Raw genomic sequence first — 72,089 nt, forward strand, 5'->3', positions numbered from 1 at the left:
TCACTACAGATAGGGCGTATTATATATTAATTTTTCCTATTTTTATAGATGAAGACTTACGTTTGTAGAATAATTAATGCTCTAGGCAAACCCACACAGATAAAGTGCTATGTTGTTTAAAAAAATATATTTATTTAGTTGAGAGAGAGAGAGCACAAGCGAGAGGGGCATAGGGGGAGACGGAAAGGCAGATGTGGGGCTCGATCCCAGGACCCCAAGATCGTGCCCTGAGCCCAAGGCAGCTCTTAACCGACCGAGGCATGCAGGCGCCCCAGTGTTAGGAAGCGTTAGAGACAGTATTTATAATGATAACACTTAGTGTCTGTGACGTTCCAGACACTGTCCTAGAGGTTCAAGGTATAAAAGTAAGCAGAGTTCTTGGTTTCACAGTTTTGCTTTGTTTTGTTTCTGTTTTGTTTTCTGAGTGAAGATGAGCAATAAAGTGATCAGCGGATAAATAACTAGCATGACCTTTCGAATGACTCGTGCTGTAATATGAATAAAGCTGGAAGAGGGGCTAGATCACGTTGAGGAAAGGGCTCATATTTTAATCATCTTACAGTTTAGCTATAAAATGCTTTTCTGAAATGTGAAATCTGAGCATTATTCTAAAGAATGTGAAGTATTAAGTCATGAGAAGCCCTAAGTGCAGGTGTTCTTAAGTTGAGACCTTGGTAGAAAAAAAAAACTTGGCATGTTCTAAGAATTTCAACACCGGTGTAGTGGGACCAGGGTGAGCAGGGGGAGAAATGACAGGAACTGATGTCAGTGAAAGAGGGAGCCGCCAAATTCCATGCAGTAACTTTGAATAATTTGAGCCAAGAAGTGAAATGAGTTTTGTTTTGAAAAGACGGGTGCATTATTGGATATCACAGTTCCTTGATATCCCTTGGTTTTCCGTAATTCTTACATTGCTCATTCTATAATTTCTGGTCCCTAAAAAAAGAGATGACACCCCTACCCCAACAGGCTGTTAATAAATGGAAGATTTGCAGAGGTTTGAAGAAGGTTAAGAGAAAAAAAAAATAAGGCATAGTAAACCTTTATCTGTTCTTACTATGAGTCCTTGGTGACTTCGTCTTTATTTGCATGATACAGATTTCCATTAACTAATAGTTTTGGCCAGAAAGTATGAAGAAGCTTCTTAATGTATCTGGTGGGTTTCAGATATAGTCTTTGCCCCTATAAACCAATCTCTCGTTTGTAAACAGAGTCAAGCACCGGGGCCAATACAGCGACCCTCTCCCCTGCCTCTTGGTTTAATGGCACGAGAAATCCCACACGAAGATGAGAATGTTCCACGGCTGTATTTCTACATTGGGGCATTCTTCCATTTGGGACCAAGGCTTCTACACTTACTGAACCAAAGGATAAAGGAACAGAAAGCAGAAATTTCTTGGTGGAATCATTAGGTAAAATAGTGCCAAGAGCCACTTTCACGTCTACCTTTTAATTCCTGGATGCAAAGTCACGTAGCTAAGGTAGACTTCACCTCCTATTACTCACTTATCTAGAGCATACCTTACAGCCTTCGAATCAGAACCACATGTTTATAGGGTCTTTCCTCCTGCTTGTTATTCTTAAGCTTTCTTCAGGCCGTTCCTCGGGTCTATGAAAACAGCTTTCTCCAGGTGGGTTGAGATAGCAAAGCTAATGCAGGCCGTAATGTTTTGAATCCACAGTGCATGCATCTATGTGGATAAATGAAAAAAAAAATCCATACATGTGTTCGTGATTCTTCTGACTTAAATTGGCCAGGTCTTGTAGTTCTTCTGTTCTGTAGGCTGACTCCTCTGGGACCAGCCCTTGGTTTTCTGTGCCAGCTCTGCTGGCATCTGGCTCTGGGTGTGGACTTCGACGAGGTCAGGAGGGAAGGTGGGAGTATGTTCTGTTCAGCAAAGAACTGTAGTGGGATTTAGATGTCCGAAGGCCCTTTCCTTGACTGTGTTAGATCAAACTTTCCCATCCTGTATCTCAGAGTCCCCGTCTTTCCACTCCACTCTCAGAAAATTGGACAGATTGAGCACTTAATTGATTTGGCAACTTTACACCCTTTATATTCAGACTCAGAGAATGTTCCGCAGTCATTGGAACTGGTAAATAGTCTTTCTTCTCCTGTACTGAATTAGGCCTTAAAAGCATTTACTTTGTTCATTCCTCTAGGAAGCCCCTATTTTTGTTAGAAGGAGCACCCTAAGCCAGTTTGTCTTTATTCTTCAATGCCACACTAAATCTCCTAAGATACTCTAACTCCCATATCTTGTCCTGTTTGTACTACTTTCCATACCACTATCACCATAAATTTCCTAATCACAATGCCATAGCAAAGACATTACCAGAGTCCCATATTCCCATTTTGATAATCTGGGTTTTTTTTTGGGGTCCACTCCTGGCATCAATGTATAAAGTTCCCATCAGGAAAATAAGTGTAGATTCAAAAGGATAATAAATACAGCTTAATAGAAGGACTATTACGAGGATGTGGACAGAGTTAAAGAAAACCAACAAAGGTTGATGAAGCCCCCTGGGGCTACCCGCAGAATTAAGCAACCGCTCTTGGTTAATGCCATTAACTACATTTAATTTTAGAGGGACAAGAGGTGAGAGCTGTTAGCGGAACCTGAGAGCAATCTGGTTATACAGAAGAATCACCAATCAAGAGATAAGATATTTTTTTAAAGATATTTATTTATTTTAAAGGAGGGAGGGGCAGGGGGAGTCAGGGAGAAAAGCAAAAGCAGACTTTCCGCTCATCGTGGGGCCCCACTTGGGGCTCAACCTTATGGCCCTGAGATCACGACCTGAGCCGAAACCAAGAATCAGCCGCTTAACCGACTGAGCCACCCAGGTGCCACGAGGGACATGTTTTTGAATAGAGGAAATGATTCACTACCAGCCTAGAATCCAGAAAGGAAGGAACCTTTTTTATCCCACTCTCCAATCTTTAGCATGTACTTATCATTGGTCAAAACCAAATAGAAATCAGAGAACAAAACAACCGTAAAAATAACACTTCCCGGACACTCTTGGTAGAAGAAGGTGGAGAGTTTGCAAAATGGATCTAGAACTTACAAAATAAGCCTAGCACAGCCTTCCTTCCCTTCTCTGCGTGGTGTTCTAGCAATGTTCACAAAAAGGACAAATTGCTAAATAATTCTCACTCAGTCTCGGACTTTGCAATTTTAGGTGTCCCAGTCTAGGAACTCTGAAGCTAAGCCACAGATTCACATACATCCTGTGGGAGCTGTTCCGCGGTAGGATCAGTAAGCTTTCATTTTTCAGGGACTGTGTTTTGTTATTGATTTCTTAAAAAAACAATCAGGCAAGATGGACATTAAAATTACATCCATTGACTGAAATAGCGGTGGCTTTGGTAGCTCCTATATAGACTGTAATTTAAAATCAACGGTCAAGACTCCAGAGAATCCCTTATCCTGCCCATCTCTTTTCATGCTCTCTGTAATAGAATAGAAATAAGAAGAACAGGATTTGGGTATAATTCACTTTAGGAAATACATTTCTACCTATCCTATCATTATTACTTGGTTGGAAAATTAAATATGTTTCTCACAGGCATTCCCAAGGAAGTGTCTATAATTTAGTAAGGTGGTTAAAAAATAATCCGGGCAGCCCTGGTGGCTCAGTGGTTTAGCTCCACCTTAGGCCCAGGGCCTGATCCTGGAGACCCGGGATTGAGTCCCACATCGGGCTCCCTGCATGGAGCCTGCTTCTCCCTCTGCCTGTGTCTCTGCCTCTCTCTCTCTCTCTCTCTCTCTCTCTCTGTGTGTCTCTCATGAATAAATAAATAAATAAATAAATAAATAAATAAATAAATATAAAAAAAAATAGTCCAACATAATTCATTCACTATCTATTGTATGTCTAGTACTGTTGAGGGTTGGCTTTAAAAAGCTATGAAACTTTTATATGCGTCCCTTAAAAGGTTAATTACTGACCCCCTCACACACAGGGTATGGATACAAGAACTCATATTGCTGATGTGGGGGCACTGGACATGAAAATTGCACTTTTTTAAATTTGTGTTAAGGTTTTTGTTCTGTTTTAATTTCCAGATAGTTAACATACAGTGTTATATTAGTTTCGGATGTACAATATACAATTCCGTACATTACGCACTGTTCATCATGATAAATGCACTTTTTCATCCGCGTCGCCTATTTTCCCCATCTCCCCACCCACCTTCCCTCTGATAACCATCAGCTTGTTCTCTGTAGTTAAGACTCTGTTTCTTGGTTTGTCTCCCTTGCTCTCTCTTTTTGTCCTTCGTTCTGCTTGTTTTGTTTCTTAAATTCTACGTGAGTGAGACCATGGGCTATTTGTCTTTCTCTGACGTATTTTGCTTAGTGTTATGCTCTCTAGCTCCATCCGTGTTGTTGAAAATGGCAAGATTACATTCTTTTGAGAGGCTTAATATTATTGTTGAAGATCTATCTGTCTATCATCTATCTATCATCTACATATACCACCTTTTCTTTATCCAATCTTCTATCATTAGACACATGGGCTGCTTCTATAATCTGGCTGCTGTAAGTAATGCTATGGTAAACATAAGGGTCCTATATTCCTTTTATATTAGGGTATTTGTTATTTTTTTTTTTTTGGTAAATACCCATAGTGTGATTGTAGATCATAGGGTAGTTCTATTTTTTTAACTGGTTTGAATCACTTTCGTATCATTTTCCACCTTGGCTGTACCAGTCTGCATTCCCACCCACAGTCTAGAGGGTTCATTAACTACATATACTCACTGACGTTTGTTGATTCTTGTGTTTTTCATTTGAGCCTTTCTGACACGTGTGAGGTGGTATCTCATTCGGGTGTTATTTTGGATTTCCCTGTTGATGCGTGATGTTGAGCATCTTTTTGTGTGTCTGTTCACCATCTGTCTTCTTTGGAGAAATGTCTGTTCGTGTCTTCTGCCCATTATGTGATCAGATTATTATTTTTTGGATGTTGAGTTGTATAAGTTCTTTTTGTATTTTGGATACTAAACCTTTATCAGTTATGTCATTTGCAAATATCTTCTCACATCCCATAGGCTTCCTTTTAGTTTTGTTGGTTGTTTTCTTTGCTATGCAGAAACTTTTTTATTTTGATATAGTCCCAATAGTTTATTTTTGCTTTTATTTTCCTTTCCTCAGAAGACGTACCTGGAGAAATGGTGCCCTGGCCAATGTTAGAGAAATTAGCACTTGCGGTATCTTCTAGAATTTATATGGTTTTGGGTCACACATTCAGGTCTTTCATCCATTTGGAATTTATTTTTATGTATGGTGTAAAAAAGTGGATGAGTTTCATTATTTTTTTTGCATGTAGCTGTCTAATATTTCCCAATACCATTCGTTGAAAATACTTTTTTCCCATTGGGTATTTTTTCCTGCTTTCTTTGTTGAAGATCACTTGGTCATATAATTGTGGGTTTGTTTTCTGGGCTTTCTATCCTGTTCCATTGATCTACATGTGTAGTTTTGTGCCAGTTCCAAAGTGTTTTGATTAATACAGCTTTGTAATATAACTTGAAATTTGGAATTGTCATACCCCAGCTTTTTATTTGTGTGTGTAATAGAATAGGCTACTTGAAGATCAGTCTGTACTGGATATTTTACCAAACTGCTCATTTTACAGCTTTCTGAGCCTAACATGAGCTCCCTCCCCTGCCTTTTATTCCTTTATCCTGATTCCAAGCTTCCTGGTTCATAAACAGGTGCCTGAAGTATGAGATTGGATTTTTTTTTTAATTTGTGTATCTTGCAAAGATAAGGGAATTCTATAAAGTGTGAAGTATTTTATTTATTGGTTTTGAGCAGGCTCCGAGGGGTTTGTAAAATACGTTTTAGAAGAGAAAGGAGAAAATGCTCCCTTCTCAGTAATTTCCCATGGTCTTCAGGATGGTATGCCTTAGGAGAGCACCTGGCATTTCAAAGGAAACAAGCAGCAGAGGTCTTCAGAATTAAATCATCTGGAGTTCCCTGAAGCCTCCTCCCTGCTTCCAGTTTCTGCTAAGGCCCATGTGGGTTCAATGTCTCCTTGGATTTCTACATTCTTTTATTAAATACCATCTGTTGGATAGAGAGCCCAAGGGATCAGAGCCACCTTAAACCTTGATACTCACTGCTGCAATGTTTGGACGGCTTCATTTGTTGACTTAGTATTTTTTTCTTTATATTTTTGTGACCTTTTTTTGACAGTCATTAGTAATTTCATCACTAAATGCAAAATACTTCCAAATTATGCCACAGTGTACGTTATTATAAAAACTCTCCAGCTCTCTGAGTATAACTGGCCTACACTTTGAGGAATTTTGCAAGTTCAATCTGCTAGAAAACTTTCTTTCTTTCTTTCTTTCTTTCTTTCTTTCTTTCTTTCTTTCTTTCTTTCTTTCTTTCTTCTTTTCTTCTTTCTTCTTTCTTTCTTTCTTTCTTTCTTTCTTTCTTCTTTCTTTCTTCTCAGTGAGTTATGTGTGAGAATTAGGATAAATTAACTATCTATCTTGGGGAATGCAGTTCCATCAAAATGCAAATCAATTGATTTGGAAGTTTGTGCAAAAGGGAATAGACTACATTTGATAAAATGTTTGTTCCAAGACAAGCAATTCAGTTCTCATGTGTCTCTGAAATAATTTGGAGAACTCAGCGTTTTTTTTTTTTTTTTTTAAGATTTCTTATTTGAAGTCATTTACATGTTCTCATAAGAGCAGTCACAAGGAACCGGGGTGTGGCTCTCTCCTGTGGGCCAACTGTGAGGAAATGGTGAGACTTTACCCTTAATGTTCTTAAGAGGTCCATTTTCATTTTAGAGGAGTTCTACAAAGAAATGTTTTAATTATGTCAAAGATTTTAACAAAGGTTCTTACAAACTCACCCTTAATTCTGTATTTGCTCTAAGGCTATTTCTCATTTTGAAAATTTTTGTTGGCTTCAGAAAATCACTTTTGCTCTTTTCCATTTACTCTAGGCTCTTCTAGAAACAGAACTTTTTTTTTCACCCTTTAATTTGTCTTTCTCCTAAAAATCTGTCTATGCAGCCAAAAGAAGCCAGTTGGATTTTGCGACACTGGCTGAAAATTGCTTTGGCTAACTGTGCGTGTTCACTAGGAAGTTTTTCTATCTTCTAAGTTACACCAACCTCTAATGGCAAATCTCACTGTTCTTCATTCCTCCACGAAGTCTCACCTTCCAGCCCCCCTGCCACCACCCACCCGCTCTATCCTAAAGTCATTGCCACATGTTGTAGGTTTTAGTTTTGGTACCAGCCTCACATCTAGTATTGACTTTTGATTCGGTTATTTATTGCCTTGAAGAAAAAAAGAAAAAATAAAGCTGTCCAAAAATCAGTGACTCTAGAACAGAAAGGATTTATTATTTTTCACAATTTTGTTGATTGCCAACCTAGTCAATTGTTTGGTTTTCTCCAGGAATTACTTCTGAAGCTTCAAATATTTGATAGTTTGGGGCTGGAGGACCCATTATGAGTTGCTTCATATGCATTTGCTTACACAGGCTGCAGGCCATGCTGCCTCAGAGTTCCTCCCTTTGACCTCTCTTCCTCTCAGTTAGCTAAACTCTGCTTCTTGACAGCAAGGTGGTTTCCAGATTTCCAGACATTTATATTATATTATATTATATTATATTATATTATATTATATTATATTATATTATATAATTTCTCTCTTGCATATTTTCTAACAAGAAAATTATAATCAATCTGATCTTAACTTCTGTGTAATAGGTCTTCCCTGCAGGCCTCCCACACATTTGGCTGCTTTTTGAATGGTTTCTTTATGGATGTTTTTCAGCAATTTTATTTTAATGTGACTTGTTGCATGCAGTGTGTGTGTGTGCACATTTGTGTGCATGTGTGTGTTTTTTTTTTTCTTCCTAGCTTCTTGGATCTGTTGTTTTTATAGTTTTCATGAGATTTGGAAAAATTCATCCATAATTCCCTCAACTTCTTCCCCTAGTACTCACCTCTTCTTTAGGACTCTAATTATACATAAATTACATCGTTATTAGTTTTTTCAGTTACCTTTGTATGAATGTTTCAGTTTTTATAGTTTCTATTGATGTATCTTTAAGTTCACTGATCTTTCTTTCTGTAGTCTCTAGTCTCTGGTTAATTTTATCCAGTTGAATTTTTATTTCAGATACTGTATTTCTCATCTCTGAATTTCTAAAAAGTATCTTCTATTTCCTATTTCAATATGTCTATGATGTCTTTTAAGCCCTACCATATATTTATGATAATTATTGGGATATCTTAATCTCTGGCTCCTGAATTTTTGTCATTCCCCACCCCTTACCTTACCCTCACCCTTTTAACTTATTCTTGTTTTGGTTAAGGATCCTATGTTCCCGTTTCTTGGCATGTCTGGTAAATTCGCATTGGATGTTTAACCTTGTAATGTCTGGAATTTGTTATGTTCCTTTAAATAATGTGTATTTGTCTGAACACTGAGGTTTTGGGGACTCAGTTTCACCTCTCCAAGTCCTCTTTTTGTATTTTACTAAAAAGTCTCAGGGAAGGCTTCATTCTAGGGATTGGCCATCCCTACTATAGAATGTGGTATATCTGGAGGCTCTCTGGAATGCTAAGGGAATGCTGACCGTACAGAGCAAGAACAACTCCCCAGGATGTGCGAGCTCTTAGAGTGGTTCAGCCTGGCTTTATGGAGATGCACCGTGTGCTTTCACAGCCTCATACTTACTGGTGACTCAGAAACACCTCTCGAGAGTTCTGGCTTGCAAATTCTCACCACTTCATCCTTCCTGTACTCTGATCAACTGTACTCTTCTCAACTCAGAGAAACCACTGTGCTGAGAAAAATGCTTCAAGGCATAAATCTCAGTCAGTGTCACAACAATTGTTTTATAGATTTCTGTTCTGCTTCCAGTTGTTCACAGCACGGGGATAATCTGCCCGTTATGCCACATGTTCCAAAGCAGATGGCCCCCTAGTAATAACGTCATTAATGTTTTCTCTTTTACACACACTCTCACAAATCTGAGAAGGTTGAAAATAGTTTGTTCATTATCATTGCCATCGTTTTCTCCGGACCATTTTCATTTCAAGAAATAATTTTAAATATTCTTAGCTTAATATTAAAAATGCTATTTATTTTGTCAAATTCAAGATATACTTTGCTGGTAACTGCAATTAATGACATGCAGATGTTAGTTCCCGAACACATCTTTTTATTTATTTATTTATTTATTTATTTATTTATTTATTTATTTATAGTAGGCTTCATGCCCAGAGTGGAGCCCAAAATGGGGCTTGAACTCACAACCCTGAGATCAAGACCTGGGATGAGATCAAGAGTTGGATGCCCAACTGACTGAACTACCCAGAGGCCCCCCACCCACACATTTAAAATATGATTATGATAAAAATATTGAATGCCTTCTATTCTTGATGATAAACATTTATATTCCTTCTCCTATTTTCTGTGGTTCTTCAATAGTGTTTTGAGAATACTTTAGCTTTTAATGTTACCTCGCTTCATAGTAAAGCATGAATAGACAAGTAGATATTGAAAATAAATGATTATTACCCCATCCCTTCTTCTCCCTCGCCCCTGACATTCTTTATCTATGTCAAAACACAAATTATTATTTAACGTGATAAATACAATGTATTGTGTAGCTACAGTTTTTTGGAAAGTCAATCTTTTAAGAATTGTTTTTCAAATCTTCAGTAAATCTTTTCTTTAAATTTCAACAATAACAACAGAAGACACAAATTATTTTTCTACTTGTACACTCTTCAGAAGTACAGGCCAAATTTCACACTGGGCTTCAGGTATGCATAGAATGGGATAGCAAATCACAATTTACAGTTGGAAAGCCTCCTTAATTATCCAAGAACTACTGGAGCAAGTCTACGTATGGCCCTTTTAACTTTCAGCTCCACATATTCTGTAACTTGTTAACATCAGATTATTAATGGAAACTATAACTCTCATGTCTCAGCCCTTGATTCATTTTGTCCTCTCAGCTTAGATGTTCAAAATAGTAAATTAAATTTCTAGAAGATGTCCACTTGCAAAGAAACTAGTTAAAATTTTCTTTCCTCCATAAGGAATGCCCCTTCTCAATCACCAACTATAATTTTCCATTATATGTTACTGTAATTTCTTAATTGGCTGGGGCAGATTATCTGCAAAGTTCAGGTTTACAAGGCACATTTCCCTTAGCATCTGTGAAATACCATTTGTGAGTTAAAGATAGGGTGAGTTCTGCATTGCTTTCTTATTTATTATTTATGTATTTATTTATATTTATTTATAGGGGTTTTGTTTACAAATACCTTATATATTCTATATAATCAAATGTTTCAGAAGCAGCACTATGGTGTATATTTTCTTCATTTTCTCTTGGAAAGAAGAAGGTACGATAAGATCTCTGTCATCATTAGTACTGCTAATAATTCTTAGAGCTGACATTTATTTTATACTTGCAAAGTGCTAGATACTGTTCTCAGGATTTTTTTGTGAAAAACTCATTTGAAACAATAACATTATAAGGTATGCTTGATTCCTTTCTCTTATTTTATTTTATAAGTGAGAGAACCAAAACTCAGAGACCCCAAAAGTTGCCCAGCAAGACTGGTAAATGCTGAAACCAGGGTTAGAACCCACACTATGCACTACAACTGTGATGAGCTAATATGTCCACTTTGTGTCAGTTAGGAGGGACAGAAATGACCATTGTTAAGTTCTTTTACTTAAAATGTCTGAACTAAATCTTTGATGCATAAAATATGGTAAATGTTAAAATGATGACATACAAGTGCAAAAAATATGCTGTAAGTTTGTAGAACGATAATTGGCCAGAAATTACTTTAGTTTATTGTGTAATTAATTGCCTCACCATACTCATCTGTGAACAGGAACTGTTTCTGTCAAATATTCAGTGCCTTTGTGTATCTAATTTAGGCCTTGTATCTGATAGGCATTTAATAAATATTTATTGAAACATAAAGATGAATAAACAAAAGTGAATACATATATAAAACTTTGTCCTTATGTAAATATTCAGAATGGTTGAGGTAAATTACAATTTTCAAAGATGTGTGTATTCTAGACTCTGCGTGTGTGTGTGTGTGTGTGTGTGTGTGTGTGTGTGTGTATTTCAGGGAGATGAAAGTACTATGATTCTAAATGATTAGAATTACTGTTCTTCATCCACCTACTGATACTTAATTATGACTTAAAGGAGCCCCTTAAGTTGCAGTTGAATTAAATGGCATTTTTTGGCCCTCAGAATTTTTTTAAAAAAGTTATTTCTGACATTTCCCATGTATACTGATAGCAACTGAATTCAGAATATAAGTGATCCACTGGCTCTGAGCTGTCTCTGTGTGCCCAATAATAGGTATATCTTATTCTGTGTGGTATCACATCTTTAATCTGGGACATCTATTGTGTAGAAAATTAAAATCCGCATTCATCAGAATAATCATGATAGTACTTTGGAATTGGTCGTAGTTTCTATCCATGGGCTTCACTAAAGCATGGAAGTATTAATTAGATTTTATCGGATCATATTTCCTTTAAAATATGTGTGCAAAAGGATCAAGATATCTTTATATTTTCCAAGAGACTAGAAATACACAAATTATCATGAAAGAAAATAGTACCCTTTTTCTCTTTTATTCTGAGAATATTTGACACTCTTAACTGACAAAGTGTATTATCTTCCAAATAGACTCTCCATATATAAGATCAAAATATTTAAGGTTTCAGGAGCACCTGAGTGGCTCTGTCAGTTAAGCATCTGGCTCTTGATCTCAACTCAGGCCTTGGTCTCAGGGTTGTAAGTTCAAGACCCCCACACTGGGCTCTGCAGTAGGTGAGGAACCTACTTAAAAAAAAAAAAGGGGGCCCCTGGGTGGTTCAGTCAGTTAAGCTGATATTCTTGGTTTCAGCTCAATCTCAGGGTGATGAGATAGAGCCTCATGTTGGGCTCCGTGCTCAGTGTGGAGATGGAGATTGAGATTCACTTTCCCTCTCCCTTCCCCTCTTGCACCTCTCCCTTAAACAACAAACAAACAAACAAACAAATAAATCAAATATATATTTTTAAAGACTTTCCTTCTTTAAAAAAAAAAAAGAATTTAAGATTTCATTAAGATAAAATGCCTGTTTTATATTCCCAGAGAGGAAATCAACTATTACCGGCCAATACTTCTTTTTAGTTCATGTTGTTCTTGACTTCAACTCCAAATATTTCCAGTTATCTAGCCTAGCACTGTGAGCTTCTGAAAGATTTTTAGTCACATCTGTGTTTTAAAAGTAATTTGCTATATTTTGTATTCAAATTTTATAAGAAAAATATTATGTGAAAAAAATTCCTGTGACTCTCGATTAATGTTCAAACATGCTTTCATCCTAGAGCTTTCCTAGGTTAAACATTTGTATTTGTCTTTAACACATAAGTTAAAAAGCGTAAGTAACACTTAATAGTTAAGACTGAGCATCTGAATTAAAGCCTCTACCCTGTTCATTATGTGCAGTTTGATTGAGGATAAATCACTTCCAATGTTTAAGTCCGAATTAGCTTATCTTTAAAATAGGTATGTACACCTCGTGGAGTTGTAGGGATATTCAAATAAGATTATGGATGTAGAGGTCTTAGCACATAAGGAACAATAAGTGTAGGTGCTCACAGCTATGATTTACTCCCTTCCTAGTTCTCTGGGGTCGTCTTCCTTCACCATTACCTAGTCCATTCTGTTTCAGCAACAGTGGAACACTTGCTGTTCCTCTAAACCACCGATTGTCTTATGCCACTTTCTACAGTGATGGGAAGGCACTGCCCTGTGCGGTTTCTGCTAGCTACCCGTGGCTACTGTGTACTTCAAATGTGTGTAGTGCCATCAAGGAACAAAGTTTAATTTTATTTGACTTTAGTTATTTTCAGTATAAATAGGTAGTGACTCCCTTATTTTACAGTACTGCTCTAAAGCACCATCGACCTTTTTGTTTGCTGCTCTTCTGCCTTTAGTGCTTATACATTTGCTTGCCTATGTCCTTCAAGTGTTTGTTCAGGTATCACTTTCTCAGAGATGCCCTCTTTGACCAGCTTATATAAAATAGCAGTACATGTTCAGGTAGTCGTCCCATATTACCCTCATAGAAGTTTAACTATCTGATAAAACTGTGATTTTGTTGTTTTTGTTACCCTAGAGTAAAAGTTACATGAGAACATGGATTTTTGTATAATTCTTTTCACTGTTTCATCCCAATACCTAGTATCTGGCTGATAGGGGGCACTCAACACATATTTGTTAAATAAGGAAATAACCGAATAGATACCATTTCTATCATTACTGGGACTCCTCCTCTTTTCTCAAGACCTTCTTCTTTCAGCTCTAGTTACAGCTTTCCAGTGTAAAGTTTGCAAACTCATAACCTGTAATTGTATGCAGAAACAGATATATTTATTTTAGACACTACAGTAGTTATGATAGTAGCTGCCAAACTTGAAAATAAAGAAAATCGATGGGGGGCAGTTATGATGGTTAGTTAGGCAAATAAAGCTGTGGACAGGGTGGGAGTTGACCTGTAGAATCAGGACAGTTGGCTTGTGAAGAAGCTGAGGAACAGTCAGAAGGAAGTCCTGAGCGGTAGTGGTGGGATAAGAGGCACCAAAGTCAGAGGTAAAAAAGCAAGGGCAAAATTGCAACAAGACAGGATAAACTCATGCTATGGGAAAAAAAAAAAAAAGAAATTACTGGGGCATTATTGATAGAGGTTAAGAAAGAAATCTGTCTTTAATGAGGTTGAGGCAATAGACAAGCTGACAAGACATCAAAGAGGCTTCCAACATGCATGAGACCCTTCATGGGATGGAATTCTAGGAGAATTGAGTCCAGTGAGAACACTATGTCTGGAGACTCAAATTTGGGATATGTCTGCTGGAGAGATGAGTAGATGAGTTCAGAAAAATAGAGAAGATAACTTGTAGAAGAAAGGTAAAAGAAGGTGCTCTGGGAATATGCGAAATTGTAGAGAAATGGAGTCATGTTAAACGTGAAGGGTCTGGACGCAGATTGCCTGGGCTAACTAGTTCTGGCACTTGCTAACGGGGTGCCTTTGTTCAGTAACCTAGCATTTTGATAATATCTCTGTAGTTGTGAAATGAGGACTATAATAATATCCACTTCATAGGGTTGTGGTGAGGTCACATAAATTCATGCATGTAAAATGCTTAGGGAAATTCTTAGTTTACAGAAAGTGCTCAGGCCATGATGGTGGAGAATACCAGAGATATTAGGAGAGTGAAATTCCTTTTAACCAACTAGAAGCAAACATTTTGCAGAATGTCAGTGAACCCTGTGCAGGAGAGCATTTTAAAGAGAATGAAGTCAGATGATAAAAATCACTTCGAGTACTTAATTTGGTTTCAGAGGTGATTCTCACAGCTACTCCGTGTGAGATGAAACAATAAGCATCCATTTCTAGATGAGGAGATGGAGGCTATAAATATTAAATGTGGAGCTGGAGTTCTAGTCCAGGCCGGTACAACTGTAGAGCACATGCTCCTAACCTACATTTCACACTTCCCGGAAGGAAGGTGAGACAGTATCACTGGACTAAATCTGAGTGCTGGCAGGGCTCATCCCTCCTGGAAGCTAAGGGAGAATCCGTTTCTTTCCTCTTTTGCTTCCAGAGGAACCTGGCATCTTTTGGTTCTGAATTACTCTAATCTCTGCTTCTGTCATCATATGGCCTTGTCTTTATCTCCAACCTCCGATCCCCCTGCCTCCATCTATAAGAGCACTTGTGATTACATTGGGCCCCCCCAGATAATCCAGCATGTTCTCCAACCTCAAACTCTTAATCACATCTGCCCAATTCCTTTCACCATGTAAAATAACATATTCAAATATTCCAGAGATTAGGACATGGACTTCTTTGAGGGGCCGTTATGTATACTATCACACAGTCCATATCTCTAAACTAGTGTATGCATCTTTCTAAACTAATGTGTTCAGATAATTCTCCCTGTTTATAGGAGACTAGAAAGTCTCTGTTGACCATATGTCCTGAGGGAAAATGAAAGAAAAAAAAAAAAAAAACAGATCTGTGAACTGTAAGAGCAGCAGAGTACCTGCAGGAGGCCTGTGGTGGTACAGTGCTCCATGAAAAAGGATTTGTTTCCAGGTACCTGTGAGACAGCTCCTGCTGTGGGCATGGGAAGGGGCAGTCCCAGGTGACTTTACAGGTGGACAGAAGGAAGGAAAATGTAGAAATTGCAGGTATTAAAGCCCTTCTCTAGATCTGAGAAGGTCTGGTAATACCTGAGGAAGGTCCCTGTAAATATTCTTGGACATGTAACCAACCGACTTTAATTCACCTTCCACATCCATAAGTAAAACCCACTCTTTTCCTGAGTTTCATACAATTTAAAAGTATTTGCACTGGAAGTAACTCATTTAAAACTCACAGAAATCCTAGTGAAACAAGACTCCCTTTTGTCAGTTTTTGTTGTTGTTGTTTTTGTTTGGTTTTGAGCAAGGGAACAGAAACTATATGATTTTTCTAAGTTTACATAGCTAGTATGTAGTAGGGCCCGGTCACAATTTATGAGTTTATATCTTATATTTTATGCTATCTCAGATTAAATTAGGTCCCTTACACTCAATCTTGCATACACCTTCAGCTGCATTCCTTTTGCTTGTTCAGGAAAAAAAAAAAAAAACAATTTTAGCAAAAATAAACTTTCCGCTTACTCTGACCTCACTGATATGGTTGGACATGGCTAGAGGAAACTTCATCATACTCATAAATCCATGATGTTTAGCCTCAAATATGCCATTGGTGCTATCCATAAATCCTGCTTTCTTAATTTGGTGCATTCCCTTTTCCTACCTATGAGGTGACTATTTCATACTTTCTTTATTCTGACCTCAAACTTCAAAAGTTCCTTCTCATCCAGAGTCTCATCTGATGAGAAATCAACCAACCAGAAGAAAACTTTCAAAAGCACCTTCATCTGAGTCCCCAAAGTGTATTTATTTATCTAGAAATACAGTGCAGACACTGAACAATCAGAATTTCCATTGGTCATAAACCATCACTCTGGCTCATGAATATTAAGCAGTGTGGCCACCACCTCAGGCCACCAAGATTCAGTTACAGGCCATGTTCTTCATGCACATTCTGCTTGCCTTCCACTGCTCTCTGTGAGGAAGTGACACAGAGGAGGAGCTGGTGAGTGAGCTCATTAATGAGGAGAGCAGGGCCTGTGTTATGTTGGACTTGTCTGGCTAATAGGTAGAGTTTGGAACTAGTTGCCTGATTTCTAGTACTGGCCTGGCCATGTACAGGCTTGTGTGTAACCTTGAATATGATTCGGTTTCCCCTGTCCTAACAGAGTTTATACTAATGCCCGTATCATATGCTTATTGAGTGGATTAAATGAGATGATTCATGTAAAATGCTCAGACTAGCCCCCGGGAAAGAACACACCAAGTTAAGCTATAAATTCTATTGCTTCCTGGCTCCTGTGATCTTGAGTAAGGCAATTTTTCTTAGCCTCTACCTTTCCTGTATCAAGAACTCAGGAAGTTTAAGTAGATACCGGATCCCTTGGGAGGTTAGCCTCATAATCTTGATGATTCCTTAGAATTTTAGGGAGCTTTTAAAAATACAATAGAAAAAGTATTATTTAAAAGCCTGCATTTATAATAATATTCATATTATATATGTAGCTACTAGAAATAATACAAAGCTAAGCAAGCAATTCCTTGATAGGCTACACTTTGAGGTGATCTTCATTTATGATAAATATTGTATCTAGATACAAACATCTCAGAACTAAAGTAGAAAAGTGAACATGCCTAAGCATGACCTCATTGATGACATGCTTCGTTTTCCAGGTAAAATGCAGGTAAAGTCTCTTAAGAATAAGATACAAAAAAATTATATCAAAGCTAAAGAAGTAGGGGCACCTGCCTGGCTGTCAGTAGAGCACACAACTCTTGATCTCAGGGTCACAAGCTCAAGCTCCATGTTGAATGTAGCAATTACTTAAAAAAAAAAAAAAAAAAAAAAAAGCTGAAGAAGTGACAGGTGTCACTCCTCTCAGTAGAGGAGTTGGTCCAAATGTGTCAGTTTACCGTGGCATCCTTCTAATAGGGGACCAGGCTGGGCATTTGTTTGGAAGTCTGTGTGTCTTTGACACAAGGCATAGTTAGTGCATTCATCACACAAAAGAGATGAGACTGCTTTCATTCATTAGTCAGGCTGTCTCAGGGCTCCGTTTTGAAGTATGTTTTGTAGTGGTCACATTAGATGATGCCACAGGGCCAGTGGGAATTAATTTTAGGCCCCTTTCCATTTATCAGAAGTGAAAGATATCCAGGTCAGTACATCCATTAAAGGATATGTAAGATTTGGTCTATTTACGGGATAGGGCCAAAAGATCACCGATGTCTTAGAGGACCTACCTCTGAAAGGTCTTGGTGAATCTATCTTTCTGGGGTTGGTTGTAAAAACACGAAATTCTGAACCATTACCAATTTGTCTCCGTCTTGTCTTCGTACTGATCAGAGGCTTGTAGTTCATATCTTTCTCCTGTCAGGCCTTTTTCTATAGCAAGAACAGATGCACAAGGCCTGTGGATTTTTATTAAGAATTAATTTCTGGAGTTTACAGGCTCCTTTTGTTTTCTGAGGAAAAAAAATCACATCTATTGGGATTTATTTTTAGTTATATAACTTAAGTATTAAAAATAAAATTGAGTGTATTGAATTTTAAATGCAGTTTAACATATTTGAGTGCATATACTTAACTACATGTATAATAGGGACTAATATTATTATAAGGTCCTTAAAAAGGAAGGCTAAAGGGGCAAACACAGTAGCAATAAGCATAACTGGCATCCAGATATTGATTTCTAAATATCATTTTTCAATAAAATGAACCAATGTTCCTTGAAGAAATGGTTGATTCTAGGGAACAGGGAAGGTAAAATGTAAGATATTTTTCAGCCATTTTTACATTGCCATCACATTTTGTATCTGTTTTTATACCAGCAATATTACTAAAGAGAATATTCATTTTGAAAAGGGATGAATTATCATTATTCTATATGAAAAGACTGTTTCATGTAGAGTTTATAACCTATACCATATGCCTTCCATGTAGTAAAGACTTCCTTTACATATTTTACTACAAGAGGTATCTCTTGACAACAGTATTTTCATTCTTTTAATGTTAATTTAATTAATTTAATATTTATTTCATTGGAGTACATAGTGTGATAGCTGATACCTTATAATGACATTGTGTCTGAAAGAAATTTAAAAATTTGAGTGAATTTAAGAAAGGTACAGAATATTTATTGATTACTTCCTCAGTAAATCACTTTAATATTCATTTTCCCATTATTTTGACAGTGGAATAAAGCATATGGGTATTTGAGAGCTCACTCACCTGCATATGGAGACTTCAGTTTTAAGCATTATTTTGCCTAAACTTTGCATTGTGATAATTTCTGAAAGGAATATTTTGCAAATCTATTTCACTGCAAAATTGGCAAAATTGCCAAGTCTCTACTGGAATAATTACGATTGAACAAGGAATGACAATTATTTTGTGAAGATTTTCTTTGAGTTGTATATAAATCTTCTCTAACATTTAATAAAAAAATAATAGAAGCTTATTTTAACCTAGAAAAAAAAATCTTGTAAGGTCAAAAAGGAAGGGAGTGCTCAAAAAGATTAAAATTATAGGCATGTTGTGAAAGGGACTGAATTTAATGACCTATTTCCACCTAATATAGTAAGGTAGGAGGAAAAACCTGTAGCTTTACAGTGGAAAAGCCTAAGAAGCCCATCTCTGCTAGGTAATCAAGGTTAATATCATCAGTGATAAGTAATATCAGCAATAATCAGACAAGACTCATGTAAGTCTCCTGCATATGGTGTTGATAGCACATGCCCTTGACAAGATGTGATGAGAACAGCACTTCACCTCTGTGGTTTTCCTGGCAAAACCTCATAATCTTGGTTTAATTGTGAAAAAATACATCAGACATATCCCACTTGAGGGACCGTCTACAAAATAACTCACTCTTACTCATCCAAATTTCCTTAAAAAATAAGGAAAGTGTGAAAGTCATCAAAAACAACAACTAAAGAGACCTGATAATTAAGCAATGGAGTATCCTGGCTTGAATCCCGGAACAGGAAAAAGACATTAATAGTAAAACTAGTAAAAAATAAAGTCAGGAGTTTAATTCATAACAATATTGATTTCTTAGTTTTGACAAAAGTACCATGGTGATATAGGATACTCGTAACAGGGGATTCTGGGTAAAGAGTATTTAGAAATCTATTATTTTTTATATTTTTTCTATTAAAGAGTCATTCCAAAAATGTTGTTAAAAGGATGGCTAAAATATACTTGACTATGAAATAGTAACTTAGTTAAAGTTAAGAATTCTATGCAATTCAGTATGTGAGGACCCTGATATATGCACACACACACACACTATATATATATAATTTTTTCTATATTAATCTTTGTGTGCAATGTGGCAGTCAAATCATATTTTACCTTAACCACTCTATTTGTTGTAACCCTGAGCACGAAAGCAGAAATTTAATCATTTAAAAATGCTAGTTCATGCCACTGTGAAACTGTGTTATTTTTATGACATACAACATCTCAAATTTTCTTAGCAAGTGTGAGAGCAAACCGACTCTATTAGAAGTATATGGGATTCCCATTAAGGATTTGGAAATGAGATTTAGGGCTTTTATGAAGATCACCTTTCTGATTGATGAATCGTAGGTTTAGCAATCTATCGTTCCCATAATCATTACACGAATATTGTTGGAAAAAGAAGTGAAGCAGTGTACTCTCTAGCAAATAAATAAAACCTGGACTATAGAGGCATCATGTTGAAGGAAAAGAGATTTGTACTTTCTAGTGATAATAGCAGATGGTTTCATAACATGTGAAGCTGTGCCCAGTGTTTTGCCCTTCCCAGAAACATGAAGGGCTAGGACTTTGAGGGAATCAAGCTCATCAGTAGATCCTGTTGGATACACTCAAACTCAGTCTTCAGTATGGTTGACAGGATTGGAAATGTCTGTTGTTAGAAACTGTTGGTGCTTAAATACAATTAGGCTGGAGTCTGTGAGAAGTATGTTACCAGTTTAGCCCTCTTTCTGTACTGGCTGCCAAAAAGTATAAAAAAAAAAATACAATGAATTGATCAACAATCTTGCTTTTAAATCTTAGACATTGCAGACACGTACAAATATAACACAAAATAAGACATGTGAATGTCAAAGAGGGGTAGAAACTGATGTATAGGTTCAGAGGAAGAAGTGATTTACTTCCATAAACCAAATAACAGGAGGTAAGGAAGGCTTTTGGCACAGAGCATTTGAGCTGTATTTTTTTTAAAAAAGGAGAGGTTTTTGACTATGTAAGCAAATGTATACAGGCAGGAAATTTTAGGGCAGGAAGGAGTAATGATTTCAGTAAAGCAAGAATAAATTGTGTAAGGACAGGTATAGTGTCACATGCTTTGCATTAAATCCAGAGCCCTGTGTTCAGATTGGTTCTTAACTTACCAATATTCATAATGATATATGAAGAAGATCCATAAGGTAATTTGGGAACAAAGAACATTGAAATAACATTTAGAGTTTTTTTTTTTTTTTAATTTTAGAGAGAGAGCCCAAGCGGGGCAGGGAGGGGCAGAAAGAGAAGGAGAGAGAGAGAGAATCTTAAGCGGGATTGACACCCGGGTTGGAGACCAACACGGGGGTGGATCTCAGGACCCTGACATCATGACCCTGAGACTATGACCTGAGCCACAGTCAAGAGTCAGACAGTTGACCGACTGAGTCACCCATGTGCCCTGGGGGAAAATAACATGAATTCTCTGTGCTCCCACCCGGGCATTTTACTGGGCATCTGGTAAACATGATCATGTTTTCGTTTTTACCTTATGTATGTTGAAACCGCATTTCAGACAGGTTGGGTACATGTTGAGACACAGCGCTCATCAGTGTGTTGGGAGAACAGTAGTTGCAATATTTATCCTGGGGATGTTGTTAAATCTCTCAATCTCAGGTCACCCACTAACCAATTAATCCATGGTACCTGGGTGTGGGGGAGAGGGGGATGCAGGCATAAAGTAGTTCTCGAAGCTCTCCAAGTGATTCCAGGATGCAAGGTGGGAAACAAGTGTACCACATGATCCCTTTTGAGCCTCACAAAACCCAGGATATAAATTGTAACCTTACCCTCATTTTATAGGTGAGGAAACAGATATTTAGAGTATGTGAGGTGGCTAAGGCCTCTTGTTAGAAAGGGTGGAGTCAGGACTTGACTACAGGTGTTCTGTTTTCCAAGCTGCTTCAGTGTCTTGCTGGCATAGTCACAAAGCACAGTTGTTGTTTTTTTTTTTTTTTTCTCTAAAGCAAGAAATCTTTAGTTGGTTTGTTTGCTTCCTCCCATCATGCCATTCGCAGTGATGCTGACTTCTGTGCAGTACAGGGAAAGTCTTGCTGAATAGACTGTTCCAAAGACAAAAATGTGTATTCAAACATGCGTACTAATGTCATTGTGGCACTTTAATCTGGCAGTTTCTTGATACTTATTTCCACCGTTCTGGAGTTTTCTTTTCTTTCTAGAAATGTTTTGTTTTATGTTTTAGAGAAAACCTAGGGAATCTCCTCAAACATTAGCTCAAAATTTTAACTAATTCTGAACGAGGCTGCATCATCACCCAGTTATTTATAAAGTACCAATAAATGTAGGTTCTGTAAAAGTTCCAGTGCTGCCACTGTCAACAGCATAGGAGAATTAATGGTGGAAATTGCAGACAAAAATGAGAAGTTTTTGATTACCCAATAGAAATTAGTAATCGTTTTTCATTCTTACCCAGCGCATAACAGAATAAAGATGGTATAGCTAATTGTCATTTGAGATCTGGGTTTAAATGCTTTTTTTCTTTGCTAGGAGACTAAACCTAATTTTTATCATTTTTTTTAAAGTGGATAATGCCTTACCAGGAGGCCATTCAGAGAGGGAAGAGAGATTGACATTCATAGAACTTGCCACCTAGAAATTTCCTGATAGGGGCGCCTGGGTGGCTCAGTCAGTTAAGCATCAGGTCATGACCCCAGAGTTCTGGGGTTGAGGCTCTGCATCCAGCTCCCCGCTCAGTGCGGAGCCTGCTTCCTTCTGCCCCTCTCCCTACTTGTGCTCTCTGTCTCTCTCCTTCTCTGTCTCTCTCTCACACCTTCTCCTGTCCTCTCTCTCTCTTTCTCATAAATAAATACATAATCAAAATTTCTAAAAGAGAGAGAAAATTCTCAATGAATATTATAGTGTCTTTAAATAATCATTATTTTATAACACCATTTTAGATGACTAGATAATTTTGCCTACTTTTTTTTTTTTTTTAATTCCCCTTCCTATTCTGTAAGTGCAGACAGGATTCAGGGAAGGGCAGTAGTAAGAATCAGAAGAAACCAAGTCTTTCCGTATGAGTTGACTTCCAGACTAGAACCTGCATGTTAGTTCCTGGATCAATGTATTATTCCCCTGATTGAAAGCACGATCTCACCATCTGCTCATTTACTGAAATACCAAACGTTGACATAAATCTAGATATTGAGAAAATGACCTGAGTCCTTGGAAAAAGGACTTTTAGGAAGTTGTAAACATTTTCTAGGTCCCAGGGGTGTTTTCATCTGGAATGATTACAAAACCAAAGCTGCATTTGTTAGTAGACATTTGGACCTATGGTGAGGTCTCCCATGAGCTGGTGAATCTTTGGCTTCTGTCTGTCTTACATACTTACATATTATAATTGGGTCTCTGTAGTATGTAGCATGTGCCCAAGCTCAGCATTTTTTGACACGTGTGTCAGAGAGATGAAATGATGAGTGAAAGAGCTAACATATCTTACACTTATTTGGGCTGGGTACAGTAGATTCTCAAAATGAAACATCTCCCCAATTCCCAGACTCCAGAATGATGAAAACCTCACAAAGTTCTTATTATTTTGTGGATAGAAATATCATATGAATGTCCACTTAGTAGTGGACACCCGTGCATTAATTCAATACAATTATTTAAGTGGCACGTGCCAGTACCAACCCTGGGTGTGAGAGATTCGGTGCACTGGTGGAGAAGTTAGAGTGAAGACCAGTTAAAATACACGGTGGTGCTACAGAACTCATACGCGCTACACCTTCACAGCAGAACTGAACATAGCCAGTACAATACAAAGAGAATTTCGATTGAATACAAAATGAACTCTTTTTGAGAAGTACAGTGTCTGGAAATAAAAGGAGTCACACGTAGAGATAGTAAACTGGACCGTTGAAGAATGAAAAATCTTCGCTCATATTCGAAGCATTGGGACTGGGAGGGGTAGGTAGTATGGGGATTATATAGTGTTGGGATCCCTTTCAATTTCAAGTCTCAGTGGCCTTGAGAGACTTCAGTGAAAGCTGATAGGAGTACCTTGGTATTTCAGTGAATGAATAGCAAAGGAAAAGCATTTGGATTTCTTTTGGTCATCACGAGACTGAGTCACATGGGGGAGAAAGCCTTGGAATCACAGAGGCTTGGAATCCTGACTTTGCTTGACCTTTGGATAAGTGGCTCTTATTCTGAGAGGTGGCTTTCCTCATGCATACGGTGTAGACGCGTTCTCAGATTGTGATGTGAGTCATAAATACACGGTGGGCTCGTACACAGTGGCGCATGTCTGTTGTCAGTGTTCTTTGCTCCACGCTTTGAGAAACATTGATATTAATATCTTGAAAAAATTTTGAGATGGTAACTCATAATAGATGTGAGCTCTACAGTGTTTTAATAAATACTAAGATCATTTATGTCCTTATTTAGTAACCTGCTCTACAGTTTTTATATTCTAGATTTCTGGGTCTCTGATAGTCAAAGTTTGCCTCAGAGGCCATGCTTATGCATGAAGAGATCTTCTTGGGTTCATTCTACATGCCGCATGCATCCTCTGTGAGTCTGGTGGGGCCATCTAGGAAATGGCCTTTGGAGTCTTTGGTATTTTTTTAAACAGAGTTAGAAAACTTGAAATGGATCATGGGGAGCTCAGGGGCATATTGAATTTTCAGTTTAGGATATGTTTAAATTACTTTAAAACGACTGGTTATTCTCAGCAGTTATTTTTTTTTAAAGATAATATTGGAGTCACATGGAGAAAATAAAAGATATACCTGCTCCATCCCAACTTTCCTGAAGCTTGAAATTGTACTTCATATCGTTTAATAGTATAGCATGAATTGAAGAAATTGGGCATTTTATTTTAATTTTCACTTAAGAATTAAGACTTCATGCTCCAAGTAAATGTATTTTGCAATGTTTCTGATTCGTAAATGGAGCAAATATTCATTTTTTTCTTAATGAACTGTGGGAAAGGAAAGACGGCAAAGCACTAGAAAGCCTTGCTTGGTGTCCTGTTGTTACATTCTCACGCACACGCCTTACCAGGAGGACTTATTCCACAACAAGGCATTGCCCGGGGACAGTAAGAAAAGAAAAAAATGTGTAAAATGTAGGTCCTGGAGCAAAGGAGAGGAAATTATGCCAGGCTTTACAAGTTAAAACTGATTCTTTTCAGGGATTTGTGAAGCCTTCATTTGCTCTATTCCCAGTGGCTACTATATGTGCCCCAGCTGCAGGCTTTGATGGGTTTTGGACATAAGCTTGACATTTTTTCCCCCTAGGCCAAATGTGCCCTGCTGTAACTTGACCCAGAGAACACAAGTCTAGAAACGTCACTTTGGTTGCACTACATCAAACAATCTGAAGAGGCTGCTTCAGACAAACCTCGTTACTGTGAGTTATTTCTATGTATCATCCATCTATCTATTTATCTATCATCTATTATCTATTTATTTATTATCTATCTACCTACCTACCTATCATCTATCATCTACCTATCATCTATCATCTATCTATCTATCTATCTATCTATCTATCTATCTATCTATCTATCTATCATCTATCTATCTATCTATCTATCATCTATCATCAGCTATCTATCATCAGCTATCATCTATCTCTCTCTCTCTCTCTTGTTTAAAAGAATAAGTTGTGTTTCTAGGTATTGCAGAACTGCTGAATAGTTTTCACATTTTTTAGACCAGTTGGCTGCACTGCCTACTAGGCAACTCTGCTATGTAAGATGTTACTTTGGGGCATGTCATACTGTGACACTGATTTTATTTTCTTGCCATAAATCCATGGACCTCTAAAGGCTGGACATCATTTGTTAATATGGGGGATGAGAAGAAAAGCTATGCTCAGTAAGGTTACCAAATCAATGATATGCAAATAAAGATATCCATAATTCTGTGACCTACCCTAAGAAAAATGTTAGCTCTTTTTTCCGTGATCCTCAACATTTGGATTAAATTTACGTTTTAACCCATATCACAGACTAATCTGCATTTCTATTACTTGTGTAAGGTTTATTTTATGCAATAGATTGTAAGCAATTTCAGAAAAAAGATGACAAAAATTTTTGCAATTCCTTCATCACATAGAATACATGTTATCAAGAGCTTAATGATATTTGTCAAATAAAAATATAGAGTTTTCAAAAAAATAGAGTTTTCAAGATAGATGGGACTATATATTTTAATAAATACACTCATTCACTTTATAGTTGATGAAACTAAGTTTTGGAGAAGGAGTGTGGCTTACCTAGAGGTGTGGTCAGTTGGAGAGCGTTAATGTTGGAAATACTAACTCCTCACCTAAACACTTACCATCAGCTACATCAAGTGGAATGAAAGGCATTGCCTTGATTAGGCATCCTGTGTTCCATGTTATAACTCCTTTTTTATCTTCCATTATCATTGAATTTCTCATTTTTAGAAAAATAATAAGACAGCACTAAGTCATTTTTTAATTAAATGAGACACCCATTTGATGCACAGTGGTGGTATTTCAGAAACATGAACTCAAAATATGTCTTTCCAAGAAAATATTTTTTTTTTAATGTAGACTCCATGCACAATGAGCGGCTTGAACTCACAACCCCCAAATCAACCATTACATGTTCTACCAACTGAACAAGCCAGACACCTCTCAAGCAGATGGTCTTTAATCATACTTTTTTTTTTTTAATTTTACAAATATAGTACTTGGTTTTTTTATCTCCAGGCTCTCCTGATTCCAAGTTAATGCTAAGTACTTCCCGTAGAACACTGCCTTAGATACATCCTGGAAATTTTGATATGTCATTTTTTAAGCTTTATTTATTTCAAAGAATTTTCCAATTCCCCTTGTGATTTATTATTTGGCTCATGGGTTATTTAAAAGAGTATTGTTCAGTTTCCAATTGTGTGGCCCTTTCTCGATACTGTTCCATTATTGAGTTTTAATTTGATTCCATTGTGGTTAAAGAACATATTTGTGTGTTTTAGTTGCTTAGAATTTATTGTAACTATTTCATGGCACAGAATAGGTTGTGGTTTTATCTTGGTAAATGTTCTGTATGTAGTCGAAAAACATTTATATTGTGCTATTGTTGGGTGGAACATTCTATAAATGCCAGTTAAATTGAGTTGATCAGTTGTACCATTCAAATCTTCTGTGCTGTTCATATCGTCTGCGTCCTCACTGGCTTTTCTCTACTTGTTCTATTAATTACTGAGAGGATAATGTTTAAACCTCCAACTGCAATTGTGGATTTTTCTGTTTCTCCTCTAAGTTCTATTGGTTTTGATTTTATGAATACTGATGTTTTGTTTTCCAATATACAAATACATTATCTCTTGATGATTTATCATTAGAAATTGAATCTGTTTTTGGTAATATTATTTGTCTAATACTAATATATCTGATATTAGTTTAGCTACTCCAAGTTTCTTTTGATAATTTGTAGGCATGATACATATTTTTCATACATTTAGTTTGGATGTCATTATATTTAAGGGTGGTATGTTATAGATAACTTACTTTTGGATTTTGTTTTTTGTTAAATAAAATCATATCTACTTAATTCTTTATTTTAGGCCACTGTCCAGTATAGGTTTTAGCCAACTACCAGAAAACTTAGTCATTTCCAGTTTACTTATGCTAACACAATGAATCCAAAATCTTAGGGAGTTCACTCATATTAAGTAAGTTTTCTTATCTGATATTATGTTCTTTTCTTTCTTATTTAATAGCACCAGAATACATCTCAAAATTACTTCACAAGTTATGCTGATAGAAATTAGCAAGCTTTTGTCATTTATTTTTATATATATCTATCTACTTCTGAGTCAGACTTTGAATTTTTCTCTAACTGAAGAAGACTAGGATGAAAGTCCCATTATAAGCTGGAGGGAGCACCTGGTGGCTCAGTGGTTGAGGATCTGCCTTTGGCTCAGGTCGTGGTCCCAGAGATTGAGTCCCCACACTGGCCTCCTCACATGCAGCCTGCTTTTCCCTCTGCCTATCTTTCTGCCTCTCTCTGTGTGTCTCGTGAATAAATAAATAAAATCTTAAAAAAAAAAAAAAAAAAACAAGCTGAAGGCAGTGAGGGTGATGGTCTTGGAGAATGAAGAGAATTGCTGTTTTTCAGTGGGGCACCCGCTCCACATCATTGTTAAACAAGGCCTGACAAATCACCCAGATAAGTATGATTACTGTTGTTGGTAAGATATTCAGAGAGCTTTATTCATGATATTCAAATTCATTTTCCATTTCTGATTTCAAGAGTTGACTTTTTTTTCTTCAAAGATTTTAATTTATTTACTCATGAGAGACACACAGAGGGAAGCAAAGACACCAGAAGAGGGAGAAACAGGCTCCCTGCAGGGAGCCCAATGTGGGACTCGATCCCAGGACTCCAAGATCACACCCTGAGCCAAAAGGAGATGCTCAACCACTGAGCCACCCAGGTGCCCCAAGATCTGATTCTTTCAAGACCTAAAAGTAGGTCCCTAACTTTCAAATAGGACCCAGGTGATGTTATTAATTTAACATAAATTGTAATACAACCACATATAGAAACATTTTTAACTCATTTTCAAATACATCACCTTGGTGGCTATAAGAGATCAACATTATTTTATCCCAAATGATCACATGCTGATCATTTGAGTAACCTTTTGCTAGTCTTTTGCCATCTTATGAAACTGACCAAGTGAATTCTGTTTTCTACCAATACTGATGTCTTCTCAATAATCTAACAGGTATACCTGTTATACCACTAACAGGTATAATTAGTAAGATAATCAATCTCTTATTTTCATCTTTGTGGGTCTGCAGTTTTGCTTCCAAATGGTGTACCAGTCAGGATTGAAGGAATAAAACAGACAGAACTCAAGGTAGTTTAAAAACACTCAAATATTTGAGCAGTAAAGAATTTAAAATGAAGAGAATTATATCCTGTCAAAACTATTGAAAGATTAGAGAGAATTGGTTCTATCCCAAACTCCTTGAAATAGTATCAAGGACCACACAGAACTAGCCCTCCAGGCATGGGCCTTTTGCTCTTGGTACAGTTTTTCATCCAGAAAATCTGAGCATCTTCATTGCTTCATCTGGTGTCTGCTCAAATGTACCTCCCAGTGAGGCCGTCTCTGACCACACCATATAACAACCTCTCACGGTAAGAGAGGGTCTGCTTGTGTGAATGGAGGTCTCAGGCCTTGGATTCCCAGAAGATCTAGGTGGACAGAAGGAAAGTAGCAAGCGCAGAGCAGTTTATTGAAATGAACGTACACTCTCAAGGTGGGAGAGTGGCCAGGCTCGCTGAGGTGGAGGTAGCCCCTCGGTTGTTTTAGAATTGGATCCTGTTAGGTCTCTTGGGCTGGAAGGAGCTGTGACATACTCCATCTGCTCTTGTACTCTTATTTTTCTATAGTAATTCTCATCTGGCATATATTTGATTGTATATTTCTTTACTGACTGCCCCCCCCCAGTAGAATATGGTTCTAAAATGAAGGAGTTTTTGTTCTATTCACTGGTATATTTTCCTACTTAAAACTGTGTCTGCCACTCACATTGTGAGTGCCTACTCTCTGTGGACTGAATAAATGGATGGATGGATGGATGGATGGACGGATAGATGGAATTATATGACTTTGTGGATTTCTTCTTTAAGGGCCGTTTTCCTCCTCTACATCTTCTCAATTTCTCAACACTCTTCAACATTCAGCTCCCATTAGGCATCCCTATGGGTTCTCCACCCAATTTCCTGTGCCTCTTTCCTGAGATCGTAATTGATTTGGGGTCTAACCACATTATTTAGGATTCTGCATATATTTAAGACACGCAAATACCACAAAAACCTTGCATGATTGCTGGGGGCAATGAACGTACCTTTGATTTATTCACACTTTCCAAGAATCTTATGTTGTAATGAACATGCTTCAATGCCAAGTTATTCATGACTTCAACAAGCCTGATGCCCCATTTTTAAAGTGGTTTGTCTATGCTTTCATACCAACAAGAAACATTTTTATTTATTATACCAGATACAGTTATCTACATTTTCTATTTACTCTGATCAGAACAGGTATCCTGTAAGAAAGGTATAACAATTTTGTGTATAGAGAAATTTGTAGGCAGGGATTTGTATGAATCTTCTCCCATTGATATAAATGGTATGTTGGGAGAAAGAGAACCAAACCTGGCTTTGCTGCTCATGAGTTATGGGATTTGAAGCAAATTACTCCTCAACCTTGGTCAGAGTTTCTTTGTTTGCCAGTTGAAGACTTCACAGAATTATCTCTAAGGCACCTTCCAGTTCCGGTAACGGATGAATGTGAGGTGGAAAAACCAAAACAATTCAAGGCTACTCTACAAACATATAAAAGTAGAAAAAGTAGAATTTTTAGAAGAAAAATTCCTCTAAGGAAACCAGACATCATGCATGCTCAACTAGCTCCATTGTCTCCAGTTCCAGGATTCCAGGAATCCTGAGTTCACTGACATTTTTTAAGACCACAGTTTAATATCTCATGTTTGGATAAAGTTATTTGTTTTTTTTTAAAGATTTTATTTTTATTTATTCATAAGAGAGAGAGGCAAAGACACAGCAGAGGGAGAAACAGATAGATGGAGAAGCAGGCTCCACAAAAAATATGGAACACTTCATGAATTTGCATGTCATCGTTGCGCAGGGGCCATGCTAATCTTCTCTGGATACAGTTATTTGAAAACAAAAAGCTTGAAATCTTTGTTAAACACAGAGTAAAATTCTCATTCAAAATGAAATTTTAGTCTAGCTGAAAATTAGGCAGATACTAAAGAAGATAATATTACTAGGAAGAAATCCTAAGTTCATAGAAACCTTCGTTGATGGTTGTAGGAGTTGGGGGTCCTAATAGGAAATAGGTCCCCACACTCAAATATTTGATCCCAGGCAACTTACAGAGGTATGAACAGGATAAAGTATCCAACAAAAAATATGAGGCGACCACATATTAACCACATCAGAAAGCCATTACTCTATCAAAGTCTAAAAGAGCAAGGGGAGGAAATAGGGGAAACGAAGCCTTGGATTAAACCATGGAAGAGGTGCTGACTCACAGAGCTGATACCTCGGATCATTGCCACTGTCAGACCCACTACAAGGCAGGGAGACAATGATGGAGGCAGGTGTGAGTATCCATATGTCATTTTTTTCTAGGCCTACTCTCCAGAATCCGGTCAGTGGCATCCATTGGCCAACCAATAGACATGGGTGCAGTCTATAGAGATTTGCCTCCTGGATTGCAGAGTGGGACAAAAGTGTGGGGCGAGGTAACACACAAGATCAGATTGTCAAATCCTATTCACACAAATCAGAGATGGTGTCTAGTGTTAGATTTTCTGGGCGGCTTCAAGGATACAAAGAATCAAGAGACACATTTTAAACAGGAAAATGTCTGGCACATTCAGGATCATTCTACATGTCCTTCTTTACTAATGAAATACATGGGTAGCGTTTAGTTCATGAAACATCTCCATTTTATACCTTGCCTATTTATATGGCATTTTTGAGGAAATTATGCCCCATAAATCCATATTTCCTAGGTTTAGTTCCCATAACCAATTATAATTATGGACATCCTGCTAAAATAATTCCATAGATGTGAACTCTCCTCCTAGAAAAATACCATTATTCAATTTATCAGGAAGTCTGATACGTTGAAATGGAGATTAGAATTATGTGCATTCCTTCTTTCTTTACCTGGGAATATTTGATAATGGAGAAACTGTTGGAGAAATGGTATCTCTTCGTTACACTGCTAGCTCAATTTAAATTTGAAAGTGAGTTACTATCAGTAATCTTCTTAGGGGATGAGCAGGTAAAAAGGAGTTAAAAATTAACATAAAAAACGTGGCTACTTCATTTATGGCTTTGAGGACACAGAATTAATCAAAGCTGCTGTCTTCCACCACCCACTTTATGTCATGCTTACCCTCTCCCAACAGCTCAGCATATTTTTTTTTATTTATTTCTGTTTGTTTTCCCTGCTAGGAAACCCAAATTTTCTTTAGATGGTCTTATCTCTGTATATAGTAGTTTGCTGAGGCTCCCATAACAACATACCTTGGCTTAAACAATAGAAATTTATTTTCTCACAGTTTGGAGGATAAAAGTCCAAGGTTAAGGTTCTGGTGGATTCTGTTTCTAGTAAGGAGTCTCTTCTGGGCTTATAGATGCACAGGGGAAGCTCTGCTCATGAAGTCCAGGGAGGTATACTGAACATGTCCAGCCCCTCAAACGCATCAAGACACTGCTTTCCCATGTCTGCTAATATCTCCCAAGCCACAGGTCAAAGGAGCATGTCTAAAGTTAAGCACGGTATGCACATTCCTCTACTATGAAGCCAAACAAGCCACATGACGAAGCCCACTAACAGGAGGGAGGTACATACTTTCAACAGAGTATGTACTTTGGGGAGTACTGAGTCAATTTTTTTATAAGATTTTATTTATTTATTCATGAGAGATACAGAGAGAGACAGAGACAGCCTGAGGGAGAAGCAGGCTCCCTGCAGGGAGCCTGACATGGGACTTGATCCCAGGACCCCAGGATCATGCCCTGATCCAAAGGCAGATGCTCAACCACTGAGCCACCCAAGTGCCCCTGAGTCAACCATTTCCTTCAGCAATCTACTCTATTGTATTGTCCAAGTCTAGATAAGTAGACTCTCCTGTCTGACAATTACAATCCAAATTCTCATCCCTTTCTTTTCTGTGTGTTATGTGTGTGTGTGTGTGTGTGTGTGTGTGTGTGTGTGTGTGTGTGTGTGTCTATCTCCCTAGGACCCTTCATGGTACTGTCATGCTTGTGCTAATCAGTATCTACCAAATTGCTCTAACCTGACATGGTTTTTGCACATACGTGCCAACTGTCAATGCCTGGCAATCCCAGATTTATTTCAGAGGGTTATGGAATTTGGCCTCATGTCCCTTTGTCCTCTCTTACTGCAGTGGAAATATCTACTGCTAATGTGCTATGCATTTCCCTCTTTTTTTCCACATTTACCTCTATTTCTTTTCATAATTATTCTTAACTGTGTGTTTTGGAATATCACCACCATAAGAAATGACAAAGAGTTTCATTACTTTATAACAATGATTAATAACTCGTTTGTAAGTTAATTCCATGAGGACAAAGATAGCATTTTAGGCATTTTTGGATGGAGGGGTAATTTCATATATATTCTATGATCCTTGCTGGCTAATGAGATTTTACTTATTGTGCGACTTTTATTTGCTAGGCAGGTTTTAGATAGTTCAAAAGCCTTTATATTGAATTAATTATATCATTTAATCATGTATCTTATACTGTTGGTATCTCTACTTTTTATGAATATATTTGAAATGTATAGACAACAAAGAAATCGTATGTGGTCAAAGCATTGCAAATGGCAAAACTGTTACTTGGAAGCTGAATTTACTATTCCAACTACCCTGTTTCTTTTAATACAACACAAAATATTGTAAAGCTGCCATAGTCCTGACTGATGTTCCACTAGATATTGCATGCAATAAAACTATATATTTGAGTAAAGTTTGTTTGAAAGATACTTTAATTCTATTTCTGTACCAATCTGAAAATTTAGAGCACAATCTTGCAGCTAATGAACTTTGCTCCATTGTGATTGAGGGTCATGTCAAAATGAACCCATTAATCACTATAATTCCTCACAGAGGAGTCTGAAATTGCTAGAGAGTGAACATTTAATAAGTGGGAAATGCTATAAATGTCACTCCAGATGTGAGCCAATGAAGAGACAGGTAATGATTCAATAGTGTATTTTTAAAACTATATGTAGGCTGATTTGGAAGAAATACAGTGATTCATTTTGGGAATGACTTTTATGGAACCAATTCATTTGAAAATTATAGCTGAGAAAATGGTATGTGTGTGACATTACTTTATCCATTTTTAACTGGAAGTTATAAAAATGAATGTTATTTAGAAGAAAAGTCATGAAGAGAGAATTCTTTTTCAAAATAACTCAGCCTGCATTGGATAGACAATTAAAGGATTGCCTATTTGCATAAATCAGGAAAAATATAGGTAAAATTTTGCACTTTTAATTTGTCTCATTTTTATTCTTCCAAATTTAAAAAACGGAGAAGAAAGCCTTCCAGTCTAATCTCTGCAGGTTAAGTATACCCCTGGCTAAAGAAGTATGACCAAACACATACGGGAAATGGCAGAAAAGTATTACCATGAGTATTTTTATTCTGTGTGATATGAGATATTAATGTTGCTCTAACCCAACTCAGCAAATTTCTTAACTCTCTGGTTCTCAGTTTCCTTGTCCATAAAACTCATCAGTTGTATGATGTGACATGTAAGGTACCTCCTAGCCCTGAGAAGTTGTGACTCTCTAGACAGTCTAATTTAGTGTTAGTAATGAGTAGTCTTCTCTCTGGCAAAAATTATTATCGGTTATTAAAAATAAAGATCCTAACATTACATTTCTTTTGGGCCCAAATAATTTTCCTCATAAAGAGAATATTCAGGCCTCCTTTAAAACCGGGAAAAAAAAATAAGATCTAATTGGATGGTTGATTTTTTTTTTAACTTTATTATTCTTCAGGACACCCCGTTAATGTCAAGAAGTTTATTTTAAATAATAGTTCCATCAGTTCATTCTTCAGCAAGGTTTGAAATCTTCTAAAAGTGTCTTTATCCAGCAGCTTATATATCATAAACTACTAACAATTAAAAAGAGTCAAGAAAAACTTTGGTGGAAGGCAACTCCGGCACTAATTAGGGATTATTACTGATTTGCAGATTGTGTATTTTCTAGCAAACTGCTGTGAAACGGCATCTCGTGTTTTAGATAATAACATTTTCATGCCTGATAAATACATTCATGATCACTGCTTTTTCAACCGGCAAGCTATGCATGTTTTATTTAAGCTGTAGAGTCTCAGAGGTTGTTCGTATTCTTCTACTGCTTAAAATTTTTTACTGAATTAATGTAACAACTCTTTTTTAAGTGATAAAAGAAATAATGCACAGCTGTAAAATTTCTTGATTTTTAACGTAGACTTAATCTGCATATTTTCCTCCCTAAGCCCTGTTTTTTTTTTTTAAGTTCTATAGTGATAATTCCCCTCTAATAGGAAAGTGCATATCATGAAGAATTGTGTTTTAAAAATAAGCAAATACCCTGGTTCTTTAGCAGAGGCATCTGCTAAGAATGAAGCAAGCAAAATATTTTCTTCTACGAGTGGAATATGAAATGTTTAGAGAGAATACTGGGTGAACGCACTTCTTAGAAGTGAGAGCTTAGAAATGAATGTAGAGCAGGAACTCAAGACTTTAAATTTTCATGGACTGAACATGGCCTGTAAAATAAATGTATTCAGAAGAATACGCATGTTAGCCTTCTATCCATCTCCCAGACGGAGCTTTTTATTTTTATTTTTATTTTGTATTTTTTTATTTTTTTTCCGTCCTGCATGTGTTCTGTATGTTATAGAATCTATGAGTCTACCCTGACCTTTCAGGCCATGACAACCTTATAGGCTATCAATGATCTTCACTCTTAATATTATTCAATTTCACCCTAAATAAAAGATGCTGCTAATTGCACATTAACTAGAAAAGTTTTGGAGTTTCATATACTTAGACAAAACCAGGCCATAGGTATAAGAAACTTTGAGATTAATTACAGAAGTCTCTTGGCCTTTGAGTGTTCATCTGAGAGTTAAGGGTAAGTAACATCACATAGAGGAGGTGATTTTTAGCTGGATGTGGAAGGACAACCCGGGACCACCCTCCCTGAAAGGGTTTGACATCCTGCATCCTGGCAATGGAATGCTGTATACCACGTCACTCATGTGTAAACGCGTTACATTTTTGAAACTGGGTTCAGATAAATAAATTATTCACACCCATGGAAATATCCCCTCTCTGTCCTTCCTCCCTCTGTCCCCCTCTCTCCCTCCCTCCCTCTGTCCCTCTCGGTCTCTCTTTCTCTCTCCCTCCATCTCCCTTCTCTTTAAGTGCAACTGTGAGTAGATCCCTGGAATTAAGACTCTGTTTTGCTTAGTGGTTGACTTGATTTCTTTCTTCAAATTAACATACATATTACTATTTGTATATGTAAAGTGACTGAGTCAGAAATACAGTACATTTATGGATCAAATCACTTTTATTTAAGACTTTCCACCTTGGAAAAATGAATACGCTTACTAAACTTTAATAATCTCCATATTTGAAAAGAAGGGTTTTTGGGTTTTTTTTTTTCTTGTACCTACTTTATCCCTTTCTGTGTGTATCATTATCCCTCTGTTGCTATTAGTTTTACTCCAAAAATGTGAATCTTCTGGGGTACACTCCTGAAACCAACAAAGTCAAATCCAGGCTCTATCACTAATCAGCTGTAAGACTTTCAGAAGGTCTGTTCACCTCTCTGGACTTTAGGATTCTCATCTATGTAAGTAGGGCATTGACCCTTAAGGTTTGTTTCAGGTCTACATTCTATTGCAGAGCTGCATTGATATAAGTGATAATTACCTCTGTTTTCTGTTTTGAATAAATGGGCACTCAAGTGATTGCTTGTTATTCATCTGTTCTTGAAATTTAAATCAGTGGAGTTTAACTTTCTGTACTCCCCTCTTGACATCCATGTTAGCATCTTTGAATGGCAATGAAAATTTGAGTTCCTGTTAAGACAGGTTATTATTTCACTTTATGGAGCTATGAGGATGACAGTACTTTTTAAGGGAGAAACGCAATTATTTTTTTAAATCTGAATTTGTAAGGTAGTTTAAAATAAGTTCTATATAGATCTTCTCCACTCTAAAAGGTAGGTGATATTAACCTCTTAAAATTTAAGAAAGTGAATTTTAAAGATGATTGTTTTCCCTAAATCTCAGGGAACTGCAAGATACATATTTTGAACCCAGGTCTGTATAGTGGCAAAACTGAGCATTTCATCCTGCAGTTGACTCTTGAATGATGGGAGAGTTGGGGTGCTGACGCCTGCACAGTAACTGTTGACTGATCAAAAATTAAACTGCAAACAGCCTACTCTTGACCAAAAGCCTTGCAGATAGCATAAACAATGAACGTGTATTTCGTATGTTATGGGCACTATATACTGCATTCTTACGATAAAATAAACCAAAGAAACATTATTAAGAAAATCACAAGGAAGAGAACACACAGTATTGAATTGTATTTATTAGAAAAAATCCACCTGCTGGTGGACCTGCACAATTCAAACCCGTGTTATACGAGGATCAACTATAATTAATCTATCAAGAAAGAGTCAATTGTGCAGTCTTTCTGATTCCATTAGGCAGGTTTTGCAGTCCTCTCTATTACATCTCATTCTCTCCCCACTTCCAAATTTTTCCCCTCTTTTTGCCATCAAGCAATATTTTTTTTTTCAAATTTTCTCCCAGAGACTTGATTCCAACCTTACACTGTCAGTTAGAGGAGAAGCACATAAGAATAGATTTGTACCATTTTGACCAGTTGTGACAGAGCTTGGTGTTGGATTATGCAGGTTCTGGAAACATTCTGCCCATGCTTGAATAGCGCTTATTAGCTATTATTTTTGCATAAGTTACTTACATTCTTTGCGTCTCATTTTCCTCATCTGTACAAGGGGATATGAATTATATAATCATGATATAATTAGTTGAGTTTTAGATACATAAAGTGAGTTAATGTTATGAGGAGAAAACGTTGGGCGTAGAAATCTAGCTAATATTCCCAGGCGTCCATGTGTCACTGGAGCTTGAGACGGACATATTATTTTTTTTCCTTACTGCTTACTACTGTTTCCTGTGTTGTTGGGCTTACTTAGACATGTGACATTGATCCCCAGTGACCCTGACTTCGTTTCCTCTTCTCTGACCCTCTTAACTCCAGACTCTGGTCTTGGCGGGTCTGACTCTAACTGGTAGCCAGACCCAACCTCAAATCTAGTTTTGCTTGATGACTGAACTGTATCACAAAATCTGGTTAACCCTACCATCCTGGCTCCAAATGAAACACTGCAGATTTTTTTTTTTTTTAAATTCTGTCCTAGGGAGATACACCCTGTTGGTTTTATTTACAGTGGGAGAGCCAAGCTCTAAAAAACTGGACATGGCACATGGAAGCATAGGTTTGGATGAGAGGCAAATGGGAATAAAGCCCAGGATACAGGTTCCTTCTCAAGAGAGAAATTTTGAGCCGTCTTTTGGATTTAGAAGAAATAAAGCACAATCTGAGCTGATGAAGTTGATTTATCCTTAGAGATAAAGGTAGTACACATTGCTCACCGCTGCTTTTAAGTTCATCTTGAAGACTTGAGAAAGTTAGATTTTCACGAGACAAATAAAACAATTATTCGTTTCATAATATCCGTGGCTTCTGTAATTTAAGGCTATGTCTCATGTTTTGTCACATTCGGTGAGCCAATGTGGTTGCTGTTCTTTCAAGTTTAGGGAATTTACATATTTATGTTTTGGAAATGGGCTCATGAGAATTGCTATAGTACTTCTCATCATCATCTGGGTTTTGAAGATTGACATAATTGTCAATCAATTATTGTCATAATTGAAGATGACTGAAAGCCACGTGCAGTGGTTCAGAGAATGAAAAGAAATAACTAATTAAAAGTGAATTAAAAGGCATTTTCTGGGCAGCTTGGGCAGCCTCAGCGGTTTAACGCCTGCCTTCAGCCCAGGGCATGATATTGGGGTCCTGGGATCAATTCCACATGGGGCTCCCCCACAGGGAGCCTGCTTCTCCCTCTGCCCATGTCTCTACTCTCTGTGTCTGCCTCTCTGTGTCGCTCATGAACAAATGAATACAATCTTTAAAAAAAAAAAAGGCATTTTCTTTCTCTGCTAGGGAACATGACCTTACACGAGGCTCAAAAATAAATTCAGAATATAATGCTCACTTGTGGCTAGAACAAATAGTTCTTGGTCACAAGATATGCCAATATTTTTTCTAGTCATTGAAGATAATCTTCATCCCCACATAACATAGTTGAGGGGAAAATGACTTTTGTTATAAGGAATTGTTATTAAAATGATAGTTATTAAAAAAATAAGAATAAAAACTGATAGTTATTATGACAGAAATCTACATGAAATGATGTAGAATCATAGTGGGAAGAATAAACAAGCACAAAGAAGTCTACACAAGTGAGAATATTACTTTGAAATAAGTATCAAAGGCTGAATTAGGATTAGCAGCCAAAGAATAATGAGCTCTATTAGAGGATGTAAAGCAGTATGTGGCAAAGGAAAAAGAGTAAGATCTTGCCATTTGCAACAACATAGATGGACCTAGAGGGTATAATGCTAAGTGAAATAAGTCAGCGATATGATTTCACTCATATATGAAATTTAGGAAACAAAACAAATGAACAAAAGAAAGAGACGAAAAACAGACTGTTAAATATAGAGAACAAACTGGTGATTACCAGAGGGAGTGGGGGGTGGGCAGAGAGCCAGAGGGAGGATGGGTAAAATAGGTGGAGATTAAGATCACACTTATTGTAATGAGCACAAAGTAATATATATATTGTGTAGAGTTGTTGAATCATTATATTGTATACTTAAAACTAATATAGCACGGCGTATTGATTATACTGGAATTAAATATATATAATATATATAAAATATAATATATAATCTATTATCTATCTATCTATCTATCTATCTATCTATCTATCTATCTATCATCTATCTATCTAGAAAGAAGGATGTGACAAGACACAGGTAAATAAAATCATCTTACAGGAATTATATTGGCTTCAAGCATATAGAAACCTAGTTCATTTTGCCCGTGACAGTGCTAGACTGTGTCTCTAACATCTTTTTTTCTTAATCTGTGCTTGCCAAATTAGTTATTGAACAGAACAAATTAGTTTTCTTAATCTGTGCTTGCCAAATTAGTTATTGAACAGAAAAGTGAGACTTTTAAAACTTTGATTATGCATCTGAAGTCCAAACCAGGAACGCATTTAGAGTTGGATAGTGGGAAATCAGACAATTTCTTAACAATATTTTTGGTGGGGGGGGTGGTGGAAAAAAAAAGGTGTTTTTTCTCTCTTTTTTTTCTTGTATTTGTTTTGTAATTTTAATCTGCTAAAAGGAGGCATTACAGAATTATTTGAATTTTATGGACTGTGTTTTGCTTTTAGAAATATTTTATTGCCAAAAAACTCCGAGATAGCAATTTGTATTTCAATGAAGAAGAAAAAGATGACAAATCCGTGCATGTTAAAACTGTATAAATACAATATTTGAGAATGGAACTTAAAGATCACCTTGCTCTTCTACTGCATTTTCAACTAAGAAGTTCTAGTAAGATAGATAAATGAGAGGAGAAAGTAGATTTATTCTACATAGCCTATTAAAAGTTAAATTTCTGTGAATGATTATTTGGATTAACACCCTAGAGCAAAGTTTTAGGGCCTTTCAATATTCGTTTTCCTTCTTATACTTTTTCTCTTCTTTCTACTCAGCTGCCAGTCAGCAGTCTCTCTAGAAAGTTAGTATTTTAGCTAATACCCAAAGTTATCAACCAACATTTCAGGATAAAAGTGTAACCCTTTATAGGTAAGACTGTAAATTATCCACATAAGTTCTACTAAATAAATATATGTTCACTTACATGCCATGTCTTAGAAGAAGTCTCTTTGATGTAGGTTGATCTATTTTGACTTTTAAATAACCAAGGTATAAAAAATAAGATCTTTAAAGAGTCAAATATGTTACTTTGTTCAAAGTCGATGTTTTAAAATGATTATTATTCCTTTCTGTCCCATCACCTGTCCCTAGAAGGGAAAGACAGAACATAAAGACTCCTAACTCTGGGAAACGAACTAGGGGTGATGGAAGGGGAGGAGGGCGGGGATGGGGGTGAATGGGTGACGGGCACTGAGGGGGGCACTTGTCGGGATGAGCACTGGGTGTTATTCTGTATGTTGGCAAATTGAACATCAATAAAAAATAAATTTATTATTAAAAAAATTGGGCTGCAATATCTCTCTTCAATTCTTGTAGCCGTAAAAAGATTTGTACGTGTGTGTGAACTTTAATGATAATTGATGACTGGTGATGTAATGCTGTTTGCAGCTTTTTGCTCTTTTTCCAGGACAGCCCATCACCCAGCAAGGGTTTGATGATTAACTCCTTGATTTTCAAATCATGACAGAATTTCCGAAATGGAACGGATTGGGTCGTTAACATTTTGTACAAAATTAATTGCCATGTTGAAGGTTTTGTTCTTTGGCTTCCTTCTGTGCTAAATCCCCAACCAAATGTTAGCAGCGGCATATGATTTCTGACTTCTTCATTTCAGAAGTTACGTTGTGATTATGTGCCTAAATTTTTAACGAGTGTGGTTATCTCTCCACAGTCATTTAATAATAGTTTTTGAGTTTAGCCATGTTGGGGTTTTGCTCTCTTTTAAAGAAAATTATTATATCAAATGACTTCCCAAGAGTCATGTAGAGATTTTTTTTTCTTTTTTCAAAATCTCCTGATATATAAAGTATAAGTGCGAAATGAAACTGCCCGGCCCAGCATAGCTATCCAAATGTTTTAATTAAGCTTAAAAATATCTTCCTTTTGTTAAAGAGCGGGGCTTAATGAATTATGATGTAAGATTCATGACAATCGCACTTGTCTCACTCTGACATAAAGGGCTAAGGGGAATTTTGTGTAAATGCATTTAATGTTTCACAGTCATGCCCTTTGAGGAGGGTTGGATGGATATTAACACGTTTTTAGAGTCTAGTCAATGCCCTGAGAGGTAAATCTCGAGATATTGACAGAATTTGAAAGACTCAGACAGATTCCCAAGTGCAGTGAGGTCACAATGGTGATGCCACTTGGAAGAGAACGGTTCTCTTCTGCTCTCCAACTTTAGCTCTGAAATTTCATCTACAGGGTTCGTATTTTGGTGATTTCTTTGTGTTCTGCAACCCAGGTTCTGAAACAGAGTTGTGCACTTAGTAGCCTTACTTGGTAACCTGTGGGGATGCCATCTGAAGCAATTCTTGACATTTTTCTGTGAGTGACAGATTTCATCGGATCTTGGAACTGTGTCCACATACCAACTGAGGAGATGGGCTAGCTTTCTCCTGGGTGCAAACTGAGTGGAGAAAACTATGTTTTCCCTGAGTGAAACTATGAAAACATATGTTTTCACCATGAAACTAGAAAACTGGTTTCCCCTGAGTGGGAAAACTATGGCCTACTAAAGTGGAAGACCTAGATATTAATCTTCGAGCCGCCGTGCCCCAGTGTAATGTCCGAGTCAGCCCAGATTCCCTGAACTTCCTTTTCCTCATCTACAAAAAACCAAGGTAATACTACTTACCTCACAGAGTTATTATGAAGATTAAGAGAATAATAGTAAGAATGGCTAACAGTCACAGAGGACTATGCATGCCAAGTACTATGTTCAATGCAGTTAAACTTCACCCAAACCCTACAAGATAGGAAGTGATACCCCACACCACTGTGGGGAAGCAGAAGCACAGAGTCAGAAGACTTGCCCAAGATCACACAGCTGGTAAATCAGGCTCCGGACCTGTGTTCTGAACCAGGCCACAGTGCAGAATATCTGGTCCAAAGGGTGTGATCCATGAATACCAGGTTCTCTCTTCCTGCTCCTCTCTGCTCACATACCAGGGCACTTGCAAAATCTGTCACCGTCTGCTGGAAGCCTACAGGGCACTGTGGCCTGGTCAGGGTTGGAGCTGCTCGTTTCAGTCTGTGCAATAAATCTCTCTCCTTTAGTATTTTCTCTCGGGTTATTTATTTTTATCTCTTTCATCTAAATACTCAACCTCCAGTTTTTTGGTTGTCCTGATCAGAGCATGAAGTGTGTAATGAATAACTTAGGTCTTTTTTTTTTTTTAATTTTTTTAATTTTTATTTATTTATGATAGTCACATAGAATGAGAGAGAGAGAGGCAGAGACACAGGCAGAGGGAGAAGCAGGCTCCATGCACCGGGAGCCTGATGTGGGATTCGATCCCGGGTCTCCAGGATCACGCCCTGGGCCAAAGGCAGGCGCCAAACCGCTGCGCCACCCAGGGATCCCAATAACTTAGGTCTTTAATGTATTCCCGTACCGTATGTTTTTCCCTGGCTGCCAGGTAAACCTTTTCCCAGGTGTCGGGACACAATTTGTCCTCAGCCTCTCCTCCTTTTTCATTCTTTGCCCATCCTCTCCATGTTGGAATGTTCCTTCCTGTTTCTGTTGTGTGTCCTCTCTCCCTCCTTACATGTTTCTTTATTTTAAATCAGGGAAACAAGTGTTTGCTTTGGAACCTATGAAAATTAGAATCGGAAAAGGAACTTGGGGAGGACTCAGGGTAGATCTAGAAACCTGCTACTCTCGCCACTTTCTTCCTTCATAGCACAGCGTAGATTTCGCGGGATCTTTAATTCTCACTAGTGTCCAATCCACTTTCCTTTGCCGCTCAGCGTCCTCCCTCCATGTGTTGATAGGGGGACTTTTAACCTTGGAGCCCACTGCCAACAGGCCCATTCTTTTATTATTACCTAGTTCAGATCCTCAAGCAGCAAACCTTTTGTGATGACATATTATGATTTGACCTTCTGCCTCTGCCTCGTGCCTCACTTTGGCCCTATGTTCCCACGAGGAGGATTCTAGACTAGACCAAAAAAAAAAGAAAGAAAGAAAATACCCTAGCCACAGTGGATATTTCCCACGGAAATAGGAATGGATATTTCCCAGGAACATTGGGTTGCTTTCTGTAGCTGAACTGAATCCAGCGTATCCGCACTCTTTTCATCCTGCAAAACTAAAACTGCAGCATTGTTCTATTTCCCATCTCTAGGCATTTGACTACTCTAAGTAATTCATGTTAAGCGAAATCAGACAGTATTTGTCCTTCTGTGATTAGCTTATGTCTCATCCGTGTATCTGTGTGATAATGTATGAGAGCAAAGACATAGAGGATGAGTGGTAATAGAAATACATTGGTACAAGTTTATTATATTTTCCTTGAAGTAATTTAATTTTGTGAATAACTCTAAAAACACTATGAAAATTTAAAATCAGGCTTATAATACTTTTACTAATAACATTTTATAAGAAATATCCACTGTGGCTAGGGTATTTTCTCTTTTTGGTCTAGTCTAGAATCCTCCTTGTATACTACGGGCTTTGATATTTCTTTTCTACTTTCATAGTGTGTTTGTTCTTTCACATTTTGCTGGAGTATGGTTTTCTTATATCAGGGTCTTTATCCTCTTAGCAAAATATAAATAGCTCCTTCTCCATCCTCTCTAAGTAGAACATGTGCATAGGGTACCTTTAAGAATTGTATTTCCTTCCAGTATGTACTGAAAAATTCTTGTCAGTCTCTCTCTTTAGCCATTTACTCAATGCATAAGATTTATTCTCAAATTCCATGTTCTATTCTCTTCTGAATTGAGACCTACAATTTCTGTAAATTGTGGTGAGAAGAAGGCTTATTTTAAACCTCTATTGGCATGAGGAATAGTTTCCTAAATGAACCGTATATAATTACCAGCCAGTGCCCACCCATCTCTAACCCCAGCCAGGGGTTTACCTGGATGCTGAGCTTTTCCTCTTATAACATCAATGCACTTTCGTCCCTCAAACAAGCAGCAATTTCTTTATTAACATTTTAATACCTGGTATCAGGTGAGGTCCATTGTTTCAGGAAAATGGAAACATGGACTTGTGGGAAACAAACAGGATTACCTAATAGGAGTCACTTGACCAGGGAAATTACTTAATGAGAAGTTTCTGATTTGTCCTGTTTCCTTGTTTACCAGGTTATCTTTGATTATATGTCGCACAATGACATTTCCAGATAGAAATAACTCACGACCAAGGCTATTTATACCTTGCCCCAGAAAAGCCTTTTTGTTTACTTCTCCCTGGTGTGACTTCAGGCACTAGCAAACTAGCAATGCAAGGTAACTTTATTCCAGTTCCAAGAAATGAGCTTTTCTGGGGTGCCTGGATGGCACAGTCAGGGCCACACTCCTGGCTTCGGCTCAGGTGGTGATCTCGAAGTCACGATCTCGAGATTGTCAGATTGAGCCCTGGAGTGGGGGGGGGGGTCTGTGCTCAGCGCAGGGTTGGCTTGGGGACCCTCTCCCTCGGTCTCTCCTCCCCTCAAATAAATCTTAAAAAAAAAAAAAAAAAACAAAAACCTGAGCTTTTCTGAGTCAATCATGTGTCTAAATTGGACTGCATTCCTTACTTGTAAGGAACAGTTTCTTTTGTTTGTGATTTTTGTTTGCCTGGTTTACCATTTTTTTCCTAAATCTGGAATGCAGAGTCTTCTATTCCAATTTAAACTGTGGGAAAGGAATATAATTCAGGTTTCTGTATTGAGTTCAAACCTTTCTTGCTCTGTGTCCTTGAAGCTGTCAGAGGCAGAGCTCAGTCTTCTGAGCCACCTCTTTCAGATTGGCAGAGAAATACCCAGAATAAATGTCTAGAACCTCTTTCTGGATGTCAATCTTCTTTATCTTTCTTAAAGTAATTATTCACTATCCTGTTACTTCTTTTGGAGACTCACTCAAGATATATAGCTAAATAAATAGGTACTGCATGTTGTATAAAAAACTGTCACTTAAAGCAGTTGTGAAAAGCACTGAAAACATTAGAAGAAGAAAACACGATAGATAGATGATAGATAGATAGATAGATAGATAGATAGATGATAGAAAAAAAGAAAGAAAGAAAGAAATATATATACAGGATCTTTGGTCATTTTCTGGTCTCCCAGGCTAGTACTGCATTTTTTGTTGTTTTATATACTTTTAAATTAACTAGATTTTGTTTTGTTATGTTTTTAAAATTCACTTTACTTGTTAATATCTATTATTGCTTTAAAATGACTGAAGAGCAAGAAAGTCCGAAAAGAGGGTGTGTGTGGGGGGGTGCATTCTACTGGAAAAAAGGCCACAATAATTGTACTTTGATGTTTCTAGTACTCTCTACAACTGCTTTAGGTTGTACTTTTTTATAGGGTGTTTTAAAAGACCCTCTTAATGTTACAGTCTTACATCCTAATTGTTATGATGCATTAGTGTTGTTTGCGTGTGCGTGCACATACATGCCTGCATGTATGGCCCGATGATCTCATGGCTTCGGAAGTACATTTGAAAAGTGTCTTTTAAATTTGCAAAATAGTCTCTGGTAGACTTGTCATTTTATTCAACATCCTCAACACTTCCAAAGATTCATTTTTACTTGAAAACAATTTCTTGAGAAGGTTAAACTAGTAAGAATAAAAACAATAGTAGTACTCAAGTCTATAAAGTATTTTCTGAAACAAGTTCGCTCATTTTATATGTTCAAATAATCATTGAGAATTAAAAAAAAATTGTTAGGTCAGTTTCTTAGCTAGAGGCCTCTGAAAAGATCTGTACTAAAGTTTCCCTTTGCTCCACCTCTTCTAGATTCACTACCTTGGACCTCTGATGTGTTTTAATTTGCACTTTGCCTCCTTCTTGCATGTGTTTTTGGGATCATCTTATCACTGTAGACAGATGATGAGTGTTTGTAAACAAATGCTAGGTGATTAGGTACAGTTGAGTCAGGGCATAAGCATTTCATTGAAGGTAGACTGGATCACCTGTATCCAAAGGCCCTTTCAATCATGAAATTCCATACTTTCATGATTTTCTTCATACTGGTAACTCAGGGTATGAAGCCCATTAACAGATTCCTGGCTTCCTTGATGATTACATTATTTCATAAACTAGTATTAACTTATTTTTTAAAAACTTACTTATATTTACAACTAGTATTTATTATCTCCATTTTGGGGGGTTTCTTTTGAAGAATGATGGTTTTTACTAGTGACTACTTAAGCTTAAAATGTGAAAATATAAAGGATGTTTGCACTGAAGTAAATATGAATCATCTTTAGCACTTATTCCAGTGACATAAAGGTTTATATAGGTGGGGTTAAAGCCTTGGATTTGTAGTCTGTCTGGGCTCTTTTGAAGGCCAGGGATCCCTTAAAAGTAAATGATTATTTCATGTTTTTTTTCTTTATTCATCATTTGCTTCTATACTCATCAGAATAATTTACAACTAATTTAAAAATTGAAGTTTAACAAATCATCTAATTAATTGAAGCATTTTGAGAGGAAAAACATGACTATACATGTGATTACATTATTTGTAGCACAAGCAGAAATAATTTTGTCAGGTCATATTCTTAAAGAATTTATCCACCTTTGGGACTGACTGTAAGAATGAAGTTTAGGGCGCTCCTGAGTAGCTCAGTTGGTTGAGCATCCAACTCTTGGTTTCTTCCTGGGTCGTCATGTAGGGATTGTGGGATCCAGTGGAGTCTATTTGAGATTCTCTCCCTCTCCCTCTGTTACTTCTCATTGAGTGTGCTCTCTCTCCCTCTCAAAAATAAATTTTAAAAATTAAATCTTAAAAAAAAAAGAAAAAGAGTGAAGCCCAATCCAAGTAACTGAGGTAGAGACTTTTAAGTACTATTTGACTCAGTAACCTTCCAAACAATGTTTGGACAGAAATTTAGTGGCTTATTTATCAAGGATGTCACAAATAGATCTTGAGCATATCATGGGGATTGATGTTCTAAGTAACATCTATAGCGGTTCCAAGAAGGAGAATCTCCGATTCATATCATCTGAAATCTCGTGTTTTTCTCTCACAATTCATTTTGAATTGATAGCTCTGGAGATCACCTCTTTAAAGCTCACTTTAAAAGGAGTACTGAATTTCTTTACATCACAAATTAGTGCTTTGTGTGATGTTTGTCATCAATTCACTAATTAACATTTGTTAATTGCCTTTTGTGTTTACAGGAAATTTACCAAAATCTATAATGTTTACTTGAGATTACCAAAATTTAAACTGAGCAAATATAAAAGGTCTTCTCTCCGGAAGCAAATGTATTTTTTTTCTTTTCTCATGAACTGTGTTTGGCGCTTCTCCCAAATTGCTAAACGAGTCATCACAACAAACGATTGGAGCCAAATTTGACTTCTAGACTGAATGGCCATCCAGGTGCAGCTCTCCCAAATACAACAGTATTGGCTCACTTTCCTGGTAAAGATTCTCAGAGATTAGAACAAGGACAGCAGAGGAGACCAGAAACTTCAGAACAGCTAGATCATGAAGATTAAGAAGTCACTCCTAGGTGAATAGAAAAGTTAGCATTTTCTCAATAGCATTACAGACAAACAAAGAATTTACAGAAACTAACGGATCGAGGCAGATCTGAAAATAAATTTTGAGTATTTGCAAATATCAGAGTTTGTGCAATTTGCAAACAGAAATCTAAATATCACAAAATCTTCACAGTTGGTGTGGGCCAAGAATTGTAAGTGACACAGAAGAGCATCAGCATACATTGAAAAGGGAGAACTTTATACCAGGCAACAATATTGGCTAAAAAATGTATTCACTTCTAGCAAAAGAAGATACAAGCTTCTGCACAGATGGTATTAATAAATTAATACATTTATTAATGTATAAAATAGATATTTTTAAACTAACATATTTTTAACTAACTTGAACACAATTCAATGGATTTGATTAATAGGACAGAGATCTCAGATCATCCTAAAAGACAGTTAGTTTGGAACAAATTCATAGTCATGAGAGGCAGATTGATTGTGATACGGTCAGTTCCCTAGACCTGATTATGCTTATAATCAAGCCTAACTATAGCTGAATCTCTTATATGCACGTGGTGGTGTTGGCGCGTGTACTGTCTGACTATCTGACTATGGTTTATGCTCCATAAATGGTAGATTTAGAAAACGTATTCGAGGCTCAGTATATAACTATATGGAATTATATCACCTATTGATGAGTGTTCTATCTACCCACAAGTCTTTATCCTTTAATCTACATTTTGAAGCTTCTTCTTTTTTTTAAGATTTTATTTATTTATTCATGAGACAGAGAGAGAGAGAGAGAGAGAGAGAGAGAGAGGGAGGGAGGGAGGCAGAGAGGCAGAGGGAGAAGCAGGCTCCATGCAGGGAGCCCGACATGGGACTTGATCCCGGGTCTCCAAGATCATGTCCTGGGCCGAAGATGGTGCTAAACTGCTGAGCCACTTGGGCTGCCCCATTTTGAAGCTTCTAAAAGTACACTGATTTTTTATTATTATTATTATTTTAGCCAATTTTACCAGTTCAATGTTGCTTCCAGTTTTTTATTCTATGACAAAAGGTTACACACACAGTCAAACACAAAAACTGGTGAGAGGAGAAAATAACTAAGATAATTCCACAAATTTGCCTGCAAAGTTTGTATTGACTTATTAAAAAATATATTAGACTATTTTTGAACATTTTAGGCTTACAGCAAAATTGAGTGGAAGGTATAGAGATTTCCCAAATACCACCCCCTACACACATGCACAGCCTCACTGCATTATCTGCATCTTTCACTAGAATGGTATGTTTTCACCAAGGATGGACTTAACATTGGTGATATCATAATCACCCTAAGTCTGTAGCTTACCTCTTGGGGTTATAAATTCTATGGGTTTGGACAAATGTATGACATATATTCATCATTATAACATTATAAAGTGTCTTTTCACTGCCCTAAATTCTTCTGTGCTTGCCTATTCATCCCTCCACCCTTCCCACCCCTGGAAACTACTGATCTTTTTATTGTCTACATAGTTTGTCTTTTCCAAAACGTCGTATTAGTTGGAATCAAACAGTACGTAGTCTTTTACGATTGGCTTCTCTCACCTAGTAATGTGCATTTAGAGTCCCTCCATGTCTTTTCATGTTTTCATACCTTATTTTCTTTTTAGTGCTGATGAATATTTTTTAAAGTGGAAAAAAAAAGGAAGAAAAAATAATCTCAGATACCCATAAAAGTAACTAAATAGATCGTCTTAATAGACGGTAATAGGAGTAAAAAATCTTGACAGGCTTGCTGAAAATTATAGAAAACTGACTCAGCAGCCCAGGTGGCTCAGCAGTTTAGGGCCGCCTTCAGCCCAAGGCGTGATCTTGGAGACCTGGGATCGAGTCCCACATTGGGGGTCCCCGCAGGGAGCCTGCTTCTCCCTATGCCTGTGTCTCTGCTTCTCTCTCTCTCTGTGTGTGTCTCTCATGAATAAATAAATAAAATATTAAAAAAAAAGAAAACTGACTCAAACAAAGTAAGATTTTTAACAAATTATCAGAGCCCATTTAAGCTCAAAGAAAAATCACAGATCCACACGCATGCATGATGGAATGACCTCTGTTGTCACACGATCCATTCTTTAGCTACTGAATATTGTGCTCTACTTTGTTTCACAATTTTGCCCAGCTGCTTAATCGTGTCAGATAATATGAAAAGACATGGGACAAAATGGCCTTCAGAGAGTATAATCAGCAATATGCCATTGATTAGCTACACCAAGGTTGGCTCAGGGACAAGTTCATACAAATTATTAGCATATCATTCACTGGCTGCAGAGAGGTCACAGAGAGATAGTGTCCGCCGAGATGTCCAGTTGTCTTCACAGATAGAAGCTGATTTTTCTCTCCTGATTTTCAAAAAGCTTAGATAAGAATATGCACTAATTTATAGTTTTCTGGATAATAGTGGACCTCAGTAATTATCATTCTTAATATTGGAAATGTGATTTTCCTCTAGGATAATATTGCTATTCTATGTCTGTGAAATGCTCCTTGATCTCTTGGATGAATTGTTACCGTGTCCTCTTGTATCCAGGATATACTGATGGGATGAGTATGGATTTTAGAGGCAGCTCAAGCCCCAGCTCCCTCACTGATTTTGGTGCCACTTTGAGTCATTTAGTGTCTCTAGACTTCGTTTCTCCCTTTATCCTCCTACAAAAATATGAAATACTCATATATTAATTAGCAACATGTTTAGACATATGTAAGAACAGGATATTACAGACGTAAGCAAACGGGTCAGTTTCCTCACAGGGAATCCAGGTCTAAGGCACTGCAGTTGTAGACTCTGCTTCTTTTTGAGTCAGAAATTCAAATTGTTTTTGTGTTCCTATCATCCTTAATGTGCTGAATTTTATCCTGATAGCCGTTGTTTCAAAGTCACAAGTGGCTTCTGGTATACACATTTATTAGTAGGATTCAAGGCTGGAAGCAGAGGAGAGATAGTGCCAGGTTTGTCTTTCTTGTTTCCTTTCATTAGCAGTCTTGTTGAATTGTCCCCTCCACCCAAAAGGTTTCCCCCTTAGTTATCGTTGCCTCCTTCGAGGGAGGCTCAGAATTCACAGAACATGATTGTCCTTGACTATGACCAATCATGATGCATCACCAACCTGAACATATTGAAAGAAGAAACTGATGTGTAAGTTAGTAGCAGTAGATGCCACATACAGACTTTGCGGAGTTGTTGTGAGGATTAGAAGATAATATCTGCATCTAATAATATTCCAAGTCAATGCTTAATAAATGTCAGTCCCATAATCTTGCTTACAGTCGTGTGCCTACCTCATTCTCCCATGTCTTAGAGTATTAATTACTCTCAAGGACAGAAACCATGTTGAATGAATCCGTAGGCAACACACATTACCTAAAACAGTCAACCTGGAAGTCGTATCTTGGAAACTAGTGCATATACACTTAAGCTTTTAACTTCTGTGGTCGTCATCATATATTACTATATGTTGACATTTGTCTGAAAACACTCAAATTACAATTCATCATTATGAGGCCTGGGACTCATAAGGAGTTGTTCTCAAAACTTTGCAGGTTATGCATTTTTTATGTATTACTTGGAAAAAAAAAGCTAAGTATTTGCTCAGTCATATCTTTTTTTGATTTTATTTATTTAAGAGAGAAGAAAGAGAGAGAGTGTGTGTGTGTGAGCAGCGGGGAAGCACAGAGGGAGAGCGGGGAGCAGACTCCTCACTGAGCAGGGAGCCCAATGTGAAGGCTCCATCCCAGGGATATGGGGACTCGATTCCAGAACCCAGGAATCATAACCTGAGTTAAAGGCAGACACTTAACCTACTACTGAGCCATGCAGGTACCCCTGCTCAGTCATATAATCAATTCTAAGTGATACTTGTTATGACTAGATTTTTCTTAAAAAAATCTTTAAAAATACTAATTTTTTGTTTCTTGTTGGACTAGCAATGCACTGGAGTTTATGTTCCCTCTTTCCAATATCATTCCATATTTATGAGATATTTAAGGAAAAGTTATTAATTCTCCATGATACAGTTTTTAATGTAATGAATCAAAATGGACTTTTTATATCTTCAGGATGATAAATATTATCACTATTTTTAAGTATTTTTATCCTAGAATAAACTCCAAGCAAGAAATAAGCAAAACCATAAATTCCCTGAAATCAAAATAAAACTATGAAAGTATTTATTTATTTATTTATTTATTTATTTATTTATTTATTTATTTTAATTTATGATAGTCACAGAGAGAGAGAGAGAGAGAGTGAGAGAGGCAGAGACACAGGCAGAGGGAGAAGCAGGCCCCATGCACCAGGAGCCCGACGTGGGATTCGATCCCGGGTCTCCAGGATCGCGCCCTGGGCCAAAGGCAGGCGCCCAACCGCTGCGCCACCCAGGGATCCTATGAAAGTATTTAAATTGAAAAAAATGACAAACAGCAAAATTTATCAAATGAGTTTGTAATACACAAAATATTAGTCATTATGAGCATTACCCATTCCACAGAAAATGTTTGAGATGTCCTTCACACTTAAAAAAAAATACATTCTGGTCAATTAATTCTAGGAAAAATTTATCAGGGTAATATTATATAGATTTGTTTTCTGTTGTCATTTTGTTTTGTTTTTGCGTGGCTCCTAGGATATTTAATACATTATATGCTGTGCATCTCCAGAGGAAGGTATGACATACAGTGTTTCTCAAAACTACTACATCAAAGAACTCTTGAACAAACAAATGCACAGGACTAGGCTTACAGAAACACATTTTGAAGACTGACTGAATAACTGTGTAGAAACACTACTGCCTGGAAGACTTTGTTCACACTACTGAACAGAAAGGGCTCCGTTTTCAATTATAGCTCTAGGCAAAAGGGTTGCTTCTAGACAAAAGGAGACCTCAAATCCCATTATGTGGACCAACAGAATGGCATCAAGTAGCACCAGAGCAGAACGTCTGATCTTGTAGAGGAAATGCAGACCCTGGAGTTTAAAGAAATTGTTTTTTTTCTAGTAGAGGGCAGAGGCTGCAGCACATGATGCTATACCCAGGGGTAATAGATAGTGAGAATCACCTGCAGTAAGATCCCCAAGTGAGGAGTGGGCCATCACAGATAGAGCGGAACGTAAGAGGCAACACTACACATTTTCTGTGTTCCAGATATACAGACACAGATTTAGCCAGAACTAAAATTAATTCTTCATCCATAACAATCAAGACATGCTAGAGACACAAGCCAGGGTCCACTGTTGCATGCTGTTGTGCTTTTAGTTCTATACATTATTTGAATAGCATGGTTTATATATTTCTTAACACAAAATGTGGATTCAAATATTCTTATAAATTCTTTGACCAGTTTCATACAATATATTGGTTTTTTTTTTAAGATTTTATTTATTTATTTATTCATGAGAGACACACAGAGAGGCAGAGACACTGGCAGAGGGAGAAGCAGGCTCCACACAGGGAGCCTGATGCAGGACTCGATCCCGGGACCCCAGGATCACACCCTTAGCTGAAGGCAGATGCTCAACCACTAAGCCACCCAGGCATTCCCATACAATATATTGTTAAATATCCTCTAGAAATTGCCGTAGTATATAGATGCTGGACAGTGTTGCTCTTATTTGGTTACCGGATGAGAGAATCCTGAAATCTACATGTGAAAACCCTACTAGAGGCTCCCACAGAATTCTGTGTATTTTGAACATTACATCTATTCCTATTTAGATTGCAATTTCTCATTAGAAAAAATACGTATGAATGTTTAGGTGCTAACTTTGATTATTTCTTTCCCTCTATAATCCATGAAAATCACTAGGATAGAAACTTCATGGGGCCATGGATCTTTGATGTACTCCTTTCCAATAACTAGAACAAAGGCGTTAAGTTCTTGTTGAGTGGTTAAATTAATAAAATTTCGATCTTGTGCTTACTAGCAAGTACGCACAGAGACATGCACACCCACACTCAGTCAACTGAGAAATTCCTGCTTTTTAGGTTCCTTACCTTCTAGGTCTCCCGATAGGTACATGCAGTTCATAAGCCTGCATTAAGCCATGTCACATGCTAACTCTGTATAATACCATTCAATACTAGTTATTAGCAGAAACTCTGTGGCACTACTTTTTTTTTGGGGGGGGGTCCACTGAGGTTTTTTTTTTTTTTTTACAAATTTATTTTTTATTGGTGTTCATTTTGCCAACATATAGAATAACACCCAGTCCTCATCCCGTCAAGTGCCTCCCTCAGTGCCTGTCACCCAGTCACCCACCACCCCCCACCTCCCCTTCCACCACCCCTAGTTCGTTTCCCAGAGTTAGGAGTCTTTCATGATCTGTCTTCCTTTCTGATATTTCCCACTCATTTTTTCTCCTTTTCCCTTTATTCCCTGTCACTATTTTTTATATTCCCCAAATGAATGAGACTATATAATGTTTGTCCTTCTCCGATTGACTTATTTCACTCAGCATAATACCCTCCAGGTCCATCCACGTTGAAGCAAATGGTGGGTATTTGTCGTTCCTAATGGCTGAGGAATATTCCATTGTATACATAGACCACATCTTCTTTATCCATTCATCTGTCGATGGACACCGAGGCTCCTTCCACAGTTTGGCTATTGTGGACATTGCTGCTAGAAACATCGGGGTGCAGGTGTCCGGGTGTTTCATTGCATTTGTATCTTTGGGGTAAATCCCCAGCAGTACAATTGCTGGGTCGTAGGGCAGGTCTATTTTTAACTCTTTGAGGAACCTCCACAGTTTTCCAGAGTGTTCGCACCAGGTCACATTCCCATCAACAGTGCAGGAGGGTTCCCCTTTCTCCACATCCTCTCCAACATTTGTGGTTTCCTGCCTTGTTAATGTTCCCCGTTCTCACTGGTGTGAGGTGGGATCTCATTGTGGTTTTGATTTGTATTTCCCTGATGGCCAGTGATGCGGAGCATGTTCTCATGTGCGTGTTGGCCATGTCTATGTCTTCCTCGGTGAGATTTCTCTTCATGTCTTTTGCCCATTTCATGATTGGATTGTCTGTTTCTTTGGTGTTGAGTTTAATAAGTTCTTTATAGATCTTGGATACCAGCCCTTTATCTGATACGTCATTTGCAAATATCTTCTCCCATTCTGTAGGTTGTCTCTTAGTTTTGTTGACTGTTTCTTTTGCTGCGCGGCACTACTTTTAATCCTTCACACCAGATCTTTAGACTTCAGCTTGTTCACTGAGGACAAGTGTGGCTTGGTAGATTAAATTAAATGTGTGAAAGAATAGGTGTGTGAAGAAAACATTTGTTAACTACCTGGGAGGAGAAGTTTAATATCAGTAATTCCAAGAAGTACAAAAATGAATTTTGAGTGTTCACTGTTTCTGAAGATAAAAGATAAAAACACTGATGTCAGTTGACACTCATGAACTATTCGGAAAAGCTGTCAGCTGGCCAGGAAGGTTTCAGACTGGCTTCACCATTTTCTTAGGAAAACTAATTGCTTGATGCTCAACGCAATAAACGATCATTAGTTTACTACTTCACAGTAACATCATTCACTTTATCCATATGCATAGCCTGAACATTGTTCCATTGTTTCCAAAGACTTTCTAAGGGCTATTCCAACGTATTGGAAGAACAAATGAAGTAAGTCTCTGACATTGAGGAAGATGAGAGAAATAAAAGAGGTCACTTTGGTTGCTGTACATTCATGCAGAACTTTCTTGGGTCAAAACACTAATTGCTTCCTTACAATCCAAATCTATTTCTCAGCTTTTTGGATTAAGGGTTTTTTTTGTTGCTGTTCTTGTTAATGGTGCCAAAACATTTTGAATCAAGGGCACATGGAAATGAGAGAAAAAGTCAAGATTTTTCCTTCTCAGTAACTGAAGTGTTTGCATTATTTTAAAAGGTTTTCTTTTACCATTATCTAGATACTTGAAAAGCCAGTAGCAATTAGAGTATCATTTTATAAATATAACACAAAGAGATTCAATGTTTTGTTCCAGTTCACCTGGATTCCAGAAGAGCTATGTGAGCTCTTCCTACCCCACAGCAAGCCAAATGTCCTTTGGATTTTTATATCTCAATCTCAGGGATGCTTTGCTTTGATGAAATTTTTATTAAAATTCCCTTTTGATGGAAGTTTTTAGTACATAAAATATGGCATACAGTTTATCTTTCCATAGCCTGGACCTAGTTATTATTGATGATTACAGCCAAGCCATAACCTGTTATGTTTTAGTTTATTTGTAATTTGTATTTCAGTTCTATATGTGTGTGTATAAAATATATATTTATATTCCCATTTCCTGTAGTTTATAATCAATTTAATGCATTTAGAATTGTTATATCTCTTCACTATTCTGTAGGTTGGGTCAAATTTTTATTGACATCTCACATCTAACTTAAACTTTAGTGACAAAAGTAAATTAGTTGTGACTAGGAATCAAATGTATGCACTACTTTAAAGGATTAGTCCTTGGGAACCAGCCTCCCTTTGGGCTGAATCAGTTATGTAGCCCATATCCCAGTCTACTGAAGAGAAGCAAGATAGTATTACTTAAAATTGTGTATTCAGTATATAAGATGCTTCATGGGCTTATGTTATTTTCAGATAAAATATGTATTAGAGCTTGAGAGAAGAGTGACTCAACTGATAGCAGTTAAGATCAGATAGCAGGAGTGTTTCATGCGTTATTCAAAACATGTGGATGACGTCCTAGAAATGGAAGAGGCTACTGAACCATTTTGACATGCTTCTATGTTAGAAAGGGCACATAGCAGAAATACAGAGTACAGTTGGCCAGTGATGAAATGAAAAAGCAAATGTATGAAAAAGACTAGTAAGAAGAGTCTATCACAATAATCCGGAGAATAACACAATCGCAGCAGAGAGGAAATCCTGGGTAAAGTGTAGGAGGGAGTCTGCTGGGATTCTCTAGAGAAACAGAACCAAAAGAATGTATACAGGAAGATATTTAGTATAAGGAGGCTGAGAATCTCCATAATATGCTCTCTGCAAACTGGAGAGCTGGGGAAGTTGGTAGTATAATTTAGTCCAAGTCCAAGGGCCTGGGGAGCAGAGGAGCCAATGATGTAGATTCCAGTCTGGGTCTGAAGATCCAAGAACCAGGAGTACCGAGGGCAAGAGAAGATTGATGTCCCAACCCAAGCAGTCAGGCAGGAAAATCTTGCTTCTTCCATATTGTCAGTTTGTTCTCTTCAGGCCCTTGTTGGATTGGATGATGCCTGCCCACATCGGGAGGGCAAATCATTTTACTGAGTCCACAAATGCCCATGCTAATTTCAACCTGGAAACACCCTAATAGATAAACCCAAAAATAATATTTATCCAAGTATCTAAGCACCTTATGATCCAGGCAAGTTGACACATAAAATTAACCATCACACATGGGAAACTGACCAGTGAGAAATTGTTGGTGATGGAAGTAACTGGAAAACTTGAGACAAATGCTTCTTAATAAATAATTACCTACTTTTAAGTGTTTTTTTTTTCTGATTCATATCATTTCATAACCCCATTATTTAGTGGCATTCCATCATTATCTATCCATTGTTTTCCTTCTAAAACATACAATCCACCATTGCCTTGAGTTATTGGCATTTGGGTTGACTTGGAAAAGAGAGAAGAGACTCCATGACAGTCAAAATATAATACTTCTAAAAAGTCAAAAGGAGTAGGACATTTGATATGGGAGTCTACCAGGAGGTTTCACCGAACTATGGGTGACGTCCTGGACTTACTGTGTATGACAGTAATGTTGGCAGTCGGACACATGAGCCCTAGTTCTATTTGTGATACTTGCTTAGTGTGTAACTTTAGATGAATTAGACCCTATGAGTCTCCTTTTCCATATCTTTCATATTCCAAACTCTTATGATTATAAACACTAAAAGATGGGATGCCTAGGTGGCTCAGCGGTTGGGTGCCTGTCTTTGCTCAGGTTGTGATCCCAAGATCTGGGATTGAGTCCCACATCAGGAGACTACTTCTCCCTCTGTGCGTGTCTCTGCCTCTCTCTCTTAAAAACAAAAAAAGACTCAAATTAATAAAATCATGAATGAAAAGGGAGAAATCACCACCAATACCTAGAAAATACAAACAATTTTAAAAACATACTATGAGGGGCAGCCCGGGTGGCTCAGCAGTTTAGCACCACCTGCAGCCCAGGGTCTGATCCTAGAGACCCAGGATCGAGTCCCATGTCTGGCTCCCTGCATGGAGCCTGCTTCTCCCTCTGCCTGTGTCTCTGCCTCTCTCTCTCTCTCTCTCTCTCTGTGTGTGTGTCTCATGAATAAATATATAAAATCTTCAAAAAATTCTTTAAAAACATACTATGAGCAGCTGTACGTCAATAAATTAGGCAATCTAGAAGAAATGGACGCATTTCTGGAAAATCACAAGCTACCAAAACTGGAACAGGAAGAAATAGAAAACCTGAACAGGCCGATAACCAGGGAGGAAATTGAAGCAGTCATCAAAGACCTCCCAAGACACAAAAGTCCAGGGCCAGATGCCTTCCCAGGGGAATCCTATCAAATGCTTAAAGAAGAAACAAAGCCTATTCTATGAAAGCTGTTCCAAAAGATAGAAAGGGATGGAATACTTCCAGACTCATTTTACGAGGCCAGCATCACCTTAATTCCCACCAAAGACCCCACCAAAAAGGAGAATTAGAGACCAATATCTCTGATGAACACAGATGCAAAAATTCTCAACAAGATACTAGCCAATAGGATCCAACAGTACATTAATAAGATTATTCACCACGACCAAGTGGGATTTATCCCCGGGATGCAAGGCTGGTTCAACACTCCTAAAGCAATCAACATGATAGATGGTATCAGCAAGAGGAAAAACAAGAACCAAATATGATCCCCTCAATAAATGCAGAGAAAGCATTTGACAAAATTCAGCATCCATTCCTGATCACAACTCTTCAGAGTGTAGGGATAGAGGGAATATTCCTTAGCATCTTAAAAGCCATCTACGAAAAGCCCACAGCAAATATCATTCTCAATGGGGAAACACTGGGAGCCTTTCCCCTAAGATCAGGAACACGACAGGGATGTCCACTCTCACCACTGCTATTCAATATAGTATTGGAAGTCCTAGCCTCAGCAATCAGACAACAAAAAGACATTAAAGGCATTCAAATTGGCAAAGAAGAAGTCAAACTCTCCCTCTTCCCAGATGACATGATACTGTACCTAGAAAACCCAAAAGCCTCCACCCCAAGATTGCTAGAACTCATACAGCAATTCAGCAGAGTGGCAGGATACAAAATCAATGCCCAGAAGTCAGTGGCATTTCTATACACTAACAATGAGACTGAAGAAAGAGAAATGAAGGAGTCAATCCCATTTACAATTGCACCCAAAAGCGTAAGATACTTAAGGATAAACCTAACAGAAGACTTCTGAAAGAAATTGAGGAAGACACAAAGAGATGGAAAAATATTCCATGCTCATAGATTGGAAGAATTAATATAGTGAAAATGTCAATGCAACCCAGGGCAATTTACACATTTAATGCAATCCCTATCAAAATACCATGGACTTTCTTCAGAGAGTTGGAACAAATCATCTTAAGATTTGTGTGGAATCAGAAAAGACCCCAAATAGCAAGGAGAATACTAAAAAAGAAAACCAGAGCCGGGGGCATCACAATGCCAGATTTCAGGTTGTACTACAAAGCTGTGGTCATCAAGACAGTGTGGTACTGGCACAAAAACAGACACATAGATCAATGGAACAGAATAGAGAATCCAGAAATGGGCCCTCAACTCTATGGTCAACTAATATTCGACAAAGCAGAAAAGACTATCCGCTAGAAAAAGTACAGTCTCTTCAATAAATGGTGCTGGGAAAATTGGACAGCCACGTGCAGAAGAATGAAACTAGATCATTCTCTAACACCAGACACAAAGATAAACTCAAAATGGATGAAAGATTTAAATGTGAGACAATACTCCATCAAAATCCTAGAGGAGAACACAGGCAACACCCTTTTTGAACTTGGCCACAGTAACTTCTTGCAAGATACATCCAGGAAGGCAAAAGAAACAAAAGCAAAAATGAACTATTGGGACTTCATCAAGATAAGAAGCTTTTGCACAGCAAAGGATACAGTCAACAAAACTCAAAGACAACCTACAGAATGGGAGAAGATATTTGCAAATAACATATCAGATAAAGGGCTAGTTTCCAAAATCTATAAAGAACTTATTAAACTCAACACCAAAGAAACAAACAATCCAATCATGAAATGGGCAAAAGACATGAAGAGAAATCTCACAGAGGAAGACATAGACATGGCCAACATGCACATGAGAAAATGCTCCGCATCACTTGCCATCAGGGAAATACAAATCAAAACCACAATGAGATACCACCTCACACCAGTGAGAATGGGGAAAATTAACAAGGCAGGAAACAACAAATGTTGGAGAGGATGCGGAGAAAAGGGAACCCTCTTACACTGTTGGTGGGAATGTGAACTGGTGCAGCCACTCTGGAAAACTGTGTGGAGGTTCCTCAAAGAATTAAAAATAGACCTGCCCTACGACCCAGCAATTGCACTGTTAGGGATTTACCCCGAAGATTCAGATGCAATGAAACGCCGGGGCACCTGCACCCCGATGTTTCTAGCAGCCATGTCCACAATAGCCAAACTGTGGAAGGAGCCTCGGTGCCCATCGAAAGATGAATGGATAAAGAAGATGTGGTTTATGTATACAATGGAATATTACTCAGCCATTAGAAACGACAAATACCCACCATTTGCTTCAACGTGGAGGGAACTGGAGGGTATTATGCTGAGTGAAGTAAGTCAATCGGAGAAGGACAAACAGTGTATGTTCTCACTTATTTGGGGAATATGAATAATAGTGAAGGGGAATATAAGGGAAGGGAGAAGAAATGTGTGGGAGATATCAGAAAGGGACACAGAACATAAAGACTCCTAACTCTGGGAAATGAACTAGGGGTGGTGGAAGGGGAGGAGGGCGGGGGGTGGGGGTGAATGGGTGACGGGCACGGAGGGGGACACTTGACGGGATGAGCACTGGGTGTTATTCTGTATGTTGGTAAATTGAACACCAATAAAAATTAATTTATAAAAAAAAAAAAAAAAAGAAAAGAAATGGAGTCCTAGACTGTTCAGGAGTCAGATGACTTCAGAAGAACATGTCTTACCCTTTCCTCCAGCCATCCGTAACCTCCACACAATTAGTTTTTAATCACAGTTATATACTCAGCAATGGATGTAAGAGATGAAAATGTAGGCATATCCACAAATGAACATTGTGAACTTCTGGCTGTAAATTATTTGAAATTATTTTCTCTCTACTAGCGTGTCTTTGAATTAAAACAATTTGCCAATTCAGCTCAGTAGAAATGATCCTTATACGCAGTTTAGAAATGCATACTTATGTTGTGTAAGTAAATATGTCATGCCTTGTCACACTGAGCCCTATTACGATTATTATCTCTTCTGAATAAGTCATGTAAACTAAATAATGTCTGTTGATAAATAATCTCTACCATGTTGTTGGAGATACGATGCCACTTGTGTAACAGAGCATCATTAAACATCATTACTGATGCTTCATTCAATTCTTCTGGGTGTCAAGAGTTTTCATATACTTTCCAGGTTACAATACTTTGATTTATACTAAAATGTTAAAAACTGATAATCGTTCAGTATTCATCTGCTCAGTATATATATATGATATATATACTTGAGTATTTCACCAGAACAAACAATCAACAGAAACAAAACAAATACATACTGAATGCTATTTGGTTTTATTGCTGACTAGTAGTGACTACAAATATATTTGTATTATATATATACAGTTGTATATATTTGAAACTTTTCATGGTAAAGAAAAAAATAGAGAGAGAGAATCTGTTCAATCTTGGTGTAAATCTTAGCTTGGTAAATGCACAGCTCAGTGTTCTTTAAAAGTTCAAGCATTGCAAACTTCAATTTGTTCATCTGAAAATTAGTATAAATCCTTTCAAAACAAAGGACAAAATCAGTAGTAACACCTGAAACATTCCAAGCATAATTCAGAGGCGTGATTTGACCATGTAATATTTTTTGTGTGAACATAATATATTTATATATATAGTTTCCTTCCTCAACACTTTTCTGTCATCTACCAGGAAAATGTTATCATGAATATACAAATTTACAATTACCTCAAGGAAAATGATGCCACTGGTATTTTGGGGTATGCATCCTTCAAAACGTCACGCAGCAATATTAGCTGTCTGGCATAAAATACATGCAAATGGATTGTTGTATAGTAATTCTCAGTGAGTAATGCTCTAGAACAATAGTAAGAGGTAATGACACTGCATTTCAGGCATCAGGAGATTTCTAGAGCACAAGAAATAAATTTGAGAATCATCAACACTCATTCAATATTCCCAGTTCTTTCTAACCTAACTTAATGTCATATTTTCTATGTCAAAACTTGCTTCATTAGGTCATTTTAATTCGCCTACTAGGAAACCGTGCAGTGGGCCCCCAGCGCCAAGCCTTGCACGCATGGCATCGTGTATCCTAGAGGAGGAGGCAGGCAGCCTCAGCTCCCTTCCTGTGGTTCCATTGGGCTTTTATCCCTAATAGTCTTATTTTGCATTATGTTTATCTTGTAAACTGCTTCGAATAGTTTTGATTTAGAGAAAATGTGGCATAAATCCTAAATAATTACACCAACAAATACAAATCATGTTTGAAATGAAAAATAAGTGAAGCTTCACATTTTCTGTAATTGCTTAGTGGAGGCACAGTTTATGAATTGTGAGACTGTGTTGAACATAGAAATGCTAATGAGGTAGCTAGACTCCACCAACTCTTCCACTTTCCTCCCACAGTTAGGTTTCCTGTGCTTTTTGAAGCCGAGATTCAAGGATAAGCAGATGTAGTTTCCTTTGAATGACATGAAATGAATAATACTTTGTTTGATATTATCATATCTCTACTTGGCAACTGTACAGACTAACAATACCTTTTTAAACAAAATTTGAAAATGCAGACATGGGAATGTTTTTTGACCCAGCACTTTTATTAAACCTGAAAAATCTTTAGAAAGTTATTTGCTAATTGTAGTTATTTTTTCTCAGCCAACTTTACACTAATTCATTTAACTCTGTGCAGATGAATACTATTTATTTAAGTGTAAGTAATATTGCATTTTGTAAGTTAGCCAGATCTTACTGAAATTAATAAGGATTAATTAACATGACTAATTCATTGTTATATATTTCAGTACCAAGTTTTAAAGGTTATCGACTTTAAATATCATAAATTTTTTCTTTATAGTGTTTAATCACTGTGAGTGTATATTATCAACCAGCTTTTGTTAATGCGAACAATAATGGCTAAAATAGATGTAATTATTATATTACCAAATAAACCACATGAGCATTTTTATCACACCCAGAGTGTGATAAATCTGCACGGAAAAACAAATCTTTTTTATTGTTCAGATATGATCCTTTACATTTATCCAATAAAGTAATAGTAAAGCTATAATTTACAAAGGAATTACTACATACCACGCAATGACATACATTATCTGATTTCATCTATAGTCAACCCATGTGGCGGACATGATTATTATACCTGATTTACAGACCAAGAAGAGAGGCACAAAGAAAGGAAGAAGAATTTTTCTGTGTATCACATAGCTAGTAAGTGAAAGAATCCAGATTTCAAGCCAAAAGTCTTTAGCACCAGATTTTATGCCGAAGTTTACCAGAGTTTAAGAATTCTGTTGCCTCTTATTAAGGTATTATCAATCCAAAGACTGAAATCATTTACCACTTCATGTAGTTGGAGGCAAAACATTTTTCCGAGCAAGGATTTTCTACCTTCTATGCTATTGTAGAGAGTTACATAACTTTAAAGGTTTCTGTTATATTGTTTTTATAATGTAGAAAAAGGCAAATTGTTTATCTCTTTGTAATCCTGCCGTTCTGAAGCCTTGGGATAAGAGCTGAAATATACATAATCTAAAATTTTCTACACAGACCCTGAGTTTTTCATATTATTTTCACCCTTGTCTCCACCCTACTTGAAATGAAGTGATATACTTGAGCCTTGGGAAGGAGACAGAAGGAAAGACATATGCAGATCCTAGAAAGCTCCACAGGTATTGGAGATTGAGCTCTCCTGACTGGTTTATTGAAGGTCACTGCTCTAATCTTACTTTAATGGTCATATAATAAGAGACTAACCTAAGAGGAAAATGGCTCATAGAGCAACACTCTGTAAGAGGTGAGTCAAATCAACTGCTCTGCCACTGGAGGCATCAGAAGAGTGATACCATTGATGATCAGCAATTTAAATATAAATCTTCAACTATATTAAAAGGGGATTTTAAATTCAGTAGTATATAAAATTGCTAGAATGCACTAGGAGCATAACAATCCAGTCAATGGAATTTGAGTTAATGCAAGTCACACACACACACACACACACACACACACACACACACGAGGGCCGGGAAGAAAAAAAAAAGAGATAGAATCTATATTTTAAGTACAATAAAGTTCTGAAATTACTGTCTTTAGCCTTCTCCCTAGGACATTGGTGAGACCCTCAACAAAAGACCCTTCTTTTGTTAAGGGAAACAACAAAAGCTCATCATATCCTTATTACTTCCCCTCTAACTTTTCTTAATTTCATGCCATCTTCAATCTCCTAATTTTTATATCTTTTTTGTGCTGAAATGCCTACACATTTCACTAGGTCTTCTATATTCATTGTAAATAAATTTCAATTTATGTCTCTATAGTAGTTCAAACATGATTTTACCATATGTTTATATTGATCTACCTACCCTGTTTCCCATCACTTTGTATGAAGCTAAACCTTAGGCCATGTGGTGGTCATGTGCAGACACCACTGCTTCTAAAGTTAGTCCTTATCTAGTGGCAAATCAATTCAAGGCTCTATGTGACCTAGCGAAGGTACACAGGCAAGAGCTAGGAGCTTGAATTCACATGAAGTGGATTCTGAGGATGCTGAACCAAGCAGAATGAAACATATTTAGATAAAGTAGTTTGTATCAATATGGGAGCACTCTCAGGGCTACAGAATTCAGTACATTGGTAAAGACTCTAAGAGATAATTGAGATATGAAGCTATGGTAGTCTCCCAAAAATATAGAAAAAGCAATGGCCCACACTAATGAGGCAAAAATGCCAAATTTCCATGGTAGATGTTGGAAGAAAGAATTAAAATCTTCTTAGTGATGGACATGTTAAAGTTGATAGATTATGTAAGAACACCCATCAGAGGAACTGTGTTTCATGCAGAGGGTCAAAGAACACTCAGGGACATTGGTACCAACAAGAAATTCAGTGGTTAGGATGGGAAGGAGGCCTGAAGGATACAGCTACCCAAAATGACCCAAAGATGCCTAAGAGACAAGTAACTAGAGCCCAGGGGAGCTTTGCATTAGCAAGTTAACTTGCAATACTCTTCCTCCTCTTCTCCCCTAAGAAATCTCATTTCCCCTTCAGTATTGGTTCAAATTCTTTCTACTCCAAGAAGGCTAGTCTACATTCAACTACTCATCCTCTATACTAAGTCTTTACTCATGTTTTTGCTATCCTTCCTCCTTTATAGCTATCTGATCACATATTTCTTGTGCTTGACATCTAGACAACCTTTAATATAAATGTTTTTTCTGAGTACATGGGTCCAAGGATGTAGTAAGATGGGAGGAATGCCCTTGATAGCTGGCATTTGCTGTATCCTTCTTTTCTCCTACATAAATAAGGAACCTAGGGAAGAGTTCAGTTGGATTCGAATGAGGAAGGAGAAACATCTAAGGCAGAGCAGTTCCATAAATAGAACCATCATATAGTACTACATGGGAGAAAACTGGGATTGGTGCTGTCTACTGAGTTGTCAAGTTAAATATGACTGCAGTATAGAGATCCCAGTTTTGGTGTTTGATGCCTGCATTTATTGATACTAAACTTCTGCCCTAGCACCATCTCCCTTGGGCTTGTAAGTCCAACCTGTTTATAAGTCCAATCCCTAGGGCATAGAACCCTGAAGTTTGCTGCACTTTCTTCAGGAAGAAGAGGGAAAGAACTACCCAACTAAAAATGCCTACTCTTTACTAGAAGGAGAATAAGAGAGGACACTGCTTGGAGTATCTTTACCCTTAACACAAATATCTTTGGTGGTCAGAACAATGGATGTAGCCTGGGTTTCATGTTTCGGGAACTAGTCTCTGATTTATCACTGATTGGATAGCATTGAGCTAGTTAATTCTCCCCTCTTGGCCTGTTTTTCCTCTTTAAAATTGCAGAATTGGTCCAGATGCAATCATCATACTAAGTCAACCTGGATATGGATGGATATCCAAGATGGAATCATCACTAAGTCAACCTGGATATGGATGGATATCCAAGATGGATAACAGATCCATCTCAAGATGGATAACAGAATTTAGCTCTACCACTTTAAACATTTGATGGTGCTTAAAAGAGATGATGAAAGTTAACAATTTTCTGATGTAGTATTAACCTTTGACTTTTCTATTTCTCATATCCTTCAGAATGGTGTTTATTGTAATTCAGCTAGGAGAAAAAAAATATGTGGGGAATTCAGCTTTTACTCTGAAATTTAAAAAATGTTTAGAAGTCTATAAGCAAAGGGCAAAATATTAACTCCTCTTACATCTTGGCTATAGTTTCATTATTTTCTGAAATTATATGTTTGATGTATTTCTAAACTAAAAGATTATTCCAGCATAATTGCCAAAGTCTTACAGTCACATCAGAAAGGAATTTCATCTAAATGTATTTCTGAAATCACATCAGGAGTCCACACAGGTGAAAGAGATCAAGCTTTGTAGTTTATGGTGACAAAACTTGTGATCAGATAAAAAAAAATGATCAGAGATTGTCAGATCAGATAAAAGGGAAATGCCCAATGTCAAACCAAAGATAAATACAGTGTGATATTAATATCATACAAAGCATATTTCAAATTAAAGGATATTCTTAAGATAAAGAGAGACATATCAAACGATAGGGTCAATTCAATGCGAGTATGTCAACCATACATGGACATGCAATTAATAAAAGAGTTACAATGTAGGTGAAGCAAAACTCAGAGAACTGAAAGGAGGGAGCCATATACTCCATTTAGTTGGAGAGAACAAAACTCTCTTATTATTGTAGGAAAAGTATACAGAAATTCAGTATGAGCAAAAAGACTTCAAAAACATTATGAAGCAAATCGACCTAGTTGAAAATTATGAGAATTTCCATACAAAAATAGCAGAATATACATTCTTAAAATATTCATATGGATTGAAATCCTTTTAAATTGGAGTATAGTATATGGCTGTTATGTTAGCAGTCACTAATAGAAAAAAAAAGATTCATATAGGGGATGGTTTTAATTTTTGTGTTGTGTATTTGATATATTTCTTAATTATAAAATATTATAGCATAACTGACAAAAAAGAACCTATAAATGCCTCAGGAAGTGATTTCATCTAACTGTATTTTCCCAATCATCCCAGGGCTTCATATTATTGTTTATATTAGAGTAATAATTCTTAAAGACTTTTTCAATAAACAGATTTGTTTAATGTTTCAATTTTCCCAGACTTGATGGACCTCAGCATCTATCTTAAAATGGCATTCAAGATGTCTTCTCTTGGAAAGTTTTTAGAAAAAGCTAGTTATGTAAGGAAATTTTTGTTTCCCACAAAGTCCTGGCCTATTTTGCAAATTGAGTACATCGTTCTGTTCCAAGGATTCCTTTAACACTTTCCATCTTGAAACATGAAGTCCATGATTATGTGTGCTTCATCTACTGGGGTTTCATCTTGATCAAAACTATTAGAAAACTATCAGCAATTTTTTTTTTAGCAATTTGTAATGAAATTGAAGATCTCTAAGGAAAAGTCTCTTTATTTTTAATTCTTCTGTGTCAGGTAAGAGGTGTGACTTTTTCCTCAAAGGTCAGAAGTAGTGCATATGAAGAATATCTTAGTAGTATGGACTAGAAAGACACTTGGTAGACACTCTATAAAGCAAATAAGAAGTTAAAGGTTGTGACTTCATCAAGACAACTTTGGGAGATCTAGTCAATCAACTTAATATTCTGTTTAAGCATGAATTGCATTCAATTTCAAGACATACTTGACCACTTTAAATCAGAAACAGGTGGAAGACTTACAATATGAAGAATTTACTCAGGAAGAAAAAATACCCATGGTTCCAGTTCTCATTAGGCTTATATTACAATCTAAGTTTGGATTTTCCAACAACAAATGGTAGCGAGTTACAGTCATATGAATTAAAATTTAAAAATGCATATAAATCTAATCACTAAGATATTAATTTCAGTTTCAAAATTCTAGTTAATGAGAGATATTCTAAAATGAATTTAAAAGAGCTCCTGCTTTCAAGTAGCATTAAATGAATAGTATTATGTAAGAAAAACCACTTTATCTAATATTTTCCAATTTTCATTGAGTACTCCCCTTGAGATGGGTAATTGCATACATTATCATGTAATTCTCTCAACAACTCTGCAAAAAAAAAAAATAGTAATATAGTAGGGCTCTGTATACAATACTCATTTTTCTTTCCAGTGTGTTTTCTTTGTGTCTTGGATCATGATTGGTCTGAGCCTTCTGGAGGTAGCTATCTGATCAGATTCTGGGCAGTTATATTAAGTGCAAGTCAGTTTCTGTTGCTCATAAAATCCTGATCATGCAGAAATATTTATATTTTTTTCTCAGAGTATAGTACTCAGATTAAAGATAGGAGTTATTCGTAGAAATACAGAACATTACCATTTTGGTGCATGTATCTAAGAAAAACAAAGTTTCTAAAGATACCAACTAATCATGACTTTATTTAATTGAGTTTTGAGCATTTATTAATTCATAAATTAAGAATTATTGCAAAGAGAAACATATTTTCTGAATTAAAATATTAAGAATCTCAGCACAAAATGGTGTAGAACAAGAATTATGAAAAAAGCAAAAGAGAATCTATAAAAACTAGAAAAATAAAACTATAGAGCAGTCATAAAGATTCAATTCTCTTTACATCACGGACTAAATATTTTAATTCCCTCTACAGAATGAAGAAACTAAATATACTGCATTTGCAAATATATTGCATAGTATATACAATATAGTTTATACATATATGTACTGGTTTCAAATACATATCATGTATCAATACCCTGTAATCAACTTGAATAAATTCATTAATGGCATTACACTTAACCCCAAGACATGATCAAAATGGAAGAAAATATTAATTATCAGGGTAGGTAATTTTGATATATGGTCAGTTTTCCCTGAACATAGACGGGAAGGGTCCCCCTGCACAGGACTGCTTATGTGTAGGTGTGTACGAGTTCATGTGTGTGCACATGTGCACCTTGGAGGATGTACAATACAGTGTCAGTAACAGAGTAGGCCGTCAGTGTATGATGCAGATAGAAATCATACTTGCAGGTCAAGCACAGGGTGTGCCGGATAGACCTTACACATAGGAGATGCCTGTACTATAGGAGAGGAATCTCTGTTGTTTAAGCCACCCAGTTTATAGGATTTTGTTATGGCAGTTTGAGCAGTTTAAGACAGCCTAAGACAGATAACGTGTGTGTGTGTGTGTGTGTGTGTGTGTGTGTGTGTGTGTGTTCTCTCCCGAAGCCTAATGCTTACATCTCAGGGTAAATACCATTCCCCCTCCTCCAAGAGACTTGTGTGCATTCCAAGCACTCTCTCCCTCTCTCAGAGGGAGAAGAGATGATGATATATTAGCTCCTATATAAGCTCTGAGACTCATAATGTTTTGGGGATTCCTCTCTTTTATGTGCAAAGTCTTCATGGCGGGTACTGTGTTATGTCAGGGGGGAAAGGAGCATGGGGAACCAGCCCTAAGATATTCTGTAAGTAAATAGAGGGTCTGTCTCTGATCCAGAAACCTCATATTTACTGTCATGAAAACATAAATTAATATGGATAATATATAAGAACAAAACCAGTTAGCCATTGTCCCAGGCTCCTGGGAGGTGACCTCTGTACTCTTGTAATTTCGTAAGTGACAGAGTGTTTTTGTTCCTATTAAAAGTGAACTGTTCAAAAAACAGAAGGCTGCTTAATTAATTAAAAATGAAAACATGGTCTTCTAGACAAGCTAAAGTAATAGGGGCTATATTTAGGCTCCCAGTGAAGAAATCACAACAATAACAACACGGACAATATAAGTGAAAAAATGATTTTCAAGATGAGAGGCATCAGACAATGAAGAACACTGATCCCTAAGAGATGCAAAACAAATAAAGAAATCTCTAAATTTTTTCCATATTTCTGTCTTGAAAAAGTTTCTGGGTCGGTGCTGAGGAAATAGGAGCACCGGTAGGTCAGGGAACTCCCCGAATTGAGAATGTGGAGCTGAGAGTCTAAGTAGGGGCAGGATGAAGGGCAGAGCAACTTCCGGAATGACACGTGTGCTCATTTTCTAATTGTGGTGTTAGGTTCATGGGCACATACATGTGTCAAGACATCGTGTACTTATTTTGGGTATAATATATTGAATATAAAATAAACAGCTTAACAAAAATGTTAAAATGAAAGGATATTGCCTTTTGGTGATTGAAATGACCTTAAAAATGAGCTCTCCAATTACTGAAGTATTAAAGAAGCTTCATTAGTAGTTACATTGTCATTTGATATACATGACCCAATAAAAGTGGATAGTTTTTGGACACTCATTTACTTGAAAAGCCATGTAAGCTACTCCTACTCCACAGCATCACATGTGCTTTCTGTGTGCTCCTATCCAGACCACATGCAATTTCTACTCTAATAAAACATTCTGAACATAAAATACAGCATGTCACTTGATAAAATGAGCCCACGTATTGTTATTGGTTGGGATTCAGCTGTCATTTGTTTTACATAACTAATTATAATTTTTCTTATGTATCTATACATTTACGTCCTCTTCATTTCATAACCAATTTGACATATTTAACTATCATTGTATTTCCTCGTTATTATATATTACTTTATGAACAGCTGTTCTCATTCTGTGTAACTTTTAGCAATTAACTGTAGTAACTCATTTGTTACTGTGGGTCACTTTGCTCCTTGGTACTAAAAAAAAGAATTCTGCTGAACTATAGAAATCTGTTAATTAAATTGCTATAATGAAATACTCCTTTTGGAATCTGGGCACTGTGCTGTGGCCAAGCCCTGCATCTGCCTCTGCTGTGGTCCAAAGCAGGCACAAGCCCAAGACCCAAGTGACTGCAGAGAAATTATGATGCACTTACTTAAAATTCTGTGTTCAATATATAACATAACTCATAAGAGTTTTTTATTTATTTTTTTTAGTTTCAGATAAGAGTATTAACCAAAAGAAAGTTAATTTTGATATGACAGTTACTGGAGTTGAAATAATGACCATAAGCCGGGTTACCATTCGATATTGTCTTGTGTGTTAGGCAAGATACAAATTTTGTTCTGAAAGCAATGAGGAACCTTAAAACTTTTTCAATAAGAATTACATGAACCAACTTGCTTGCTAGAATGTTCTTCATTACAGCATTGTAGAGTTGGTGTATACTAGAATAAGATGAGAAAGGAGGGAATCACAATCAGAGTAACAAGGGAGTCCTAGGAGATACATTAGAGAGAGTTGAGCAGTGAGAAATTGTCATGGCAGGAGTGTCTTTGGGGTGAACACACATATGCATGCTCATGTTTGTTTGTATATATACCTATATAAAGTTTTATTGATCTCATAAAAAATACATTTTTATTGATCTCTAATATGCCCTGCAAATGATTTAATAATGCTATATCCAAATAATAAACTTAGCTTTGATTCAGGAAAAAAAAATTTGGGATCTCTGAGTCTTATGGTTCTATGGTATCAATTTTTGAAAATTCTTTACATAAGGAAAGATACATTATTTGTTCTGCTTTCTCTTAACAGTTGCCAAATTTGTCTCCAGAACTCTCCTTAGTTTGCATGGAGCCACTAAGGGCAAAAATAATGGCCCTGCTCTTGTAATTTAAAATAGTCTTAATATGAGTGAAATAAGTCAATCGGAGAAGGACAAACATTATATGGTCTCATTCATTTGGGGAATAGAAAAATAGTGAAAGGAAATAAAGGGGAAAGGAGAAAAAATGAGTGGGAAATATCAGAAAGGGAGACAGAACATGAGAGACTCCTAACTCTGGGAAACGAACAAGGGGTCGTGGAAGGGGAGGTGGGCGGGGGGTGGGGGTGACTGGGTGACTGGGTGACAGGCACTGAGGGGGGCACTTGATGGGATGAGCACTGGGTGTTATTCTATATGTTGGCAAATTGAACA

The 72,089-nt window shown here is 37.1% G+C and overlaps 1 non-coding gene across 1 annotated transcript; it reads right to left on the reverse strand.

Moving 5' to 3' along the window:
* Positions 1-30,123: 30,123 nt before the first annotated feature.
* LOC129505169 (U6 spliceosomal RNA) lies at positions 30,124-30,226 on the reverse strand. The gene has a single exon (XR_008663478.1). It is a non-coding gene; the product is annotated as a U6 spliceosomal RNA (small nuclear RNA).
* Positions 30,227-72,089: the final 41,863 nt, after the last annotated feature.

The sequence above is a fragment of the Nyctereutes procyonoides genome, unplaced genomic scaffold (genome assembly GCF_905146905.1).
Source record: "Nyctereutes procyonoides isolate TBG_1078 unplaced genomic scaffold, NYPRO_anot_genome, whole genome shotgun sequence".
Lineage (NCBI taxonomy): Eukaryota > Metazoa > Chordata > Mammalia > Carnivora > Canidae > Nyctereutes > Nyctereutes procyonoides.